Here is a 72,089-nt window from a genome sequence, read left to right as displayed (position 1 = left end):
ATTCGTATGTTTTTTAAGTAAAAAAATTATAACGTATAAGTGGCATAATGCAAAATTTATCGTCAAAAACTCTTTGATGCAATTTGAAATTAACAATCATTAAATGCATATTTATATTTCCTATGGCATATTGTACATCAACTACATTGAAATTTATTAATGATTTTGTGTGGTTATATATATGTCCAATATCATACTTGTAAAATTTACTGTCCAAATTTTAATTATATATTTTTTTTAAATATATTGTCAAAATAACCGTTGCCATATGATTCTTCATAGTAATATCCTAAGTTCCTAACTATCCAAATTATATTTTTAGTGAAAAATTATCTGATATTCATATCGTGGATGCATAATCTACCTGAACTTTCGGATGGAAGTAGATCTGATCATGGCTCATGGGGTATTGACGACCGCAAGATGGAAAACACAAGTCTTAGCAACAGAATCAGAAATATTATGTTTTATACCCAACTACCGAAGTAAGGAATACAGACAAAGGCCTTGCACACAGTTATGCGGGCTGTTATACTATTGGTTGTAAGGGAAAATTTTTTATTTATAAAAATTAGAAAGAGTGTCTCGTTTCTATCAAATATAGTAAGATCAAACTCAATTTGATTTATTTTTATTTTTTTAACTATGGCAAACGGGAGAAGAAAAATTTATGGATTGGACTCAATGATTCCGATTCATAAAGGGATTGGTTTTCTACGGTACCAAACCCTCTGTAAATATTAATTTTCTACGAAAACAGAGAGTTTTGTGCCGCATAAAATTAATAACTTTATATATGAATTGGAATCACTATTCACGATCTATAAATTTTCTGCAACACCAAACCCTCTGTATTCGTAGATACATATTGTTTTGTGTTACAAAAAATCATACTCATTAAGTCCGATCCATATATATTTTTTTATTTTGCAAATTCTTTGTGCAGTTTTAAAAAAAAAAAAATCAATGAATCGGACTCATTGAGTCAGATCTTATTATATTTGATAGAAACAAGACACTCTTTCTATTTATGTATGTCCAAATTTTATAATTTCTATGAATAAAAAATTTCCGGTTGTAAATGTATTTATTTTTATTTTTTTCATCTTTTTATCCCTAATAACATCATGGTCCCATTGCCATCTCATAAATTTTGAGAACTTAAAACTCATCACCTATCTCATGTGACCACAAACCTGGAACTTCCTTTTGTTTGCTTCCGTTATGAAATCCATATATACGTCACTTTAAATTTCTGGAACTATTTACTGGTACACACATTCTATGAAGAAGGCTTTTATGACTCATCAGCAAAGCACATGACTACATCAAGATGAGCTAAGCTAATTTAATTAACTGCTGGGCCATTTTCAAGAATTATAGTTAGGATAAGAATATTATGTTTCAAATTATTTTTCTCTTTGGTCTGCTATTACTCTCAACCGGTACCTGTTTTTCTTTCTTTGGCATTTCACATCTAGTATCATGCTATATTTATCAAATAAAACTTTGTGGTGTTTAGAATAGAGGCCCCAATATGTGTCATCGTATATATCTAAAATATTTAAACTCATATGAAAAAGAACATGTAAAATATCTTTGCGGCTAACTAATTTATACACCAAAATGTCCTAATTGTAACAGTTAAATAATGGGTAAAGATTTCAACAGAGCAGTTTTGACTTCATGCAACGACGAACCATATGCAGTGCGGTTTTGATTCTAAAGTCCATGTGCTACATGAAGCCAAAACTCTCTGTTAAAATATTTACCCCTTATACAATAGAAGCAGATAAAAAAAATCATGTCACGCTTTCTTCCACTTGCACTATTTCACATGACGAACAATTATCCTTTCCAATTTCCTCGTTAAAATCAAACCTATAAGAGGAAGAGGAAGAGGAAGAGGACGAAGAAGAACAATTGCATGAATCACAGTTACATGCAAAACCCAGAAGCAAATCCACAAAAGAATCAACAATATACCCATGCGCGCTTTCTGGATTCACGCTTAGATACCAACCAAGCATCTCTTCTAACCAATCCCAATCCTTAACTCCATTTGCTAGCACCATTTCTTCCATTGATTTTACAAAATCTTTGTATGGATCTTCTGACTCCAATTCTATTGCAAATGCACACGCTTCAAGTCCACATGCATCACTAATCTGCGTGCTTTTTCTAGCCTCTTCTAAAATCGAGCTTGTAGAACCCGGTTCAAAAAATAAACGGTCTGATTTCACTGCATGTACAATGGATTCAACCGGGTCGGTGGTAGATGGCTCCGATGAGGTAGAGAAACTCTCTGACTCAGTTAGGGTTGACGAATGCGTGAAGCATGAATCCGTCGAATCAATGTATGTAGGGATTAAGTAAGTTGGAGAGATATCTCTGAATGATTTGGTTCTTGGGTTATTGCATGAAAACCATGGCCATGTAGGTGGCGGTGAGGTGTCTTTAGTTTTGGAGAAGAAAGAGCTTAGCCCTAACTTTTTGACCATTTTAATTTTGGTTGCGAGGAGAGAGAGATGGTGAGGATATCAAGGAGGGGAGGTGAGAATTAGGTTAGGTTATGAATTTCAACAATGGGTTGTTTTGAAAGCAAGAGAAGTGAGAGGGAAAAAGAAAGGCAGGAGCTATTTGATGGAGGGGCGGATTGTGCTTTGTGTGGGGGTAAAATGGTTTGTTGGCAATAAATACAGGGGAGGGAACAGGTCAAGGATTTTAAAAACATACATAATGATTACTGTTCCTGTGGCCTGCCACCAATTTGAGTGATTTTTTGGGGATTGGTTTTTATTGGAAGGAAGCACATTCAGAAATCACATCTTCTGAGATAAAAAATATATTTTTTATTTAGATTCAGACAATCGATCAGAATTCCGAACAATCTAATCCGAAGTAAAATACACGGCTCTTTTAATAGTCGTGTGAATTCTGATGTAAATAAAGTTACATTCGGTGTCTAGCATTTTAGAAAGAATAGAAATGAAACCTGAAGTTCGCTTTCCCCAAATATATATCTGCAGTCTGGTACTACACACAGAATGCCATATGAATCAGAATTACATACGATCCCAAGAAATAATGACGGTCGTTGGATAATAGTATTAGTCGTTAAGAAAGAGAGAGAACGCTGCCATGAATAGAGAGCGAGAATTGCACCGGGGTGGATGATTATTTTGGATGTATACACCTTAGAAGCCTATGCTAAGTTTTTGAAAAAAAGAAGAAGAATAAGAAAGAGAGAATTATACGAATTCGTGCCCTCTGAGATATTTCAAATTTTGCGTGATTTTATTGAAAATTCTAACCGTTTAAATACGTTCGGCACAAATCTCAAAGCCCACATAATACCAACCCCCTACATCACCCCTGAATAGACACCGGACACGTCGGTCACGCAAAAGTTGAGATATCTCAGAGGATACGCACTCGAATTACACCGGATGTGGTGGTCTAGATCGATCTGCATTAATTTGGTTTTAGATTATTGTTGGATTTTAATTTATTAATTAAGTAAGATATCACATTTTCATAATTTAATCTTTAGATAATTCTCAGGTCTGATTGGACTTTTAAATCGTTTAGCTTCACATTATATCTTAATTTCGAGTAATTATGGATTGGATCAAATCAGGATGAAATTGATCTAATTGAGACTATTTTTTTATATTTCATTCAAGTTAAGGTCGGATAAGATTTTAAGTTGAATACTGGATTATCTTCAGTTAGATTATTTTAAATTATGATGATTTTGGATTCTAGTCAGGTTCTCAAATCATCTCATATTTAAAATATTTTTTTGTTTTGAATAAATTTCTTATTGGTCTGAATCAAATTTTACCAGCACTTTTTGCACCAATTGGATTTGTTGGTAGTTATGTAGTAGCTATAGACATCAACAATTAAAAGATCTGTTGGATGACACGTACGGTGACGGTCCACTAAATTAAGGAAACCTAAATTTAGATCATTCATAAACCATCTGTATTAAACCAGATTCTTTAGATTTAGACATCGAGATAATAGAGAAAAAATCGTTTTGCACATTTTGTCTGTATCTTGGATCAGATCTTCTGCGGTGACCAAGATTGTAAAAAGGTGAGGCCAACTATAGCCGAATTCACATCCCATCAGGTTACCGGACTAAGTACAATTGAACTGGACGGGCAAAAATTGTTCTTTTTATATTGGTACGAATCTCAAAGCTCAAATAATACTGCTCCTGCATCATCCCGAGCAAGCACTGACTGAGAGTAAATCTGGACCATCCGTTTCAATTGTGTTGAGTCAAGTACTTGGGAGGATACGGATCCACTATCGCCATGGTGGCATGTAGGGCTGGGCAAAAATGCTCGAACTCGTAACTCGCTCATTTACAGCTTGTTTGACTCGGCTCATTTACAACTCAGCTCATTTACAATTCGAGTTGGCCAACTCGTTTAATAAATGAGCTGAGTTCGAGTTGGCTCCAACTCGCTCATTTATAACTCGAGTTACATAAAGTTACATAGTATTGGTCACAATAAATTCCAAAATAATCAAACCCGAATCTCTAGACTGTTATTTGTGCTTTGAGATTCGTGTAAAATATGTTTGAACTTGTGTTGTAATACTATCACTGGTTAAACGAGTTGTGAATCAACTCGAGTTGATAACGAGCTGAGTTTGAACTCGTGTTGTAATACTATCACTAGTTAAATGAGTTATAAACGAGTTGTGAGCCAACTCAAGTTGATAACGAGCTGAGTTCGAGTTGGCTCTACAACTCGTTATTATCATCTCAACTCGAGTTGGCTCGCTCGTTTATTAAACGAGGCGAGTTCGAGTTGGGGGTAACTCGCTCAAACTCGGCTCATTTACAGCCCTACTGGCATGGTGCATTAGATAATTACCTACTTGGTCACAGTCGAGAATTCGGATTCCTAATGTAAATAAAAGTTTGAGTTTAGATTCTGACCATCTGATCAAAATATGTACGAATATTAGGGCTTGTTCGGCTCACCATCGGAAATGAGTGTAGGCATAGGAATTGAACTGTTTTTTACTGTTTCTGTGGGGAAAAAAAATTAAGTTGAACTGAATTTTTATTTTCCCACGCAAATAGTAACAGAGCCAAACAGGCCGAACTACCACATAATTTATACTATTTTATCTAGATTCTGATCAGATAGTTCGAATCTAAACTCAAAACTTTTGAGTTACTTTCAGACTAGTACCCTTCAGTGAAGGGAGTTCGGAATTCAAATCCCATAAAGTAACTCAAACTTTCTCATATAGATTTGGAAATTCGGTTATAATTTTTTTTTGGGTTGAAACTAAATTTGAAGTTCGGTTGTAATTATTATTTTTTATTATAATTTGGACTTGAAGTTCAGATTTGTTTTTTTTTTAATCAGCATTTCATACCAAAATGAATTTTCTGTGGCATCGTATGAGAAAAATAGATCAAATTGAGTTCAAACTCAATACCGAAATTCATATTCAGTTTTCAAAATTTCATACCGAACTTGATCTTCGGTGGAGATAGTTTTTCTAAAAAACATTATAATCAAGTTGATGCTCAATCTTTTAATTGTTTGGTGATGATTCCGCAAAGATTTCAAAGAATTATATTCGAACATAAACGGAGGAAATTGTATGTATTACATAAAATGTTTTAACAAGAATTATTTTTTTCCATATATCGGAACTATTTTAGGTTGGATGAACCCTAAATCTGTCAAATCTGCTTTATGATAATCGAACGGATTTGGAGTCCATTCAACTCTAAAGTAAGTCTGATGCACGTGAGATCTACTTCACTCAAGTAATTAAGGGAGTGTTCGGCAGACGAACGGGAATAGGAATGGGATTGCAAAAATTTTGAAATAAATTTTACTGTTCATGTGGAAAAAAAAATTCAGTCTGAGTGAATTTTTGTTTTTCCACGTAAACAGTAAAATCCGAACACGCCTTAAATGATCTGGTTTTGTTGAGATTTATGTAGCTTTATCGCATTATAGAAGTTATAAGGTTATATCGATAAGAAAGGAATTATAGAAGTTATAGGGTTGCAAATGCAAATTGTAATGCCTATATAAACCAAGGGATCAATGGAATCAATTAATTCTGTTTTGAACCACAATTCTTTTTGGTATCAGAGCACAGAAGATCCCGAACCCTAATTTCAGCTCCGCCAGAACTCCGCCGCTCACCTGAGCTCCGCCCTTTGCTGGCCGGGTCGCCTGCCCTACTGGTCACGGGCTGAGCTCCGCCAGGTCCCGAAGCTCCACCCCAGGCCGCCTCTGGCTCCGCCCCTCTACTGCTCAGATCTGCTCTGAGATGGTTTAGATCCGCTCTGGACTCGTTTTCTACAGATCTGTTGCTTGCTCTCTGTTGCTCTCCGTTTTTTTTGAAGTGTCTCCATGGCTTGCTCTCTGAATCAGCTCTCCTTGGCTTGCTCTGACCTGTTGCTCTCCGTTTTTTAGAAGTGTTTCAATTCTCTCCGTTTTTTTCTTGCTGATTCTTCTTCTCTAAATCAGCTCCCTCTAAAAGGGTAGTTCTTTTTGTTCATTGGCCGGCGTGAGGGGCTTATATACCTCACGATACCCGAGAGGCGGGTTTTGATCGGAGTTTCGATCGGGTTTGCACTCGATTCTTGATGAGATAGATCAAGATCGGGTCAAGAAAGAGAAGAAGAAAGGGGGAGATGGTTTAGATCCGTCTTGAGGAGCACGATCGGGTCTTTATGAGAGATACGAGTGATCGGATCGAGAAAGGGAAGGAAGTCAAGGTGATCTGTGTGATCGAAGACTTGGATTCTTTGAGAGAAGATGTCCAGCGAGAGTGACAAAGGGAAAGGGGTTTTAGAATGCCTGTCGGGTATTGATCCGGAGGTTCTAAAGGTGTTGGTTGGTCTCATCCAGGGAGCCAGTGTCCAGACCAATACCTTGGCACGTGATCCACCACAGGTGAAGTTTGATCTCCAAACTGTGGAGCTTAAGCTTGATGGACCGGCCTCATATCTGAGTTGGTCGCGTCGGATCGAGACTGCTCTGGAAGGGAGGAAGCTAAAGAGGTATCTGACAGAGGATGAGCCAGCTAGTGCTACTGCTCAGGCTGAGGAGTGGAAGACCACACATATTTTTATCTACACCTGGTTGCTCAACTCGATGAAACAATCGATCGCCTCTTCAGTCGATGGCATCCGACTTGTGAAGGACATCTGGGCAAAGCTGAAGAGGACCTATGGTGGGACTGAGAACCACATGAGGGTGTTCCAGATTCAGCAAGAGGTATTGGCTGTGGTGCAGGGTGATAGATAGATTCAGGTTTGCTCCTTGAATCTGGAAAAGCTATGGGCAGAGCTTGATCACTTCTCACAGGGGTTGAATTGTTGTGATCCGAGCTGCAAGAAGGAGGAGCTCATTCAACAGACGAGGACTATGCAGTTCCTGGCTAAGCTGAACTCGGCTTTTGATCAGAGGAGATCAGTTCTCCGAGCCCAGACGAAGATCCCTTCATTGGATGAGGTCATTGCAGCGATGATGCAGGAGGAGAGTCGCATGGTGATACATGCTGAGCCGAGTGGACCTCCAGGCGCACGATCAGCTTTGGCTGCCTCGAGCTCAGGTATGACAGGTGCCAAAGGGGAGACTCGCAGGTGTTACAACTGCGGGAAAACAGGTCATCTGATCAAGGCTTGTCCTAGGCCACTAAGGGAGCGAGATGCAGGTGGTAGAGGGCAGTTTGCGAACCGTGGACGCGGTCGTGGGGGCAGAAGAGGTGGAAGAGGAGGCAACCGAGCAAATCTGATGGTTGCAGAGGAAGAAGAGGAAGCTATTGTGGGATTATCTGAGGAGGATCTGATCAGGGAGATAGTCAGGAGGAGGCAAAGAGGAGCAAGTGAGGAAAAGAGTGCAGTTGATGATGCATCCATCACGGGTAACGTTGCTTCTGTTGCTTACTCAGCCACAGGTACTTGTGATACTCTTGCTATCCCCTCTATATCCACCACTAGATCATCAGATTGGATAGTTGATTCTGGTGCATCTCGCCATGTGACTAGTGCTGCTAGGGAGTTCTCTTCCTATACTCACCTAGCAGTTCCAGAGAGCATCCGGATAGCTGATGGTACGGCCCAGCCGGTGGTTGGTAAGGGTACAGTGAAATGTACCAACACTTTGACTTTGTCTAATGTTTTGCATGCCCCTTCTTTTCCTGTGAATCTTCTATCTATAAGTGCCATTGTCTCACAACTAAATTGTGTTGTTTTGTTTGATAATCCCAAGGTGATCTTCCGAGAGAAGGAGACGGGGAAGGAACTTGGGACTGTCACACTGCATAAAGGCCTGTGGTACATGGATAAAGAGGGCATGGACTCGGCCCTCTCATCCATTGTTGAGAGAAGTGTAGAAGACCTGCTGTTGCTCCATCATAGGCGATTGGGTCATTCTTCATTTCCAGTTTTGAGTATGTTGTATTAGCCTTTGTTTGAAAAGGCAAATAAGGAAAAATTGGTGTGTGATGCGTGTGAGTTAGGCAAGCATACCAGAAGCTCTTATGTTAGCTCTGGAAGTATGAGGTCTTGTAGTTTTGATTTGATTCATTCGGATGTATGGGGACCTTGTCCTACAACTACTTTGAATGGATTTAGATACTTTGTGTCTTTTATTGATTGTTTTTCTCGTTCAACTTGGCTTTATTTGATGAAAAATAAGAGTGATGTGCTTGCTTGCTTTAAAAATTTCCACAAGATGGTTCAGACTCAATACGGTGCAGTTGTGAAAGTATTGAGATCTGACAACGGGACAAAGTACACTAATAAGGCGTTTGGGGAATACTTGTCATCTCAGGGGATACAACATCAGACCACGTGTCCGTACACACCAGAGCAGAATGGGGTATCGGAACGAAAGAACAGGCATCTCCTTGAGGTAACTCGGAGTATGATGATTTCGATGAAAGTGTTAGTCTGTAATAATCTAGAAGTCAATAATACGATAAATTATCACAAAGCTTTGTTCATGAATTGAATGTTTATTTATATATCATTTTGTTGCCTTGAGTATTATTGAAATTATGGATCATTTCGAGTTCATGACTGAAATTGTGAAACTCCATAATATAGATAATATATACTCTTAAAAGTCACTGACCAAGGTAATTAGCAGGAACACTAATTACCGCGATAAGGTTAGCATATGGATTAAAAGATGGTTAAGTTTTACAAACCACCTGACACGAGATGTCATTTTAATCACATGGATACATGTTCTAGGAACATGGTATTTGACAGACCCCGAATAAAACATTAAATAGAATTGTGTTCGTGTCATTTATGTTTTAATTCAGTGTCAAGTTCTAAAGTATGAGGTATTTATCGTTCCCACTAAGAAATATGTATGTGTGAGTGTTATCTAACGCTGTCCGTAAAAAGCAGTCATAACGGTAGCATTTCCATACGTATAGCTTAGCTGAGGAAGTGATAGTCTGCCAAGAATACTATTTGTCCCTCGTATCTCTATACGAGCTATAGCATCACTGGGCCCCTTGGTAGAGTTAAATTATCTGCATGCGGTATAATTACAAGAGTAATTATATTTGATAATCTACTCAAGATCAAGAAAAGATACAGTTAGCAAGGATGACACACATTTACCTTGAAACTGATCTGATAGCTATGAGACAGAAGAACAGACACAAGTAAATTGTTTACTGGATCGTGATATTGTACAGTACATCATCATCTGTGTAATTGGATGGTCATAGTGTATACTGCCAGATGCGTCCTATGATTATAGAAGTTAAAACAATTTTAATTATATTTACCAACATAACACAGATTCTATTGGGTCACACCATATAGGAGTTAATCGGAGAATCTTATTGTGATTGATTATAAATTGGTTATGATCAATATTAAGATGGTTATAATTAATTATACGTGTTATAATTAAATTATATTTGTCATGTTAAAAATGACAAAGCAAAAACTAATGGTTATAATTAGTTATACTTGGTATAATTAATTAAATTAATTGTACGTCATTTAGAATGACAAACATAAACACAGGTTTGTTTATAAACGTGTTTGACATGTTGTATAAAAATTACCAAACGAAAACCGTAAACGAATATATTTGTACATGACAATTATACATATTTGATTTGGATATTTACTATTCATAGTGGGTTTGGGTTAATGGGTTTAGAATCCATTAAACTAATCTAACCAATATGAAGTTGCAAAATCAAATTTGAATGCCACATCCAAAATGGCAAAAATGTAATTTTGTCAAGTACGGGGGTATTTCGGTCTTTTGGCGAACCTCCTCATTTGCCTATAAATAGAGGGGCATAGGTGAAAGAGAAAACTCACTAATTCACGTGTTAATCTGATTACTTGGTTAATTGCATTTCTCTCTTTCTCTATTTACGGTTTTTTGATTGGTGAATAGTGTTTTACCGAATTTTCGCGGTATTTCAGATTTGGTTTAATTAGCAAATCTGATTGAAACAAATTTTTCAGTGAATAGTGTTTTTGCAGAATACCGTGGTTTATAGTATTTCTGGCAAAAGAAATAAACCGCTCTCTGGTTAGTCCTGGTGGATAACCAATAGAGGTATCACACGTGTGATACTCCGAGTCGATTCCTTCCCTGGTGAGGCTCTACTCGCTCGGTCTGCATTCCAACTGTGATTTGGAAACAAGGTATAAACATGTTATATTAATCTATTTAATTGATAAATAGATTTAATGTTTTAGAAAATCAATTATGGAGTAGATCTGTAAATAGGATTAAACGGATCTTCTTGATTCGTTTAATCCGTAGCTTAAGGTAGATGTAAAAGTTTTGTTTTACTCTTTCCGCACCTTAAGCATATAAATGGGTTTGAACAGTCAAAACCCCAACATTATTAATCAATGGGTTTGAACAGTCAAAACCCAACAGAAAGTCCCAAAGTACTTGTGGGGGCAAGCAGTTTTGACAGCAGCCTATTTGATCAACAGGATGCCCTCACGGGTATTGGATTGGAGGTCTCCAATTGAGATGCTGACAGGTTAGAATGGAGACATTCTTCCTCTCAAAACTTTTGGGTGTGTGTGCTTTGTACATGACAACAGACCAAATGTGGGGAAACTTGATCCACGGGCGGTGAGATGTATCTTTGTGGGGTACTCAGCCACTCAGAAGGGGTATGCGTGCTGGAGCCCAGTTGAGAGGCGGATGTTTGTGAGTATGGATGTTACCTTTCACGAGCTCGAACCATACTACTCCTGAGAAGCAACATCACCATTTGAAGACTCGCTCGATACAGGAGGTATAAGGCGAGAGGGGGAGAGTAGTGGTGATGGTGAGAGGAGGACGGTGAGTGTGGTGGGTGGTATTAGTTGCCCAATTCTTGAGAAATCGGCTGTGGTTGAGCCAGAAAAGGAGAAGGAAATGGAGAATTCGGTTAGAATTGAGACAGAAGTTGAGAGGATTGAGCCCGAGGGTGGTAGAACTCAAGCTCAGGGGGAGTTGCGATATGGTGAGGTGTATGTAAGGAGAACGAAGCAAAATGAGGGAACCGTACCTACAGTGCCACTTGTGCCAAGTAACTTGTCCCTGCCTACTCCGACTCTCGAGACACCTTCACCATCGACCTCAGACCCAGAATACACAGGTGATATGATTCCTCTCTCTACTCCTCCCACTCCTCTATCGGTAAGGAGGACTTCTCGCGAGAATGCAGGCATTCCTCCTGATCGATATGGTTTCCCACATGACATTGCCAGATTTGTCTCTTACTCACACATATCACCTGTACATGGAGCATTCATTGCATCATTAGACATTGTCTCTATCCCTAAGTGTTGGCAGGTTGCTAAAGAAGATCCGAAGTGGAAAGCAGCCATGCTAGAAGAGCTCAGTGCCCTTTGCAAGAACAAAACGTGGGAACTTGTGTCACTACCACCAAGCAAGAAGGCTGTTGGATGCAAGTGGGTCTTCACAGTAAAGCAGAATCCAGAGGGTCTGATTGAGCGCTACAAGGCTCGGTTGGTAGCGAAGGGGTATAGCCAGACCTATGGAATTGACTATGACGAGACCTTTGCACCAGTGGCGAAGATGAGCACAGTGAGGACATTGATTTCCATGGCAGTGAATGGTGGATGGCAGTTACACCAACTCGATGTGAAGAATGCATTTCTTCATGGTGATTTGTTGGAGGAGGTGTACATGGAGGTTCCACCAGGGTTTGGCACAAACCAGACAGTGGGTAAGGTATGCAGACTAAAGAAGTCACTCTATGGGTTGAAGCAGTCCCCTCGGGCCTGGTTTGATAGGTTCAGGAAAGCTATGGTAGGCATGGGCTATCAGCAAATCAATGTTGACCACACGGTGTTTACTCGACAACATGGTGGTCATATTACTATGCTAGCGGTATATGTCGATGATATGATCATTACTGGGGATGATGCGGGGGAGATTGCACAGTTGAAGGCAAGATTGGGGAAGGAATTCGAGGTGAAGGATCTGGGACAGCTTAGGTACTTTCTTGGGATTGAGGTGGCTTGTGAAGCAGGGGGGGATTGTTCTATCTCAAAGAAAGTATGTCCTAGACTTGCTCACTGAGACAGGCATGTTGGGGTGCAAGCCTGCAGTGTCTCCAATTGATGTAAAGGCCAAGATGAGTGCAGAGGCAGGAGAACAGGTTGACCGTGAGAAGTACCAGAGACTGGTAGGCAGGTTGATCTATCTGGGTCACACTCGTCCCGATATTTCATTTGCAGTGAGCGTGGTGAGCCGTTACATGCATGACCCTAGGAAGGACCATATGGACGCAGTGTACCACATTCTGAGGTACCTGAAGAGTGCACCAGGAAAGGGCCTATTTTTCAGGAAAAAAGGGCACATGAACATTGAGGGTTATTGTGACTCTGACTGGGCTAGTTGCCAAGATGACAGGAGATCCACATCTGGCTACTGTATGTTTGTAGGGGGGAACTTGGTCTCATGGAAGAGCAAGAAGCAGCCAGTTGTCTCGAGATCGACGGCAGAAGCCGAGTACAGGGCTATGGCATTAGGAGTTGCTGAGATGATGTGGTTGAAGAGGTTATTGGAAGATCTCAAGGTGAAGCACGAAGGGAAAATGAAATTGTGGTGCGATAGCAAGTCAGCAATTAGCATTGCCAACAATCCGGTGCAGCATGACAGAACCAAGCATGTGGAGATCGATAGGTTCTTCATTAAGGAAAAATTGGAAATTGGGCTATTGGAGCTGAGTCACGTAGCTACTAGAGACCAAGTAGCTGACTGCCTCACTAAAGGACTTAGCTCAATAGATCTAGTTAGGTTATGTGACAAGATGGGCTTGATGGATATCTTTTACCCATCTTGAGGGGGAGTGTTGAGATTTATGTAGCTTTATCGCATTATAGAAGTTATAGGGTTATATCGGTAAGAAAGGAATTATAGAAGTTATAGGGTTGCAAATGCAAATTGTAATGCCTATATAAACCAAGGGGTCAATGGAATCAATTAATTTTGTTTTGAACCACAATTCTTTTGGTTTACAAATGTTCGGCTCTAATTCAATTGTATAGAGTATTAGATAGTCAAATAAAAATATGGTCCGTTCATCTTATATCGAACATTTTATATTATATCTTTAGCACGGACGTCAATGGTCAGAATCGGTTTCGATGGGGTTATACTATTATTGTATTGTTTTTTATGAAGAGGTTTAACAAATACCTTCATTTTTTTATACCTCTATCATGCTTCTATTTTCTAAATATGAATAACTTTAAATTTTAGAAGTAAAATATCAGACTGAAACTGTTAAATGTGATATATATATATTAATTTCTTTACATGTATATAAAAAATTTATCACTTTTTGATTTTGTTTTTATTTGAATCAAAAAGTTGAAAATTAACGTCAGAATTTATTAATATCAGTGTATTTTTGCAATCTCTTTATGTGGATTAAAACCAGTGTTCTAAATAGCGCGCTATAGCGTTTTTGGAGACCAAACACTATGCTATGGCATTAAAACACGCTATTTGCACTACAGACGCTATAGCGGTAATAGCGGTCCGCTATAGCGTATAGCGTGTAGCGCAAATAGCGTGTAGCGCAAATAGCGCGCACTATGCAACATTTGCTGTTTTTTTTTCCAATTTATATGAGCTTTAAAATAAATAAATGGTGAAGATATTGTTTAATTTTGATGAATATTACATTATATCAAATTCAAGTCCGCTATAATAATTTTTTTCATTTTGCTCTTGGTTTTTTTTTTAACTGATGATAAATGAAATATATAATTGCTAAATTATGAAAATTTTAGGGACTAACAAGAATTTCTTCAAGGATCATTTGTTTATTTTACTAGAAGTATGATTTTTTTTTCTTTTCAATTTCTAGGTTATTTTAAAATTTAAATAGAAAAAAGATAAATTATGTTATGATGTTGAAGATATTTTAAATAGAAAAAGATCGATAGTTTATGATATTAGTATTACTATAGATATTTTGAGCCGCAATTTGGACTTTGTATTGGTTCAATATGAATATTATAATTTTTTAATCAATTTGATATTATTTATTGTTCTATGAGACTAAATAATGTTGATATTTAATACAAATATATAATATAATTTTTATAAAAATAAAAAACGCTATTTGGAATAGCTTTCGCTATAGCGTCGCTATTCGCTATAGCTTTTTTTGGAGGCTCCCCGCTATGACGAGATAAACGCTATTTAGAACCTTGATTAAAACAAAGTTGAAAAGTGATAATAAATTTATGTGCATGTAGAGAAAATAATATATATCACATCTAACGGTTTTATTTTGATAATTGAATTAAAATTTGAGTTATTTTATGTTAAAAAAAATAGAAACATAATGGAGACACAAAAATGGAGGCATTTGAACTCTCCTCTTCTTTTATACGGATTAGATCTGATCTAAGCTGATCTGTGGAGATATGTTGAGTCCGAGTTTGAAACTATAGAAATTAAATACACGTTGAGAATCAATCATATAAATTTTCATGATAATAATGAAATCAAATTTATTGTACCCTGTAATATTTTATTTTAAACTATATAGAAAATCACATATAAATATAAATATTTTGAAAATAATAGCAGACAATTAACCCTTATTCTGTCCTACTGAATCCGCTATTAGATCCGCAAATAGGGGACATGTATCAACCTGATTTAAGTCATATAATTATAGCATGTTCTAAAAATTAGATATTGCACTGTTCAAAACAGCGTGGATGTCGAAGATAGATAGTATATATAAGAAAAGGAGATTCAAATGCTTTTATTTTTTGTGCCTCTATCGTATTTTTATTTTTTAAAATTTTAATAACTCAAAATTTAAAACCTAAGAGTCAAAATAAAACAGTTGGATTTGATTTATGTTATTTTCTAAATGTTCTCATAAAAAAAATATGACATTTCAATTTTGTTTTTATGTGAATTCAAAAGTTGAAAAATCAATGTTTAGAAATTATCCACATGAGTATGTTTTTTACAAGCTTTTGATGACAATCAAAACAAAATTGAAATGTCATATTTTTTAAATATCAATAGATAAAATGATATTGATCATATCCAACGGTTTTATTGTGACTTTTAAGTCTTAAATGTTGAGGTTTTAAAGTTCATAAAAATAGAGACATGATGAAGGTACAAAAAAAATGAAGACATTTGAGCTCTGATTCTACAAGAATTTATAAAAATATAAACATGATACAGATGATGGTACAATCAATTTTAGAACAATTTTGTAATGCATGGTTACTAATAGTGATTTTAATCTTTAGATAATTCTCAGGTCTGATTGGACTTTTAAATCGTTTAGCTTCACATTATATCTTAATTTCGAGTAATTATGGATTGGATCAAATCAGGATGAAATTGATCTAATTGAGACTATTTTTTTATATTTCATTCAAGTTAAGGTCGGTTAAGATTTTAAGTTGAATACTGGATTATCTTCAGTTAGATTATTTTAAATTATGATGATTTTGGATTCTAGTCAGGTTCTCAAATCATCTCATATTTAAAATATTTTTTTGTTTTGAATAAATTTCTTATTGGTCTGAATCAAATTTTACCAGCTCTTTTTGCACCAATTGGATTTGTTGGTAGTTATGTAGTAGCTATAGACATCAACAATTAAAAGATCTGTTGGATGACACGTACGGTGACGGTCCACTAAATTAAGGAAACCTAAATTTAGATCATTCATAAACCATCTGTATTAAACCAGATTCTTCAGATTTAGACATCGAGATAATAGAGAAAAAATCGTTTTGCACATTTTGTCTGTATCTTGGATCAGATCTTCTGCGGTGACCAAGATTGTAAAAAGGTGAGGCCAACTATAGCCGAATTCACATCCCATCAGGTTACCGGACTAAGTACAATTGAACTGGACGGGCAAAAATTGTTCTTTTTAAATTGGTACGAATCTCAAAGCTCAAATAATACTGTTCCTGCATCATCCCGAGCAAGCACTGACTGAGAGTAAATCTGGACCATCCGTTTCAATTGTGTTGAGTCAAGTACTTGGGAGAATACGGATCCACAATCGCCATGGTGGCATGTAGGGCTGGGCAAAAATGCTCGAACTCGTAACTCGCTCATTTACAGCTCGTTTGACTCGGCTCATTTACAACTAAGCTCATTTACAATTCGAGTTGGCCAACTCGTTTAATAAATGAGCTGAGTTCGAGTTGGCTCCAACTCGCTCATTTATAACTCGAGTTACATAAAGTTACATAGTATTGGTCACAATAAATTCCAAAATAATCAAACCCGAATCTCTAGACTGTTATTTGTGCTTTGAGATTCGTGTAAAATATGTTTGAACTTGTGTTGTAATACTATCACTGGTTAAACGAGTTGTGAATCAACTCGAGTTGATAACGAGCTGAGTTTGAACTCGTGTTGTAATACTATCACTAGTTAAATGAGTTATAAACGAGTTGTGAGCCAACTCAAGTTGATAACGAGCTGAGTTCGAGTTGGCTCTACAACTCGTTATTATCATCTCAACTCGAGTTGGCTCGCTCGTTTATTAAACGAGGCGAGTTCGAGTTGGGGGTAACTCGCTCAAACTCGGCTCATTTACAGCCCTACTGGCATGGTGCATTAGATAATTACCTACTTGGTCACAGTCGAGAATTCGGATTCCTAATGTAAATAAAAGTTTGAGTTTAGATTCTGACCATCTGATCAAAATCTGTACGAATATTAGGGCTTGTTCGGCTCACCATCGGAAATGAGTGTAGGCATAGGAATTGAACTGTTTTTTACTGTTTCTGTGGGGAAAAAAAATTAAGTTGAACTGAATTTTTATTTTCCCACGCAAATAGTAACAGAGCCAAACAGGCCGAACTACCACATAATTATACTATTTTATCTAGATTCGGATCAGATAGTTCGAATCTAAACTCAAAACTTTTGAGTTACTTTCAGACTAGTTCCCTTCAGTCAAGGGAGTTCGGAATTCAAATCCCATAAAGTAACTCAAACTTTCTCATACAGATTTTGAAATTCGGTTATAATTTTTTTTTTTCGGTTGAAACTAAATTTGAAGTTCGGTTGTAATTATTTTTTTTTATTATAATCTGAACTTGAAGTTCAGATTTGTTTTTTTTTTAATCAGCATTTCATACCAATATGAATTTTCTGTGGCATCGTATGAGAAAAATAGATCAAATTGAGTTCAAACTCAATACCGAAATTCATATTCAGTTTTCAAAATTTCATACTGAACTTGATCTTCGGTGGAGATAGTTTTTCTAAAAAACATTATAATCAAGTTGATGCTCAATCTTTTAATTGTTTGGTGATGATTCCGCAAAAATTTCAAAGAATTATATTCGAACATAAACGGAGGAAATTGTATGTATTACATAAAATGTTTTAATAAGAATTATTTTTTTCCATATATCGGAACTATTTTAGGTTCGATGAACTCTAAATCTGTCAAATCCGCTTTACGATAATCGAATGGATTTAGAGTCCATTCAACTCTAAAGTAAGTCTGATGCACGTGAGATCTACTTCACTCAAGTAATTAAGGGCATGTTCGGCAGACGGACGGGAATAGGAATAGAAATGGGATTGCAAAATTTTTGAACTAAATTTTACTGTTCATTTGGGAAAAACAAAATTCAGTCCGAGTGAATTTTTGTTTTTCCACGTGAACAGTAAAATCCGAACACGCCCTAAATAATCTGGTTTACAAATGTTCGGCTCTAATTCAATTTTATAGAGTATTAGATAGTCAAATAAAAATATGGTCCGTTCATCTTATATCGAACATTTTATATTATATCTTTAGCACGGACGTCAATGGTCAGAATCGGTTTGGATTTTGGATGGGGTTATACTATTATTGTATTTTTTTTATGAAGAGGTTTCAAAATATCTTCATTTTTTTATACCTCTATCATGCTTCTATTTTCTAAATATGAATAACTTTTAATTTTAGAAGTAAAATATCAAACTGAAACTGTTAAATGTGATATATATTAGTATATAAAAAATTATCACTTTTTGGTTTTATTTTTATTTGAATCAAAAAGTTGGAAATTAACGTCAGAATTTATTAATATCAGTGTACTTTTGCAATCTCTTTATGTGGATTAAAACAAAGTCGAAAAGTGATAATAAATTTGTGTGCATGTAGAGAAAATAATATAGATCACATCTAACGGTTTTATTTTGATAATTAAATTTAAATTTGAGGTATTAATGTTAAAAAAAATAGAGACATAATGGAGACACAAAAATGGAGGGATTTAAACTGTCCTCTTCTTTTATATGGATTCGATCCAATCTTAGCTGATATGTTGAGATATGTTGAGTCGGAGTTTCAAACTGTAGAAATTAAATACACATTGAGAATCAATCATATAAATTTTCATGATGATAATGAAATCAAATTTATTGTACCTGTAATATTTTACTTTAAACTATATAGAAAATCACATATAAGCCAATTAACCCTTATTCTGTCTTACTGAATCCGCTATTAGATCCGCAAATAGGGGACATGTATCAACCTGATTTAAGTCATATAATTATAGCATGTTCTAAAAATTAGATATTGCACTGTTCAAAACAGCGTGGATGTCGAAGATAGATAGTATATATAAGAAGAGGAGGTTCAAGTGCTTTTATTTTTTGTCTCTATCATATTTTTATTTTTTAAAATTTTAATAACTCAAAATTTAAAACCTAAGAGTCAAAATAAAACAATTGGATGTGATTTATGTTATTTTCTAAATGTTCTCATAAAAAATTATCACATTTCTATTTTATTTTTATGTAAATTCAAAAGTTGAAAAATCAATGTCTAGAAATTATTCACATTAGTACATTTTTTACAAGCTCTTGATGACAATCAAAACAAAATTGAAATGTCATATTTTTTTACATATCAATAGATAAAATGATGTTGATTCCAACGGTTTTATTGTGACTTTTAAGTTTTTAAAGTTTATAAAAATAGAGACATGATGAAGGTACAAAAAATAAAGGCATTTGAACTCTCCTCGTACAAGAATTTATAAAAATATAAACATGATACAGATGATGGTACAATCAATTTGAAGAAATTTTTTGTAATGCATGGTTACTTCCACAAACGTCACAAGTCATAACATCAGTCTAGACAACTTGGTCTAAAATTACATGAAAAAAAAAAGATACATTTATAATCCTAATTTTTAGTAAAAGCTCTAGAGACCAGGTCAGTACATATTCGGATCAGCTACGAATCAGCTTGGGTCGACTTATTGGGGTTGATGAAATTGCTTGATAAATGACTAACTAATTGACCTTTAAATTGTATATATCATACTTAACTTATCTACACTATATGTAGAAAAACAAACTTATAATTTTTTTTTAACATTCAGAAAAACAAAATAAGTCAACACAAGTACTTAAACAAACGCAAGTTCAGTTTAATTGAAGGTACAGACTTTTAGTAGTGATTCTGAATCGATAAGACTTTAAATATTTAAAGAAAAACGAATAAGATAGTGATTCTGAAAGGGTAGCAACAGGGAGTGGTAGAAAGGCAGTTTGGTCGGAAGTTGAAATCCAAATAATTAATTTTCATGACCGTTCAAATGTCACGAAATTTCTGCCCCCCTGCATTTAATTACTTGGAGATGTGTTTCCAAATTGACAAAAGTACCGAGTTTGCTCACTTTTGTCACACATCAACGGTTTGTTGTACTTGATGTTCTCCTCAAACTCCATTTCTGCAAATATTTTCATTATTGAATTTTATTTTGAGTAGGGCTATGATACTATGTATATAGCATGGATTGGTCTGTATTATGGATCAAATATTTTTGTTTTTAAAATTCTAGTAGTTGATCGAAACCTTTCAAAATGTTTCTATATTAATATGTACTTGTCAATTAAATTTTATATTTTGTAGAATTTGTTTATTATTTTTTTAGATAGATAGAAAATCATTATTTTTGAATGGTCTAGAATTATCAGATTAAGTGATTTTGTATCCATCTAAAATAATTATAAAAAATATAAAATTTAGTTTGCATGCAAGTACATATCTATATATATACCGTATTGAACAGTTCGGATTCTCTGTTAAGACTTTTAAATCGAAAATTTGAATCAATAATACATGCCAATATACACTATACAGAGTACCATATAGCCTCACTCTTTAATTTTAGAATCCTGATAAAAATTTTCGCAGCTTTATCCTCGCAAACAACTCCGCACAAACTGCCAAAAAAATTTGATCCAAATTAGATCACATGCACACTCATTTTTGATATATTGGATCTAATACAACTTACTATGTATAAAATTTCGGTCCAAACTAGATCATAATCATGAGTTTTGGCAACATAAGCCAATCTTTACGAATTTTGGGCTAAACCTTGATCACATGGTTCCTAAGTGGTAATGACATAACTTTTATACAAATATTGTATTGAATCCTGAGGAGTGTATGTTATGTTTTATCACATGGGATTGCATGTACAAAAGGCTATGTATATATATGTGTTGCACGAATTGTAATATGTTAGTATTTTATATGGTTTTATATGAATTAATATATAATAATCGCTCCAACGGAAGTTTAATGTATATTTTTCGTATAAATAATTTAAACCATATAACTTTATTTTTTTTAATAATTGGTTGTTATCAATTTTTATCAACTTTAAATTGCAATTTTCAATAAAATATATGTATGTCAAAGACAACGATAAATACTTTATGTTACATGGATAAATACTTCTCAAGCATAATGATAAATACTTTATGTTACATGGATAAATACTTCTCAAACATAATTGCAAATTTCAGTAAAACTTATGTACTTCAAAGATAATGATAAATATTTCTCAGATATAATGATAAATACATTTTTGAATTTATTCTTGAACTTGTTAATAAGTAATGTTTAATCAAATCAAAGTATTATTATGTCAGGAACAATGATAAATACTTCAGAGACATAATGATAAATACTTGTCAGAAAAATGGTAAATACTTTATTGAACATCAATAAACAGATAAATAATTGTTAGCGGTGATTGTTATTAAATGACAGTAATTAATACGGAGATAAATAAAAATTCTTAGCTGAATTAATGGGGGGATAAAAGACAGTTCAGGAAGTTAATTTGGAGAGTGAGAGTGAGGGATAAATAGAGGGACAGGGTTGAGAAGAATGATATAATTATTCTTAATTTTTATTCCAACAGGAAATTCGTACCCATTTATAGTGCGATTAATTATTGCTCCATTTGTTACCGTCTGACGTCTCATACAATAATAATTTATTAATATTGGAGCTGGTATTTTATGTAAAAATTTTCTGAGTTTGAAACTCAAATAAAGATCTTTTACAGAAATTGTAATTTGGAAAGTTAAAAACTTCCATCTTTCTCTCTAAAAACAGAGTTGATTTCATGACCGCTACCATTTAAGATTTAATTAGCTTAATAATATTAATTTTAGTTAAAATAGCTTAAAGGTTATAACCTAATTTCAATACATTTTCAGCTCGCGCTAATCAGAATAATATAACAGTATAGAAATAAAATATTTACAAATTAATAAAGTAGTATGAAATAGAATCTACTTAATCAAACAATACCTATTTCAGAATTTAACTTTGAATTATATTTTTTTTTATATTAAAGGTAGCATTTTTTAGATATTATTTTCAAAAATTAAATGTGTCTCTTTAAAAAAAAAACGAGAGCTTGTACCACTATGTTCAGCTCACGGTTCTACATATAAATAGTGAATAAACGCATGTACTGACATAATTGCAACATATGTCTAACACATCATAAAACGAAAATTTTATTAATTTCTTAGTCTAGTATTACAAAAAAAAAAAAAAAAAAAATCAATTACATGATAAAACCATACTTTACTGAATTTTTTATAAAAATTATCTCGCGATAATTGTAAAGGATACTATATGGATACAAAACTATTTGTAAATATTCTTGATTCTTTCAAAGAATTATTATTAGTATCAGGGGTGGAGTCTGACTTTTCGAGGTTATAATCAAATGCAGATTTAAAGTCAATCATACGAATTTTTACTGAATGTGAACAAATTTTACATTATTCATAATATTTTACCCTAAACTATATAAAAATTCATATATAAATACAAAATTATTTGTATATATTTTTTATTCTTGAAATAATTATTATTCGTATCAGAGGTGGAACTAGACTTTTAACTATGTAATCAAATGCAGATTTAAAGTCAACCATATAAATTGTTTCATACCGAATGATAATAAATTTTACATTGTTCATTTATTCATAATATTTTATTCTAAATTATATTCTAAATTATATGAAAATTTATATATAAATATAATTTTTTTTTAAATGATTAGTATCAAATTGACCGCACATAGGTTCGGCCCAGATTTATATATATATGTATTTTTTTTTTCTTCTTTAACAGTCCGTAGGGCGTAGGCCAATCCACTTCTTGAATAGTACAGTAGCCGTACAAAATTATTGTAAAGTGCCCATTTGAACACACTATCAATTCTAATCGGTCTTTTTATATTGAAAAATAATGCCACGTCACTGTGGAACGAACAAATGGTGAGTTTGTGAATATCGATAAGCAACGAGTCAATCACCAATTAATAATTTAATATAGTGAAAAATTTCTCTTCGTTTTCACCTGTAAAACCATTATTTCATGAAAACAACAACTCGTTTGTCGCCTCCCCATCAAGTGGCGATAATTAATTTCTTTTCGGTTTTTAGCTTTTAGTTTGATCAGAAAAAATAGGAGGTTCGCTAATATTAATTACGAGAATTAAACGGCACTTTATCAGGTTCCTTATTAATGCCATTAAAATTGGAAACTTCATTTCCTCCTCTTTTTTTTTTTTTTTTTGAGGGTCAGTGAGTAATGGGCTAGGGGTGAAAACGGAGCCGGATTATCCGTTCCGAGTCCGCTCCGTATCCGTTAATTATCCGAATCCGAATTAAACGGATCCGGATATTCCCGGATAAGGATCCGGATAATTAATAGATATTAAGAAAACACCCGGATTCGGATACGGATAATTCCGTTCAACTGTAAACGGAGCGGATATCCGCTTATATTCGTTTATACATTTATCAGAGCGGGCCCGATATTTTTAACTCTCAGCTGATCCGCTTAGCGAGGTGTACCCGTTATAACTCTGAACGCTCTTTGGTGTTTGAACTTGCACTAAGGACTTATATACAACACCTTTAGCTCTGATCCGTCCCTTGTGGGACTAACTCCACACATATCCGGACACTTGACTTTCTGTTATATTCTAAAAGGAATTGGGCCGGGCCAGATTCTCATTCCAAAGGCTTATAAAGAGACTTTTCATTATATCAAATTTATTAATATAATAAAGAAAAGCCCTATAACATGAGTAGTCTAATTGAATTAAATTTGAACGTGACCATTGCAGCTTAATTCAAATAACTAATTAAATTAAATTTGAACGTGAATTAGTATTGTATTTTAAAGTTTACATGACTCAATTATCTGATAATTATTCGTCTTATATCCGTATTCGAATCTGTATCCGTGGACTATCCGTTCCGTATCCGTATCCGTTTAAGGCGGATTTGGTTTTGAATTTTGATATCCGTTTACTATCCGTATCCGTATTCGTATCCGCTCATTATCCGAAGGATGCGGATATGGTATCAGCATTATCCGCTCCGTATCCGCTCTGTTTTCACCCCTAGTAATGGCTCATCAACATTTTGTATTAAATAATGAAAAATATTTACGATGTCTCAAACATCGGTCTCCACAGTACAGTATAATCAAACAGTAGAGACTATTTAACTATAAAAATAAAACTTCTAATAATACACATAAGTGACTCGATTGGCCTCTTTCCCATATACTCCGATCCGTTAATGGTCCCACTTCACAGTACAGAACACCATAATTTTATTTGAAGATTTGTCTCATTAACTAAGGTACTAATTCCCTTTCTCTCCTCAGAAAATGTACTCATGTTTCTCTCTCACCACAACGTTCAAACCGCTCCTGCTCAAAGTGTATCTCAGAAGATCCTTTGATTGTCTCGTAGTGAATAGCACCGCTGCCATGCACCCCGTTCGTATAATTGAAGTTGAAGCTGATAGGGAGGTTTGTTGAGGCAGTAAGCTCCTCTTGCTTCACCATAATCACGTTTAACGAGAAATATATGTTACTTAGTTTTTTTTTAGTTCCTTTTGCCAATAATTGAATGTTTCGTATTAGCATTTATAATCAAGAGCATGCTTAAAATACATTATTAGTTTTGTGCTCAAGTATGTTCTGCATCCTTATATATTTATGTTTTTAAAGTCTGAACAGTCTATCCGAGCCATTCAATATGATATCCATATTAAAATGTACTCAGAGACAAAAAATTATATTTTTTGAAATTTTTTTATTATTTTTTAGGAGCAGGATTAAAATACACCATTAGTTTTGTGCTCAATCATACACCACATTCTTATATATCTGTTTTCAAAGTTTGAATAGTCGATTCAAACCGCTCAATGTGATCTCTATATTATAATGCGTTTAGAGACCAAATTATATATATATATATATATATATATATATATATATATTTAGATAGCTACAAAATCACCGTATTATATACCAAGTATACATTAATAAGAATTGTGAAACATGCGATGAATTCCTTTTCATTGTACTTTTTGTTTGATTTAATAAAAACTTGTAATAAATTTGTTGTATAGAATTTTTTTTTTTACAAAATGTTATAGAGCAAAGTTTATTATATATATATATACATAATAATATTTTATATGTCGATGTTGATGCATTTTTCTTTGGAACCAACTCCGCTGCTCTTCAAATAGGAGAGCAGGACTCTATTATTTCAAATCTAACCGTTCATCTGTGTCGAGAGTCGTGCATGAAAAAATTTAACGGTTAAATTTTGAATAACATGATCCTGCTCTCTTATTTGGAGAGCAGCGGAGTCGAATCCTTTTTCTTCATGGTTGTCAATGAATTGTGATTTTTAATATATTCCTTTCTAAACGTACACTAACAAAATTTTCATCACACTTCCGAATTTTTTTTTTGTCAAAAGTAAGATAATCCCACCTATTTCTTATTGAAATCACAAACTGTACTGCAATCATGCTTAAGATAAAAAAAAGATCGTACTTTTCCATTTTAATCTTTAAAAATTGGGAGAATTTCATGTATATCCTAGAAAACATCAAAATTATGTATCCTCCCTTTGAACTTCGAAATTACGTATTAATTTCCCCTCTTAATTTATAAAACTCACAAATTTACTCATTTTATAGTCTCTTATGCTAAAACTCATTTTAAATTTATAAAATACACATTTTATCATTTATTAAATGCATAAAAAATGTAGCTTGTTTGAGAAATATATATGTCTTATATTTAATCGGTTTTTGAGAACAAAATGGGTAATTTATAAAGGGTAAAGTGTACAATAGGTATCTGATTTTTTAGGACAAAATTGGTACTTTTTGAAGGGTATAATGGCATCTTAGAGCATCTACATCCCTAAAACTCAAAAGGATTTCTAAATAACTGTTAACTACTTTCTAGAAATGATAGTCTTTAAAGTTTCTAACTCTCACATCCCTGAAACTCATTTTAGAGTTTCTATTAAGCCACGTCAGCAACAAATTAAAAAGGAGAAACAATTTGAACCAATCATTTGGCCAACATAGAGTTTATAAACAGTTTCTTAAGAGCATCTACATCCCTAAAACTCAAAATGATTTCTAAATAACTGTTAACTATTTTTTAGAAATTATGATCTTTAAAGTTTATAACTCTCACATCCCTGAAACTCATTTTAGAGTTTCTATTAAGCCACGTCAGCAACAAATTAAAAATGAGAAATAATTTGAACCAATCATTTGGCCAATATAGAGTTTATAAACAGTTTCTTAATAAGAATTTTTCCTGCATAGTTTCTAAATAAGAAACTCTCCCACATCCCTGAAACTGGATTAGAAACTACCACGTCAGATTAGAAACTCTAATAGTTTCAGAGATGTAGAAGCTCTAATAAGAAACTTTCCTGCATAGTTTCTAAATAAGAAACTCTCCCACATCCCTGAAACTGAATTAGAAACTGCCACGTCAGATTAGAAACTCTAATAGTTTCAGGGATGTAGATGCTCTTATAAGAACTGTAATTTTTTAGAAACAAGCTACAAATTTTTTATGCTTCTAATATAGGGTAAAATGAGTATTTTACAAATTTAAAATGAGTTTTAATATAAAAGAAAATAAAATGGATAAATTTGTGAATTTTTGAACTTTAGAGAGAAAAATACGTAAAAATAATAATTTTGGGAGAAAATGAAGGACACATAGCATAGGATAATAGTTCTCTCTTTTTCATTTCATACAAAATATGAAGCAATGTGATTTTTCTAAACATATAAATATCTTATTCGACTCTTCCATCCGATTATTCCATAATGTGCGATTCCAGATCCACTGCATTACCCCACCGTTTGAATTTGAATCTGGGCGGTCGATCAGAATTCGAGTCAATCTGGTTCAAAATGTTAACCTTCAAGACCCTTTAGAGATATGTGTTAATATATATTTAACGGACCAGATTGAAACTCAAACGATGAAGTACCTTAGGTGATATAAAAAAATAGTGCGAGTCATTTGAGGTAACTCAAATTTTGTTTAGATCCAGACGGTCGGATTAGAATCTGAGTTAATCTGGTTTGAGGTAGAATGTATGTAGGGGCGGAGTTACACTCAGTAATGGAGTCAATTGATCCTCATTTAATTTTAAAATTTTATGTTTATAAATGATTTTTTGTATAGTTCAAAGTAAAATGTTATGAATATTGTAAAATTGATCTCCATTCACAGCAAGGAAATTTTATATGATTGGCTCTATTCATGTTTGATCTCCGTAGCTTGAAAATCTAACTCCATTTCTGATTATGCGTGTCCTCTTTAATATGCGTGCCAAAGCGGATCGAATATTACAGATAGGGGTGAAAACGGTATGGATAATATCCAATCCGTAATCAAAAATTTAGATGTTAATATCCGATATCCAAATAACCGTGTAGATAAGAATACTGATATGGTTTTACATTTCAATTATCCGTATCCGAATAGTAGATATATGCCATATATTTTAATATATATTATAAAAAATTTATATTATTCATAATTATAATTATATAAATATTACAAACTTTAATAATTTTTAATATTTTTTTATATTATTTTAATAAATATCCGATTTAATCCGGATCCGTATCTGTATTCGTCTAATATTCGCTCCGTATCTATATCTAGAAAATAAAAAAGAAGATGGATATGGTTTTACCACTATCCGCTCCGTTTTCACACATGGTTACAGATACAAGCTCAAAATTCGAGTTATCACCGAAGAGGATATGAATTCAGGCGCAGATCCAAACTCAGGTGATAATGTGATATGAATTCATAAAAAGAAGCCGGTGAATTTGATTTCACATTTTGAAATCGAAATAGCAGACAGAGACGCCAGTCGCCAGTGGGAACTGGGAACGCAGCAGCTGCTAAACAGGAGATTATATCAGAAAGGGAGGGACCAAGAGAAGCTACAAATGTGGAGAGAAAATCAAGGCACCTGTACAGGTGATGAAGTGAATAGCGGTCAGGGTTCTGTACGTCTTATAACTTGTGAGTAATGTGCAGTGTCGACTTTTTGTGCGTAGCGGAAAAATAGGTGGATAGGCATTAGGCTCGCCGCTTTTCTCCGGAAATTTTTTATTGATAGAAATTAATAAAAAAGTTGAAAGAGAAATAGAAAGAGTACATGAATTGTAATATTGATAGAAAGATCCGTATAAATTTTATCGATCTTAAAATTTAAAAGAGTTTAGATCGGTAAGAGTTTTACCGATCTAAACATTCAAACATTTTAATATAAAATGATTGCTTCTATCTGTAAGAATCTCTTTTGTAGCCGATTTTATATTAAAATAATATTATATACATTCAAACATTGACCGGTAAGAATCTCTTTTGTTATATTAAAATATTGTTTGTATCGGTAAACAAATTACATATCAAAACCTTCAACCAATCATTTCATTTTGAGAACTTTCAAAATGTACATATGGACCAATGCATGGCATGCATTGACATCACATGAATAAAGACTTTCACCATGGACCAATTACCGATGGGTACAAAATATTTCAATGTTTAGATCGGTAAAACTCTTACCGATCTAAACTCTTTTAAATTTTAGAATCGGTAAAATTTATACCGATCTTTCTATCAATATTACAATTCATGTACTCTTTCTATTTCTCTTTCAACTTTTTTATTAATTTCTATCAATAAAAAATTTCCCTTTTCTCCTCCCTTATTAAGTATTAAGTTGTTGAGTACTTCCAATCATGATCTAGAATCAGACAGTCCAAATTTTCCTAGATTGGCCCCATGGATCAGGAATTCAGATCTAGTAAAGTAACCCAATTGTTGGGTTTTAGATCGGGGTCGTCCGATTCAAATTCGTAACAATCCAGCTGAAGTGGGGCACATATATCTCGAGTAACGAATCCGAATCTCGAGTCAATATCAAATGACTGATTTGAGTTGGTCGGTCTCGATCCAAAATTCAAAAGTTTGATTACTTTAGGGGATCTGGACCCACTTGTAAGTAGGGATGTCAATGACACTTTTTTATCTATTTATTTGATCTGTATTGTATCAGATAAGGATAAGATTTTTTTTCGCTATCTTACCCGTTATTGTATAAGATAATTTTAAGAAATAAAATTATATATAGTTATATATTTGTATGAAGATGATACAAGATACAATAAAATGTAGTATTTTATTAAACTTTCATAATACAAATTAGTTGTATTCATTATTCATTTTTATTTTTTTTTGTTTTGAAAAATGTTATGTCGAAAACACAAATCAAGATATTAATGACACTTTTTTTATCCGTTTATCCGATTATCCGACTTGTACCTTATTTGAAAAGACTGATAAGGGTAAAAGTTTTTTTTTGTTATCATAACAGGTACGGGTATGAAAATGCCTCCACCCGACCCGTATCGTATCCGTTGACACCCTACTTGTAAGTGGACGGTGGATTTTTCTTTTCAATTTATAAATTAAAAAAAAATATAATCTTTGAAAAAAAAAGTAGTTATTTTTTTTTCTTAGGTAAAATAGGTGTAACTGCACCGGTTCCACCAAGGATATACTAAAGAAACTGAATCAATGACACGATTCCAACAATTTTGGAACAAATGCGATTAGGATCAATTTTCGAGCAAATATGTTATCAGAATGAGATTTAAGGTATGCAAAATACTGAAACCGCAACATTGGTGTGGTTCTATATATTTTTCGAAGAAAAAAATCAATCAATTTTTTTTTGTATTATTAAATTAAAAAAACTGACTGTGCACGCTTAAGCTGATTTCAAAACGAGTCTGAAAAAATATTTACATAGAAGGGCAAGAAAAAAAAATATGACTTCTTAGTTCTATGTTTAAAATAAGTAATTATTCTATTTTCATATAGCAATTTGACAATTTCATCAAAAAAGTATCATGCAACTTTTTTTTCCCCAATAAGCTTATGCCTTTTCATTTTCTATACATTTCGGTATTTTAAGATGTAATAATTTTCTTTTATTTTACTTTCTGATTCATTTTAGTTACTCTCTAATTAATATATTTATTTAAAGATTGGATATCCAATCAATAACAAGAGTCAGAAAGATAGGTTACCTTTTTTACTTTTTACTTGTGACATTTACTTCAGACATATATTAATGAGTGAGTCTATGGTACTATGCATATTACGATTTGTTACTGTGTTATGGCTCTATATTCGAGTTTTCAAATTCTAACGGTCGATCTGAACCGTTCATCTTGTTCTCCATATTAATATGTGTTTGGAGACCAAATTTTACATTTTTTTAAATTTTTTTACTATTTTTTTAGATTTATTGAAAATCACTGTTTTGGATGGTCCAGAATTTTCAGATCAAGTGATTTTCTAAATATCTAAAAAAATAGTAAAAAATTTTCAAAAAAATGTAAAATTTGGTCTCCAAACACATATTAATATGGAGAACAAGATGAACAATTCGGATCGACCGTTAAGATTTGAAAACTCGAATATAGAGCCGTAATACAGTAACAACCCGTAATATGATAGTACCATAGACTCACTCTATATTAATTAACACAAAAGGCATCAGAAAGATTTTTATAACATCTTAAATCATCTGATCTCCATCCAACAAATAAAAAGGCAGATTCATACTCTGTTACATGCATGCAGACATAGTACTAAATTATTATATTGAATTGGTTTCCAATGCAAAACGTGACCTAGATAGATTGTTCAGGTCAGCAGGCTTGCTTGTCATAAACAACCCATACCAACTCCGTCTCGATTGACTCAAAATTCAAGATCGAGCAACGCATATTTGATCGAATCACATACAGGGGTTTAATGGGCGGGCAGGTACGGGTACGTCTCGGGTACGGGTAGGACGGGTACAAGGGTATACGGATATGGGTATGATCGGGTATATTTTTCAAAAATCATATCCTACCCGTCCTATACCCGTACCCGTGTATCCTTGACGGGTAGGGCGGGTACGGTTTTTTTTTTTTTTTTTTTTTTTTTTGTGGGAGGGAAAAACCGAATTTTTGAATTCCAATGAACAGTGGTCGGGTATCGGGTACGGGTATAGTCGGGTACGGGTATAGTCGGGTACGGGTATGGTCGGGTATTGGTCCAAAAAAAGGGTCCGGTCCGGTTTTTGCCCGTACCCGAGTACCCGACCCATACCCGGGCTCGGGCACGGGCACGGACGGGTATGGTCGGGTATACCCGACCCGAATATTATTAATACTCTAAAATCACACAATTAAAATAACGTGGAGAACTCGAGAATCGAGATGAATGAACAATGAACTGATAATTCATTTTTTTGTTTTCTTTTTTTAGATTAGTATAGTACATTTTTTTTTGGGAAAATTTCATGTGCACTTCTACAAATTTCAAAATTACATATTTCCTCCTCTGAAATTCATAATATCACATTTATTCTTCTAAAATAATAAAAATACGAATTTTTTCAGTTTATTATCTTTTCTACTAAATCTCATTTTAAATATATAAATCTATATTATTCTTTATTAAAAAATATATACAAGTAATCTGTGTAACAAAAGATTTACTTATTCTATCCTCTGACACCTATTTTGATATATTTGTCCCCGACATTTTTTTTTACCCCATTAAAAAATTATTTTAATAATAATAACCAAAGTTTAGTAATAATTTTAAAAATACGCCACCCGTGAAATTTTAATTCCAATTTTTTTTTTTATAAAACATAAATTTGTTTTTATTTTTTATTTTTTGTATTAAAATATTAGAAATATTGGATATATTTCTTTGAAAATAGATGGAATACAATATAATTTGATTTATTAGAAAGACTGTAACAAATAACCCGGATCAATATTTTTCAGGCCGGATTTTTCACGGCTGTAAGAAAAATTAATATATTTCTTTATGTGTTATTGGAAAAAAATAAAAATGCTTAGATTCTGAGTTATTGATCCCGGTTCAAAAGTTAATTCTATGTAATCTAGAAAATATTGTGATCCTTCTAGGACATTTAATTTATGAAAATTTGTATCTATTTTTGAAAAAAACAAAAACTTCAAGTTATTTAATAATTATTATTCAAAAATAATTCTCAAAATAGATACAACTTTTTTATAAATTAAATGTCCTAGAAGGATCACAATATTTTCTAGATTACATAGAAGTGACTTTTGAACCGGGATCAATAACTCAAAATCTAAGCATTTTTATTTTTTTCCAATAACACATAAAGAAATATATTAATTTTTCTTACAGCCGCGAAAAATCCAGCCTAAAAAATATTGATCCGGGTTATTTGTTACAGTCTTTCTAATAAATCAAATTATATTGTATTCCATCTATTTTTAAAGAAATATATCAAACATTTATAATATTTCAATACAAAAAATAAAAAATAAAAGCAAATTTCTGTTTTATAAAAAAAAAAATTAGAATTAAAATTCCAACCTGTGAAAAAATTTCAGGTGGAGTATTTTTAAAATTATTACTAAACTTTAGTAATTGTTATTAAAATAATTTTTTAATGGAGTAAAAATAAAAATGTCGGTATTTGTCCGAACGCGAAATAAGAAAATAACAAGGAAATCATTTGCTAGGGTTACACGTCAAGGTTTAGGTAGGAATAGGAGTTTCAGATTTGATTCTTTTTTAGTATTCAAGCGGATTTGACATTACATAATTTTCTATTCCTCTTTCCATGCTTCCATTGTGCTATACAGATATTGTTCCATCTCTATTCTCTAACGATATAGAATTGCCTTCATTGCTCTCCTCATAATGTGGCACAAGACAACTTTGAATAGTTTTTGACTGAAACCTACTTGCGGTAAGTGACGAAGCAAAAACAGTGATAGATCAAGAAACAATACAACGAAAACAGTGCTTGTTATCATGAGAGAATAGTACACAAGTGTCATATAAGACAATGAGGTATATATTATAATTGTATTTTGTCGCTGTTGACTATGTCAGCTCATGATGGCACTAAACTGGCCGGTCTATACATCTCTTTCTTTTTTTTGTTTTGGTTCTCTGTTCATGCCCTCGTGATCATTCAAAATGGGTGTACAATCTAGTGCAACAAATACTGACGCACTTTTTATGGTTTTGCATCCTCTCATATGGATATATACTGTGTGGATTTGTGAGATCCATCTTTTGTTGTTACATATTTTAAGAACAAATTATAAAATCTATATTTTTTATTTAAGGAGAATTTCATGCATAGATCTTAAAAAATAGAAATTATGTATTTCCTTTTCTAAAATTCATAATATCACATTCCTTCCAAATTTCAAAAATTCAAAAATTTACTCATTTTAATGACTTTTCTGTTAAAGCTCATTTTAAAATTGATGATGTACCAAAAACTATCATTGGTCTAGTGACAAAAATACATAGTCTCTATGCGAGAGGTCATGAGCTCGAAACTAGATGAATGAAATCATTTGTTATAATAACAAGGATATTAAATAGTTTGGTGGCTTGACCTCAAACCTTTATACATTTTTTTATGAAGTACCTATTTAATTTACCTATCATTATTAAATTAAAACATGTAACATGCTTTAGAAAAATGTCTGTTTTCTAATTTGATGGTTTCCGAGGACAAATGGGTCATTTCTTTGCTTCTGACGCTTATACAATGACATTTAGGTATAATGCTTGTGTAAGCCTCAGAAGTAGATCATAAATGACTAATTTGCTCCTAAAAAACCGATCAATTAGAAGATTCACATTATTCTGAAACTTGCTATTAGTTTTTAAATTAAACTAGTTTTAATAGAAGAGACAATATAATGGATAAATTTGTGAGTTTGTGAATTTTAGAAGGGTAAATATGATAATATTTATTTTAGAAGGACAAATACATAATTTCAATATTTGAGAGGGGTATACATGAAATTTCCCCTTTTATTTAAATAATTATAAAATTATGATCCATCCAATCACACTTTTTTCACACTTGAGAACGAACTATTTTTTGTTACTTAAGGATTGGAATGAGATTTCAGTAGGATCCCTAAGGATTGGTATTTTTTTTTATTAATTAGAATTTTCTAAATGAACTGAAAAATAATTCGGTTTCTTCTTTTATTTGAAATATCAGACAATAAGGCGAGCCAAGTAGTGTTAAAGGTGGAATCGAAATACAGATGCAATATTCTATTTAACGTCTAATATATTTTTTTCATATAATTACATAAGTACAACTTTTTACTCCTGACAATATATATCGTTTAATAGAGTAGAACTAGGGTGTTCTTAAGCTCATCAAAGTGTTTTGTGAGCTTAACTCTAAAACCCATTAAATTGGGTTCAAATGACGAATCTGAACTGTTGGAACCCGCCTATTTTACGTGTGATGCGTCTACATGTGAAATTTTTAAACATTCGAATTAGTTTAGTATAAAGTCAATCGGTCAAAATTAGAAGGTTAATAAATTAATTTGAGTGCATTCATTTTTTAAATATTTTTTGACCGCTTGACTTTATACTAAACTAATTCAAATATTTAAAAATTTTACATGTAGATGCATCACACGTAAAATAGGCGGATTCCAACGGTTCAGATTTGTCATTTGAACCCGATTTGATGAATTTTGGAGTGAAGCTCATCAAACACTTTGGTGAGCTTAAGAACACCCTAGTTCTACTCTAGTTGAGTTTAATATGTTCAAATTCAGACATGATGCATTATTGATGCTTCAAATTCATGTGATGCCTTTCTGTTAAGTAACCTTCTTTATTTAACGTGGTCAATCAAACAATGATCCATGCTCCATTGTGAATTTTAGCTTCTGACTCCAACAATATCATGTCATGTCAAATGATGTAAAGAGCCAAGAAATTATATGGCTTCATTATTTTATTATTTTCATAAACAAAGGCGAGGAACGGCTCTGCAGAAGCTGAGAAGCGTCATGCTTCATGCTTATATTAATTTCCATATACACTGTTTGACTCGTTTGTACCAGTTGCAGTTCTGAGACGTCAATCAAATCTAAAATATCATTTAATATTCAATGAAAAATTTCCATGTTAAACTGATAATTCCATAAATTTAAATATTCGGAAAAACTACCGACTAGGTTTAAAATCGTGATTTCAGTATAACATAAATACAATTTTTTTGAAGTTTTAATGAAAAAAAAACAAAAATTGCGAATAGTTAGGGTAAAATTCAAGAATAATTAGTGAAATTTGAGAGTAATTTACCAATAGTTAGAGAATAACTCAGAAATATGTAACTTGTCCATTAATTTGAGAAGGTGTGGAGAAATAATTCGTAAATTATTTACAAATCTCGGTCCCAAATAATAGAAGCGGAAAAATAATCAGAACTGTCGACGAGTACGGTCTGTCTAAGTCGACGATATAGCCATTGATTCATATCTAGCCATCTAGGCACCATCTTTCATCAATCATCCTAACAAATGTTAGATAACAGTCTATTACAAACTTGCACGGCTGTATATATACACTTCGTCTAATCTTACAATGACATTACCCCTAATATAGAAGTGGACAAAATAGTTAAATTTTGGGTAACTATCATCTATGAAAGAATCAACTTATTGTCAAATTTAATAATTATTCAAATTTGTGTCATGATATGTGTTACTGGAATAAACCTTTCCACTTCTTCTCATTATACAATAGTACATTATCCTAGAGTCCCAGACTGAGAACCTCTCTGTGCCGGAACCGAATCTCCTGTACCCTGGGGGCAGGAAATTCTTATCCCTAGAGTCACTGCCGGTGAGTTCGAGGTGGGCTTCAGATCAAATATTTAAATTTTCAAAGTGATCCCGGCCCCATCCGGTAGTGGTTCTAGGGGCAGGAATTCGTGCTAGACCTCAAAATGTCAATGACATGCAGTTAGTCCAGCTCAAGCAGAGGACGGGAGGCCTTAAGAATGTTAGCCCATTTTTTAAAATACCATCAAATAAAATATCAGCACAAAAAAATGTAATCCGTTGTATCAAAAGAAAGGAGGCCCAAAATAATATGGGTTTTTTCTTTTTCTAATTTCTTTTCATATACCCTTTCATAGCTCATTTATATTGCGGGCCGCAAGAAACTAAAAGTTCACTCATTAAGTACCCAATTTATCAGACTATTATGTGCAATTTGAAGAGGAGTCAGATTGTTTTGGTCGCATTTATATTTTGTCAAAGTTGGAAATTTTAGCCTTTCTATCTTAATTTAAAGAAAATTTTTGGACCTCCTTGCTTAATTACTAGACAACTTAATAGCTTTCATAGCTTATAGCCTTCGTCAGTTTCATGTTGGTTGCTACAATCTTAAAAAGAAACTGTTTGTTTTGTTCCTTTCATAGCTTACGGCCATTTTTATTAATAACCCAAAAAAAAAAGTTTTTTACAAAAGTAACTCCAAAATCTGAGTTTTTCCAAATATAACCAAACCGCCAGGCATGCTGGCGGTCCACTTCTATAGCGGACCGCCAGGAACACGGGCGGTCTGCTAGGGACCCGACCGCCAGCGTTCTGGGCGGTCCACTTTTTTTTTTTTTTAGAGATCTGATTTTTTTTCTTAATATTTTCATTTGTGAAGTTTTAGTTTTTTTTACTTAGAGTATTTGCCAAAAAAATAAAACTTTTGATATATTTATAAGTGATGTCGTAACTCTTTATAACTTTCAATTGATTTGTCAGTTGGATATCACGAGTCTAAAAATAACACTAATTAAGGACTTGGCCTTGATTCAAAAAATTTCAAGCTCTGACAGCTTGTTGATCTTCTTCTCTATATTTATGGTACTAAAACAATAGTTTAGAGATACTAAAATATGTTCAAACCTCAAATTAGATCTCTGTCCATGCACAAAGCACCCTAGACTGACCTCTGGTATGGTACCAAGTCCAAACTCAGCAGCCAAGCACTAGGCAAAAGCTGCTGGTATAGTGCAATGCACTAAAAACATTAAATTTGACCTCTGTTGGTAAATCAGCAAGTCTGGACTGATACAGGGACCAAACTGAAAAAGTTATTACACCAGCATGTAGAGCCTTAAAAAATACACAGAATTGACACAAATTTCAATTTATTTGGATTTTTCTACAATTAGTTATGAATAGTAAAAAATAGTAAAAAATTAAAAAAAATGTAAAATTTGGTCTCCAATCACATTTTAATATAGATTAAACATCTAACAATTTCGAATTAAAAAAAAAAAAACGTCGTTTAGGGAGAACCCCTGAGCATCCAAAGCATTAGAATTAAAAAAAAAAACATCGTTTAGTGCCTCAAAAATGCAGTTTAAGTTTTTGTACAACGATCGGTATTTTGTTTAGTCAAAAGCCTAAGAGATTATTCAATAATTATCTATATAATTATTTTAAAATGCATTTATTATTTATTGTGTTCGTTTGCCTATCTCCGAGCAAATGGTATATGTTGACAATAATCAAATAATCCAATTATTCTCTCTCTCTCTCTCCAATTACTCTCTTAAAAAAAAAGTTGTGAATCAAGACCAAGTCCTTAATTAGTGTTATCTTTAAGACTTGTAATATCCAACTGACAAATCAAATCAAAGTTATAAAGAGTTACAACATCACTTATAAATATATCAAATGTTTTATTTTTTGGCAAATACCCTAAGCAAAAAAAACTAAAACAAATGAAAATATTAAGAAAAAAAAAAAAAAAAAGCGGACCGCCCAGAACGCTGGCGGTCGGGTCCCTAGCAGACCGCCCGTGTGCCTGGCGGTTTGGTTATATTTGAAAAAACTCAGATTTTGGAGTTACTTTAATAAAAAACTTCTTTTTTTGGGTTATTAATAAAAATGGCCGCATAGCTTATAGCCTTTAGATGGCACCAAGTGAAGTAAAAATTATGATGCCACCATCTTACTCTTTAATTCAACTACATCATCAAAAAGTGATGTCACACTAGCAGTCTGCTCAAAGAAATTGAAAACTGATATAAGTGGAAAGAACCCTGCAATTCTTTGTTACTATGAATGCATCATGCTTGAGCAGTATTTGACATGAAAAAATTAGCAAATATAATCATGATTTTTTTAGTTGACTCATTAATAGTATCTAGCTTTCCATTAAGGATTATGCCATATTTTATTTTTAAAGAAAGACTGTAAGTCTGTAACAGCCAATTGTATTACTTAAGATGACTAATTACAACAATCTAAATAATCCAGCTGAAAAGCAATAAACCCATACCCAGCAAAATCCTTATTTTGCCTCTACCACACACTTACATCATCCGCCATGAAATAAAAAAAAAAAAAAATTCTAACCCGCACCAAAAAATTGTTTCTACTGTAGACACCAGTATACTGGTACACTTGGAGTCAGCAATTTAAAAGCACCTACTTAGCTGGTACCAACACATTGGTACCCAGATGCAAAAGCTATCAAGCCTTCTTACAATCCCAGCAAATACACATCATTATTAAACAGTTAAATCTTAAATTTGTGAATTTTCTATCTATTCTCAGATTCCAGTCAGCAGTAGTTGTACCAGCGGTATCACATCATGGCCATGTGCTTCCTCATTTAGATTCTCGTACATGAGTCTAGGACTACGGTGGTGTATGTGCTTTCTGTCATCATTTCATATTCACAATAATACTTGATAGTACCTAAAAATGAGTTTAGTCCTCTCTTTTTTTCCTTTCATTCCTTGAACAAATACTGGGTGAAATCAGTGTTGTAAAATGCGGTTTCTATGCGGTATGCGGAAGGTCACCGCATACCGCATATACGGTATGCGGCCGCATATACGGAATTTTATGCGGACTTATATATGCGGATTATTTCATTAAATATTAAATATGATATCCTAAATTAAATATTAAATATTTAATATACTTTAATTTGATCAAAAATTAATTATGATACTTGTCAATTAACATATAAAACATATCACTTGTGCTTAGATTCTTTGAATAATATGTGATATCAATCAATTTTAGAGGCTAAGAAGGAGACTGGTAGCATCACTCTTAATTCTTAAATAAAAAATAAATAAAAGCCTATTTGTAGTACATTATTCTCTGTTGAAGCCCATTTAACCTAAGCAGGCCGCACATTGTTGGTGGATCCCCATAAAGTAAATAAAGTAAATCAATTCAAAGCAACCTCCGTGAACTCCAGCGCCCGACCGGTACAGTTATTAGTCCCACATCATCTAATCAATGTTATGATGTAGCTCATGGGGTCTATAAAACAAGTCGGATACACCTTGGAAAATAGCTTAACTGGACCTCCGGGTCCGGATGAGTATGTGGTATTGGATTTCGTTATCTGATCCGCTTTTTATTAATAAAATATGGTTTAATGCGGCTGATAAGGCTGTATGTGGTCAAAACTATGCAGCCGAATATGCAGCTACATAGCGGAACCGCATATTAGACCGCATATGTTTTTTTCTATGCTGTTTTCAACCGCATACGCATATGCGGCCGCATATGTGCCGCATAGAACCGCATTTTGCAACACTGGGTGAAATGTTAACTGGAGGAAAAGATGAGATGAAAATGAGAGGAGAATATAGGTTTGAATTGATCAATAGCTTTATTCAGTGTTACGAGCCGCGCGCACAAGGGATCAACCTAACAAAAGCAATCGAGAGCGGATCTTTCAAGAAAGGTATGGTCAATGAATCCCTTCGATATGATTGTGGAGGCGGCAAGGGGCACGGTTTCCATTTCTATGGCAATATATCCATCAATGAATCCTGTGAGCGATAAGGAACTATCGATCAAGAGAGAGAGATAGACAGAGACAGAGAGACTCGGAGAAAATATTGTGTTCAATTGGAAATACAGAAAAGCCAAGGGGTCAACGTGGATTATATTGATGAATCGGGTTTTGGATAGAGAAGCTGGGTTTATTGTGAGTTTGTATAACCAACTTCCTTAATCAAGCTAAATATAAAATACAAGAATCGGACGGTGAAAAGTGCCTATATTGAACCAATTATGATTCGATGAAATCAGAAGCTCCCACATTAATTGCATCCCGCTTCTTTATTCACTTCTTTCCACGTGTATTTTCTATTCAATTATAATTACTCACATCAGTTTTTTTATATCTTCTACGCTCACAGAATCCAAATCCGCTGCAAAATTAATTGCATTCCGCTGATTAGTCAAGTCTCTCTTCAATTCTGGCCGCATACATTTTCTATCCAATTGCAATCATTCACATCAATTTTCTTATCTCTTCTCTCACAAGAAGATTCAAATCCGCTGCTATTACTGTAGAAATAATAGAAAGTTGTTAGAAATTAGTAAACTTAATTTTAGTCAAATGTATTAGTTGATGGTTCAAAGTTTTTAGAATTATCATGAATGTATTAGAATTCTCTAGATGCATGTTGTGGTCTTTTAGGTTGTCTTGAAAGATGAAAAACGTGTATAGGAAATAGAGTGTCAATGAGTGGTTTAAATGTTATTTAGTGATAGTAGAGTATATAGAAAGTTCATATGAGTCTATATAATATGTAAAAAAAATTTTGGATGCAAGAGAGTAAGAGAATGTTGATAATTAATAAAAATAAATTTTTTGTTATAGAGTGTTATCTCTTCCACTACTGAATATATTAAACTTTGCCTCTATATTAAATCGATTATATCAAATGCTACTTTGAGAGAGAGAAAAACAATTTATGAGAGAAAAAGAGAAGAGAGGAAAGAAGAGAGAAAAAGAGAGAAGGAGAGCTAGAGGAAAACAAAAATAGAACCGATATCTTTAAAAATATTCATTTTGTAAAATATTTTAATAAAAATAATCAGAGTTAAACTGAATTTTCAAAAATATCTAAATCATAAAAATTTTCTACTGCTTAAAATGCTTAAAATTTTAATTTCAAACCGTGAAAAATATCACAGTTTGGAGGCGATGTACAATAGATTTTGACCAGCTCTAGTATCAATGTGAAAAACAAAGTTCAAGAATTGGTATTGGCCAGTTCAAGAATTAAGATGCATGCAATCTCATCCACCAAACAGTGAATGAACTAGTGTTAGGAAAACGAGCTTGTATTAAATTAATACAAAATGTGAATAGTGCACCGATTAAGCTTTGCTAAGAAAATTGTATTTAAATTGGTTTCAGTGTTTGACTCTTGTTAACCTACTGATCAATCGAATCAGCCCAAGCTGGACCTCTTTAATCAAAGCTGTTGTGATTTTTTAAATTTATTTGGCTTTGATCTCTAAGCACAGTTAATTAAGTGAGATTGGTTTGTATTATATTATTTTCTCATGCGTTACTGCTGTAGTTATGTGAGATGACAGTGCATCATTCTTAATTTAATAAAATTCAACTGCCTATATATACTAGTAAAATGGTCCCTTTTTTGAAAAAAAAATATGGAGTGTTAATAGGTATTTGTTTTATATTAGACTATAAATATCTATACGCAGATATTTCTGAAGAGTTTGTTGAAATAACTTTTGTATTTTTGACAATTTTCACAATATTTATTATATTAAGTCACAATTAAAAATAAAAAGTTTTTTTTTGATATGTTATTAATCTTGTATATTAGTTGTGCATTAAATTTATGTCATTTCATATTTTGTTAAAAAAACGTTAAAATTTGTATATTTCATATTTCATGTTAACAGAAACCCTAAAATTTCATATTTCATGATAAACGTTAAAATTTCATATTTCATATTTAATGTTAAAAAAACGCTAAAATTTCATATTTCATAATAAACGTTAAAATTTGCATCAAACAGCATACATCTTAATTTGAGTCTAATACGTACTTTAATTGAGCACATGGAGGGTTTAAAGCAAGTTTTTATCCTCTCCATTGGAAACAAGACAAGAGAGGTCTACTTTCCGAATTAGAGATTTAAAAGGATAATCCTTCAGTCGCCTTTTTAAAATAAATGGAGAGTGCTTTCCAGGTCACAGAAATCAAGGATACAGTTTACACTCTCTCAAGTTGAACTTTGTTTTTCACATTGATACTAGAGTTGGTCAAAATCTATTGTAGATCGTCACAAACCGTGAACGGTTTGGAATTAAAATTTCAAGCCGTGAAATTTTTTCACGATTTTGAGTATTTAAAAAAATTTAACTTAAATCTGATTATTTTTATTAAAATATTTTACAAAATAGATATTTTTAAAAATGTCGAAAAATAGAATCTTACTATTCCTACTAGAATAACAACAGATTTGAATCTTTCACAAAATTATTACTACATTTCTTTTTATTTCACTTTTAATAAATTATAAATCCATTACTTATTCTATATATTAAAATATTCTTTTATTCACATTCTTTCTGGTATATATATATGTATATATTTTTTTGCCGATGAGCATGTTTTTTTTTTCTTATTATACTTAAAAGAACAAATTAATGTGAATAAATTTAAGGTACATAATAATAGTCTCCAAGAAATTTCTAATCAAAATTTTAACTAATTTTTAACTGAAACCATTTTTAAAAGATTGCTAGTGCATTTAGCTGCTTGAATCTACAAGTATTTATATCACACTCCTGTTATTAGTCATGAAGCAAGAAAAACAGTGACTCTGGCAACTATTAGACAAGGAATTTAGCTCTGTACTGCGTCATATATACCAGAAAATTAATATTTAAATAAAGCCTTAATTTGATGTGCTGATTTTAATTAAGATTGAGAATTTATATATTATATGGATGGAAGGCTTCATCATTTTTAATGGTGTGCAGATGCTAGTATATGTCTATTTTAAACCAGAACAAATGTGTTATATGTTATTATATTGATTTATTAAATTGCATATAGATATAAATATTTTGATGAACAATATAACATTATGACATAATTAGTGATTAATATTTTAATAATATAATAGATGTTTTATAACCAACAAGCAAATCATGAAAAATATCCGTATCCGTCCGATATCCAATCCGTATCCATAACGTTTAATATCCGATCCGTATCCATATCCGAGACTATCCGTATCCAAAAAATTATAACGAATACGGATATAGTAAGACCACTATCCGATCCGTATCCGACCGTCCTATAAGCCACCCCTATCATTTCAATTTTTTTTATCAAGTATATAGAAGTTGAGCTGATTTGTATTTTTCATATGTAGTAGCCCCCTTTATACAATATTATAAACTTATAGGGTGTGAATGATAAAATTTGAAAAGCAAACTTCGACTGCCTTTTTTAATTCCATATGAACTCTTCGGTAACGGTTTCCGCATCATTTATATTATTTAAAAAAGACTAACTTATTGCTTTTGAAAATATATCAAACATACTGAAAAAAATTAGAAAAAAGAAGAAGGAAATGTCCAATGAAACAAGTAATCTCGGAATACCCTTGGCAGCTACTAATTTTCTAAAAAAAGGAAAAAAGGAAGAAGAAAGTATTAATTCCTTCTCTGATTCATCTAAAATAAATAAATAAAAATAAAACAAATAAAATAATATTTGGGCAAGACAATACATTTTTTTTAGCAAAAATTCACCATCTTCACAATACAGAAACTTATATCGATCTTTAGAGCGTATTTGAAATCAGCTAAATCCGATTTTAAAATTGAAGTTTGTAATTGTTAGTAATTTTTTAAATGATTATTTTGAGCTAAAAGTTAATTTTACTTTCATGTTATGAAAATGATTTATTTCTTCATGTTTTTAGTTTGGTTTTGATAGATTTGATATTTTATTGGTGTTAGTTATCTATTATATCTCTTTATGAAATCAAATGGTGAGATTTTAGTTATCTATTTTATAAACTTTATTGCTAATTAATTTTTATAAAATAATGTTTATCCCTCCATATTCAAATCCTGGTTCTGCCACTGAGCAAAGGTAGGTTTAAACTAAATTGCTCCTACATACTTTGGCTACGGAGTAAGTTGTGGACTAAACCTCTTACTTCATATTTAAACTTCCAAACGTAGCAATACATGAGTACAACGGAGTAAGTTAAACCACATCTCTTGACGGAATAATTAATTTACTACATGTTTACTCCACTTATAGGATCCACCGTAATAGATAGAAATTCATTTCCCAACCTCTTGATCCTCCAAACATATTATTTTAATCCATGACTTAAACAATCAAATGAGGCATAAAACAAAAGGAGAAAGGCGGAGTAAGCAATTTAATCCTTCTTATATATTTTAAATAGTAATCAAACATGACCAAAATCCGTTGGTCTATTACACAAGTTATACATAAATTCCACAAGCTATAGAAAAACGACTAAAATTTATGATCTGGCAACTGCTGGTCCTTCTCTGGTAAAATTGCAACACCTTATTAACTCGAGCTGAATAACAGGTGCACATCCATAGAGTGGAAGCCCCTTTTATTCTGAAAAAATAAAGCAAGAAAATAATTTTAAAATTCTATAAGTATAATTAGTTTCAGGAAGAATTTATAAGAGTTATTTGTGATTTTATTGTCCGCTAACAGGTTGCATGTATCAGGTATCCACCTGGTCATTGATTTTAAACTGTTCATCATCAGACAGCTGCCAAGATAAGATGCACGAATCAAACGGCTTCTGTGAATTTTGGTGAAGAAGACAGTCACAAAGTACCTTACTTAGGCGGTAGCAGTGGATGTGTCTGCGGGTTCAGAATCCAAAAGTGGTTTGAAGTCTTCAAGCTCCTTGAAATTCATCCAAGGCTTGTCCACAACTTTGGCCTGGTATAGTTTTTTCTCGCCATCCTGTATGGCCTCAATAGTAAGGTAGTACATGGTACCAGCAACAATTTGTTCTTTGGCACTCACAACACTGCTGAACTCCAGAAGAGCATTCTGCTCAATAAGCAATAATTTAAGTTTAAAATAAAAGTTGCATTGGAATTAAGAAAACCAAGACGTCCAACATGTTATTGTCATGAGTTATGATGTAAGAAAGAAAAAAGGATGGTCAATTTGAATATCAAGATATGTTGGCTTAATCAAATTGGGAGATATTAAACACATATATCTGAATCAAAACACCATGCTTCTTTTTCTTTTCAAATTACAAAACAACTTGGCTGCATAAAAGGAACACATACCGCCTTCTTGTTGTACTCATCCACTGCATAGCGACCGAGTTCCTCTATCTCAAGGCTGTTCTCTTTTGAAATTGGAACATCTGTTATTCCTCCTAGAATTGTCTTAGTCTCAGAATCCGCAACTGGTTTGAAGTCTTGAAGCTCCTTGAAATTCATCCAAGGCTTGACCCAAACTTTGGCTAGGTACAGTTTTTTCTCGTCATCTAGTACGGCCTCAATAGTAAGGTAGTACATGGTACCAGCAACAATTTGCTCTTTGACACTCACAACGCTGCTGAATTCCAGAAAAGCATTCTGCTCGAGCAACAATTCAAGTTAAAAAAAAAAGTTGCATTGGAATTGAAAAAAACCAAGAAGTCCAAAATATTATTGTTATGAGTTATGATGTAAGTAAGAAAAAATGATGGTCAATTAGCGTGTCAAGATATGTTGGCTTAAGCAAGTACGGAGATATTAAACATATATATATGTCTGAATCAAAACACCATGCTTCTTTTGCTATTGATTTGGATTATTCAAATTGCAAAACAACTTAACATGCATAGGAGGCACACATACCGCCTTCTTGTTGTACTCATCCACTGCATAGCGACCGAGTTCCTCTGTCACAAGGCTGTTCTCCTTTGAAACTGGAACGTCTGTTATTCCTCCTGGCATTGTTTTAGTCTCTTGCCCAGACATTTTCTCTCTCTCTCTAGCTATGTATCTGGCAATGAAGGTCGATCTTGGTTTGGTGTGTAGGATAGAGGTTCTTGGATGAGTATATTTATAGTAGAGATGTTCCAACCGGGGACGGAACCAGAATTTGAGTATAGGGGGTCTAAATAGTATCATTAATTTTTTGGGAAAATTCATAGTGTACCCATACAAAAATTTTAAATAGCCAATTTTTCCATGAAAACATCATAATATCTAATGTCCCCATAAAAAATTAACATTCTTTCTTCTATCCCCATTTTTATATTTAACTTTTTGTTTAGTTATTTTTAAAATAAAATTGACTAATTTACCCTTCTTTTCTTCTCCTCCCTCTTTTTCTTCTCCTTTACTGTGAACGCAAAACCAGTTTGACTTTGTATGATTATGAAACTACAAAACAAACCAAAATACAAAACATACCCACAAAGCAAATTAAAAGCCCATTATCCATATCCACTTCTCACTCCAAATAATGACTCGGAGAATGAAGTGATATCAGCAGGACTCGATAGTGGGGCCACCAATATCTCCCTTTTCATTTGAGAAATTAGATTGCCATATCTTTTGTGCCCTAGCTTCCATATCAAATACGGTGCAAGATTTGATTTTGAGGCGAAGTTGGTTTCTATTGGAACAATTAAACCTCTAACTAATGGAAAAATTAGAACTCCGGTGCATTCAGAATTTCTGAAGAGGTACCCAGATGGTGCCCACAATATTTACCTTGTGCATGTTGACCCATTTATGATAATTGAAAGATATGCTTTGTCTTTTCTATAAAGAGGAGTTTGACCCGGTGATGTTGATTTTGTTCGGAACTTCGGATGCTAGTTCTTGACAATCATACGGTTGGGTGTATTAGGATTTTCATAAGCTGATTCGTTGAAACTATGGGGTAAACCGGTTCACTAATATAAGCGGTACATCAAGAGGGTCAAACTAATTTTGCGTATAAAGGAGGAGAGAGGACATATAAGGGTATATTAGTCAATTTTAATTTAAAAATAATTAAATAAAAACTTAAATAAATAAATAGGGATAAAAGATAGAATGTTAAGTTTATATGGGGATATTGGATATTATGTTGTTTCTATGGGGAAATTGGCTATTTTGGATTTTTGTATGGGTACACTAAAGTTTTCCCTAATTTGTTTGTAATAAAAAAAAAAATACATAAAAACAATATAACACAAGATAAGAAGATCATTCACTATTTGAATTCACAAAAAAGACACAATAAATAACTAACACTAACAAAGTGTCATGTCTATTAAATAAACCACTTCATCCTTAGTTCCATGACACAAATCTAATAATTTAATAAATGAAGATGTCAAATTTACAAATAAATTCACTTCATTCTTGATTCATTCTATTTTATACTGACACCATGTCAGTTGCACTCATGGAAATTTAAATTTCTTTTGTATCCTAAAACTAGTTCCAGGTTTAATTATAATGATGAAAATTGAATATTCCTTTCTATCAATGATATGAAATTCTTACAATTCTCGAAAGATGTCCTACTAGTCCTGAGAACCGAAGAAGTGATTTAGTGGAGAACGGAGATGCTGAGTAATTGGTAGAGTCATGGAGAATGGAGATGCTGAAATTTGGGAATTGTTTTTTTTTTTTAAAATTTGGTTGGATCCGATGTTAATAATGAAATACACGGAATTGTCTTTTTAAGGAGCTTTGCTGATGCTATAATAAAATACCATTTGTTTCTGATTCTTTCTATGTATTACCTTTCTAATTAGGATAGGATTTTAATTTTCTTCTTTTCCACTCCTCACGCATGAAAGGCCCACTGTCTCAATTGTTCAAATTGAAATAAATCTGATTTTGGTTTTTAAAATACATTCAAGTCCTTTAACTTTGTTATATTATTATAAGGGGACTTATACATGTAAAACAAACAAATTAATAAAATTTCTATATTCTTAATAATAAAAAATATTTAACTCTTGGAGTGATTTAGCACCCCAAGCCATAACTTTGGTCCGCCCCCGGTTTCAACTTTTAGACTTCTCCATTTGAAACTTACAATTTGAAACGTGGGATAATTTTAACGGCATATGGATTTTTCATATAAAGATATGCATGTAATGAGTGAGAAAGCAAAGTTTAGTGAATCCAAAAATAGGGGCCCCACCATATCAGGAAAATTAAAAAGCATGAATCCATCACACCGCCAAAAAAAATCAAAGAATTTCGAAAGTAAAGAATAATTAATGTACTAAGAGAGATTATTAATCTGTTACTGTACTCCATATTAATTTTGAATTAAATATTTTTTAAATCATATATAACACTGAAATTTTTTTTTTTTTTTTTTTTTTTGTGAAGAAGAAATGTGGGAATCAAGCTCCCAGATTCCATTAATATTGACACAAAATGTGTCAGAAAGTTACAAAAAGGTATAAGTGTCCAAACAAATTACAGCAAATTAAATTAAAAAAGAAGCATGAAAGGTAAGTAAAAGAAAAAAAAGAAGTAACAAACAAGGTCAGAATGAGAAATGCAGATTATGCTAATTCCAATCTGAATGAGAATTAAAGGTAAGCCTCGTAACCCCAGGTATTCAAATTTTCTTCCTATTTCTGAGAAAACCAGTTTCCAAACTCCGTTGTTATCTCTCTTGCCAGCACCCTGTGCGACTTTTCTTCTTCTCTGAATATTCAGACACATCTTTTACACATGACTGCTTGGATTTGCTTTTCTTTTTTACACCGTGAGGGCAGTATGACTTGTTTATACATTCCCCGTGGAAACCAATAACCGGCTGTCAGTTGCGGTAGCATTTGAATAATGTTCTCTCTTACCTTAGTCGTATACATAGTAGGAATTATCGGCGGATACCGATACGTATCGGTATCGGCCGACACTGATCCGATACTGACGGATTTTCTGTTTTTCATCCAATTTATGCTATTTTGGTCCGATTCTAGTCATTATTCGTCTGAAAATTTGAACTAGTGATTGATTAAATAAAGTATAAACTATGCACATGCTAAAAACTAATCACATTCATTGATTAAATAGAGTATAAACTATGCACATGCTGAATATGTACGAGATATGCATATGGATATGAAGATGTTAACAATCCTTCATTTGGATCTACAATGTCTTCTTTTTTTGGTTCCGGACAACAATATCTCCATTTTTATCATAATACAGATGATGATGAAGTGATCCAGTCAGCATGACATAGTTTCTAGTAGTGAAAGAGTGTGTTTATAGTTTTAATGCTTGTATTATATTGTATTAGTGGATTATTTGATTGTAATAATTTATCTAAACATAAATTATTGACAAATTATTTTTTTATCAATTTTTTTTCTATTTTTTTAGTGTAAAACAAGCTTCTGGCAAAAAAGTTCGATACTCCGATCTATATCGGCCAATACCGGCTGATACACCGATCCCGTATCGGTATCGGCCAATACCGGCTGATACACCGATCCCGTATTGGTATCGGCCGGGACCGATCCTGATTCCGATACCGATAATTCCTACTATGGTCGTATATTCACACTGTGTGAATAGGTACTGTACTGTTACATCGCTTTTCTTAATCTGCTCGGCATTGTCCATCCTCTCTTTCTTAAATTTTCCACCGTGAGTATCTTGTTCTGCGTCATTATCCAGAGAAATATCACCACTCTTGTTGGCGCCTTTATTTCCCAAACTACCCTTATATTCATCTCCACCAGTGACCCTCCCTCTATTTACTGATAAAATGATTTGACAGTGAATTTACCATCCTCTATCCATCTCCAAATCACCTCATCTTGTTGATCATTTGTTCCCACCTGCAACTGCCTTAGTTCTGCTTTGAGCTGTTCTTCTTGTTGTATCTCTTCTTCAGTACTTGCATCTCTTGCTAAATGCAAATTCCAATTTCCTCCCTGTCTCACTTTCTTTACTGTGATATCCTTTTCCTGTGTTATCTCATATAGTGTTGGATATGCATCCCTAATCGGCCTATTCATCCAATTATAAGAAGAAAATGATATATTTTGTCAAAAAGGGTGAAACACACATGCTAGAGCTTCTCGTGGAAGAAGAAATAAGTTAATTTAGAATTTTGTGTTTTTGAAATTAATTATAAGAAGTTATGTGACATGTAATATGTTTGTGAGGATAAAGAATGATGTGGTTGCCCATTTTACTGGTCGCCTTGTAATTTTGCGGTGACAACTAAATTCTCAACTGAAATCAGACCGAGTCTGAGACTAAATAACCTGTTTTTGCTTCTCAGTTTTGAATCAATCAGTTGAATTAGTATTGAAAAGCAAAAATATGCTGGGCCGGAGGAGAAATTGGGAAGAAGAAAGAAACGAGACGACAGAAAAGGTACTCTCTAATTATAAAACTTCAACTGGCCTTGGTGCATATGCGATGTATACTTCTTTTTGCTTAAATATATTATCAATTATTAGCTCACTATGAACTCATATCAGTTTCTAAATGAGTACGTAGCTAAAAGAAAAACATTTAATGTTGGAATGCAACTCTATAAAATTTAATTTGGAATTGAATTTTTTTTTTTTTTATCGATCCAAATCCATCTTTTTTACTAGTACAGTGACAAAAAAGAGTAGGCCCACCCTTTGCCATTTTGCTTGAAAGGGGCACAACCCTTATTGTGCTATGATTGCGGTAAAGACAAAATACATGGATGAAACACATGTTTTCTAGATCTGCCTTAGCTTCCGCCCTTGTTCATGAGATTTCATCCATTATTCACTATTCAGGCCCTTAGGATTCTGACCCCACCTTATCTATTCGTCCTTTGTGATTGATCATAATAAAAAATAATCAGTCGTTTAATCAGGAAAATCTGTGAAGGTTTTAATTACCGCCAATGGACGTTATTTACAGCACTGGTTCAGAATCAAAATAATAATTATAGTATTACAGTCCAATAAAATTTTAAATTAGTTCGATAATTAATGCATGTGCTTCAAATTTTTTTGTTTCTTGGTAATTTCATATTTGTATCTTCTATTCTATTATATATGCCAGTTAGTATACGTTTTTTTTTTTTGTTTTTTTTTGTTTTTTGTTTTTTGTTTTTTGTTTTTTTTTGTTTTTTTTGTTTTTTTTTTTTTGTTTTTTGTTTTTTGTTTTTTGTTTTTTTTGTTTTTTGTTTTTTTTGTTTTTTGTTTTTTGTTTTTTTTGTTTTTTGTTTTTTGTTTTTTGTTTTTTGTTTTTCGTGTGGCTTTTTGATGTATTGCATTCACATAAATTTAAAAAATTTCCGCCTACATGCTTAAAAATAAATTGAACTAAGATTGCTAGCTAGATGGTGCTGGGGTTAGATTCCCGAAGTGGCGGAGCCGCTGCTTTCTTCCAAAATTTTTATTAATAGAAAATATATTAAATAAATATCGAGATTAGAGAACGCTTTTGCGTTTTATCGAAATATAGGGAAACCGTTATGGTTTATTACGGCCTCTGGCCGTTATGGCTTATCACGGCCAGCATTAATACTTAATTAATTATTACCCATTCTAACTGAACCGCGCAAGAAAAAAACCGGAAAAAAAAACCATGGCCATTACTATCTATCACGGCCAGAGGCAGAAAGAAAGAAAAAAAAAAAAGGGCTGGCCGTGATAACCCATCACGGCCATAGATTAAACAATTTTTTTTTTTTTTTTGGACCTGGCCGTTACTGTTCATCACGGACAGAGACTTTTTTTTTTCTCTGGCCGTTCTAATCTATCACGGACAGGGTTTTTTTTTTCCGTTTTTTTTATGGTTCAATTAGAATGGTTAAGCTTGTTAATTAGGTGCTAACTCTGGCCGTGATAAGCCATAACGGCCAGAGGCCGTGATAAACCATAACGGTTTTCCTATATCTGAATAAAACGCAAAAGCGTTCTCTAATCTCGATATTTATTTAATATATTTCCTATTAATAAAAATTTCGACTGCTTTCGTTGTTGCTGAATCGGCCACACTGTCGTCTGCTGCTGCCCCTCTTAAAAAAAGTAGGGGGAATTACATATATACCACTCAAAAACATTGAAATTACATATTTACCACCCTAAATTCTATAATTACATATATACCACTCAAAAACATTGAAATTACATATTTACCACTCTAAATTCTATAATTACACATTTACCATTCTAAATTCAAAGAACTCACATATTTATCCAACTAATCCAAAACTGAGACTAATTATATTTAATATTATATAAAATATAAATAACGACTTAATGATTTTCCTTCTTCTTTCCCCTTTAGCGTATGACTTTCCCGCTTTTTTTTTACTGCCAAAATTGTGACTCTATCTTCCTGCACACTAAAAACTCCATCTCTCCCATTCTCAAAAAAAAAGAAAAACGAAATGAGATATGTACCAGTATGGTGGGAATCATAGTAATTGGATAATTATTTAATAGAATAAATACAAGATAATTTTCAAATATGGAGGCTGCTAAGAATACATCTTATCTTGCATGCATGTGCTTAGACGAGTGTATCAGATGAAAATAGAACCTAAAAGCTATACTCGTATTTACCTGGTTTTCTTGATTAATTATAGTTTTTAGAATATTAAACATAATTAATCTGAGTTTTGGATATATTTGATATATGTTAAAATTATATTGGATAAATATGTGAGTTCTTTGAATTTAGAATGGTAAATATATAATTATAGAATTTAGAGTGGTAAATATGTAATTTCAATGTTTTTGAGTGGTATATATGTAATTATAGAATTTAGGGTGGTAAATATGTAATTTCAATGTTTTTGAGTGGTATATATGTAATTCCCCCAAAAAAGTAATACATAATGTACTAAAACTGATTTGAGTTGCTTCAAAATTATATGTATCACGTATACATTTCAAATATTTTAAATTGTAAGTAATAAAATAAATTATTTAATTAGAGTAATTATTCTTAATTTGTATATTTATAAGATAAAATAATTACATTATATTCACTCGATCGTTTTATTCATATATAGCTATATATGATCATATGTAATTAACTCGTGTTATTCATATATAACTATGATCATATGTAATTTCTTGGATGCATGTAATAGGTTTACAAGTTCTATATAATATTTTACAGGATCCGTCAATTAGGTTTTAAATTTCTGTAGAGTATTTTTTAGGATATGTTACATAGTTTTACATGATATATCATATATTTTACATGAGCTATGCATTGTATTATTTTTATTTTATTTTACTGGATCTGTTTAACAGTTTCACATGATATATATGCAATAGTTTACAATATATATGAAATATTTACATGATCTAGCTAATAGTTTTACTGATTTAAATTTTCAGTATTTATCTAATAGATTTAGAGGATCTATACAATATTTTACATGATATATGAATCAAGTTTAAATGTTATGTAGATTATTTTACCGGATATAGTTCACAGTTTTGACATGATAATGTGCATTATTTTACAATATCTATTATTATTGATGTTTAAAGATTTACAGTATATAGTTCACAATTTTACAAGATACAGTTTACAATTTTACATCATATATAAAGTATTTTACATGATATAGTTCACAGTTTTATAACCTTATTTGTTATGTTTTTCTGCAGGATGATATTTCTAAAGAACGTATTGTTCTAGTGATGATGCTTATAACTCATCCAAACAGTACTAAATAAAGGGTTGTGAATTAAAAGTTTTTGTATGTTGAATAGTATGATTGTGTGGAATGTATGAATTTGTATTTAGAATGTTATTGTTTGTTTTTGCTACTATTGGACAGTGATGTTTTCAATAGTGATATTTTATGCTTATGAACAGTTATTAATATTTAACAATGTGGTCGTGAATAGTTGATGTATTGATGTTTTATAGTTTGCATTTGTTAGTTTTACTGTATACATCTTTTAAATTTATAGTATTGAAGTTAATTTGCAGTGTGTTTATCTCAGTTTATAGTGTTTTATATTTCAGAGTTATAGTTTTATAGTTTACATTTGGAAATTTTATAGTATTGAAGTTCTATAGCTTGCATTTGTATGTTTTACATTATGTGTAGTGTTAATTTACAGAATATAGATGCATATATAAATATTAGTAATTGAAAAACAAATTATGATATTTAAAAAAAAAATTAATTTTAATTTCAGAAAAAAAAAATTTGATTCAAAAAGATTAATTTTGCATAATTTCCAAGGTTATTTTGAAAAAACTGCAAGTTTGAGAAGTGAGTTTTAAAATGTTCTAGAAGGTTTTAAAATTATCATTAACTGTAAGTTAGAGAAGTACACAAAGTGGTATCGCAGCATATACAGTTAGTTTGACAAGTTGTGCAAGTTGCAAGTGTTGGTATAAATTTTCAGAATATTTAGATAGTTAGAAATTAATTAAAATAAATCAAATTGAAATAGAGTTACCCGGATCGTGTACGTAACACTTTCCTTAAGCGTATTCCGTCTCATCATGCAAGATGGAACCGCAACCAAGATAATCCGGGATTGTTGCTCCTTAGGCACGCCATGGAAGTAACTGATGATAACTCCGCAATATCCAGCATAGATCAGAATTTGATTAATTGGGATAAAATACAAATGGAGGATCAATCAAAGGAGACTTTTCTGTGGGAGCTAATCAAAGAAACATATTTGGTTTCTTATTTGTTTTATTTCTCCGATCTCTTTCAACAGAGAAGGATGTACCATTTATAATATTCAAAACATTAACAACTTATGCGTTGATTAATTGTCTTAAGAAGAGATTAATAGAGAGATTAATGAGATTCGTGGCTCTTCTGTAACGCCTTTTGATTTAATTATTAAACACATTTGGTTCCTTTTATCCAAATTAAATTGCAATATTTTACAGGATTTGTCAGTTAGGTTTTAAATTTCTGTAGTGTATTTTTTAGAATATGTTACATAGTTTTACAGGATATATCATATATTTTACATGAGTTATGCATTATATTGTATTTTTTTTTTCCATTGGATCTGTTTAACAGTTTCACATGATATATATGCAATAGTTTGCAACATATATGCAATATTTACAGGATCTAGCTAATAATTTTACTGATTTAAATTTCCAGTATTTATCTAATGGATTTAGAGGATAAATAATATTTTACAGGATATATGAATCAAGTTTAAAGGTTATGTAGAGTATTTTACCTAATATAATTTACAGTTTTACATGATATATGCATCATTTTACAATATCTAATATTATTAATGTTTATAGTTTATAGTTCACAATTTTATAGGATATAAAAAATATATCAACACTTATAATTCAATACATTTTTTTTTTCTTTGAAGTTATTTTTTTTTATTGTATTCATATTATGGCAGAGGCATGTGGCTATGGTCAACACTGATAGCCAAACAATCTTGTTTCAAGGTTAAAGGGCTGAATTTTGTATGGAGGTGTAGGTACAGGAAAGACTATGCTCGTGGACTTGTTCTATGACAAATTGTGAGTTTTAAATTTTTTAATTCTTAATTCATTTAAAAAATTATAGTTCTATGTCATAATAATAGTGTACAGACAAGCTAAGTGACACGCTAAGTGATCTGCATGTTTCTTCCTCACCATTATGTAGAAATTTCTTGTAGAAATAAAAACCAAAAGTTAACTATTGTTAGTGGTGTGATCATTGAAAGTTCTCCCATATATATGTCCCTTTTATGATGGCATGCAATATAAATATTTGAATTATGCAGAGCAACTAATATCAGCTATACAAGAGTGGTACACTAACCTTCCATGCCAATGTTCATAAACTTCAATTCTGAAGATGTCAGAAAGTAGGTAGAGGTTCCCACTTAAAGATTTGTCGAAGGTATATATTTAACTTATAACATAAATTGTTACTGATTAAGACCATCTTATTCATAGGAAAACCAATATCCATCATGGAATTTTCATGGCAATGGAGTATGATGTTGACTGCTATCCTTTTCCAAACAAAAGTAAGCCTTTTTTTTATTCATATATGTTATTTTCATCTTATCTATTAATAATATGTAGATTCTTATTTATATATGTGTACTTACTAAAGCTCAATTCAAAGTTTGTGTCAAGTGTTATATATATTAGTCTGTGTAGCTTTTTTTTTTTGGCTTTTAATTTACAAAATTCAAAATTTGTATCAAGTGCTTATATACATGTACTTTTTTTGTACAATACTAAACAATGCTTGAAAAATTCAAATATCCAATAATCAACAATACTCCACTCTCTAAAACAAACTAACTCATTTTCTCATTTTTATAGCAGTGAGGACAGCATAGCAAGATAAAAGGAATAGTGACTCCATTGCTTTTTGTAAAAATATTTTTGCAAATTTAGTCAATTCTAAATATTATTTTGTTAATTGTCTTGAATTAGGGCATATTTTGGGTATATATTGTTAGCACTTTTGTTGTAATGTTTTTGGGTATTTTGATATAATGCATGATCATTATACTATGTCGATTAATGTTAATTACATGTTTATTTCCTCTATATTTCAATGTGTTTGTTCATTTGGTTGAATGAGAATTGGGCAATGTAAATGAGTTGGTACCGAGTTGGTAGATAAAGGATTGTAGAATGAGGGCATGCTTATATGCCATTTAGACTTGTTATTTCCATGGAAAATTGGGGTGGGTACCACGTATGCTCCCCTTATAAATACACAGGTGGGTTCCATTTTCGCTTGCCTTGGAAATACTGAGGTGGGTTCCATGTACTCTACCCTTGGAAATACTCTAGAGGGCCTCACTTACGTTGCCCTTGGAAATAACCAGGTTGGCCCCGCATCTGCTGGCCTTGGAAATATTCGGGTGGGGTCCACTTACGCTTTCTGGGAAATACTTAGGTGGGTCCCACATTCTCTGCCATTGGAAATACTCCAGATAGTGTTCAAGTTCGAAAGTATTTCCATGCGCTCTTGTTCCAAAAGTAAGAAATGAGTATTTCCAACGGTGTCCTTGGAAATAAACACTATTACCAACGAGGGTTGTTGCTACAAGAGTATTTCCAACGGTAGCGCATGAAAATGACAATTTCAGGGCTTGTTCCAACGGTACATCCATGGAAAAACTAATTTTCTGCTCTTGCAAAAAAGGGATTTTCTAGTCATGAGATAGGGGATGGCACAAGGTGTAGGGTCTTTGCACAACCTTGGTTCAGCGGGGGTATTGAAACTATACCTCAGTCAGAGCTTGACCGACAACTAGTAGTTAGCATCGCGTGTCATCAGAAATCGGGTTGTGTATTGAAGATAAGGAAAATAATCAAATCAAATATGATCCAATAACTAATGGCTCCAATTAGCAAAGTTATAGCAGATCCGTGAATTTAGTAATAGATTGTATTCAAATATGTATCCAAGCTGTATATAATCTTGTGTAAATAGGAAATAGCAACGGCTATAATTTTGTGTAAATAGGAAATAACAACGGCTATATTATACTATAGTTTAGGAAAGAGCAACAGCTCATTAGGCTGTGTAAGCACATGTAAATCTTCAATATGTACACATCTTTTCTATCAATAAACAACCATTAATCTTCATTGTTCTTTGTATGATGGTATCAGAGCACTGATTAGGTGTATCTATATTGGACTCGCTTAGTAATCCAATCCAACCCGTTGCGATGGCTAAAAATCAGACCACGGTAAACAGCGAGGAGTTATCTGAGATGTTCGCTAGCACCACAAAAATTCCGCACGCGGCAGCTGGCCAAAAAAATGACTCGAAACTGGACATGTCCCTTTCCAGGTGAACCTTTTAAATAACATAGGATTCGGTTGACAACATTCAAATGACTTGTTCTTGGACTATGCATAAATTGACTTACTACACTGACTGCATATGTAATGTTGGCATCAGAGCATGTAATCATGAAAATGTATTGTGACAACAATGCTACAAGGCACATTGCATCAAACCCAGTGTTTAATGAAAGAACCAAATACATAGAATTCGACTGTCATTTCATACGGGAAAATATTCAATCCAAAGAAATTGAAACCCCATACGTAAATAGTAAATATCAACTAGCAAATATCTTCACAAAAGCAGTTGACGGAAATACATTTCGCCAAATCACTAGCAAGTTGGGCTCTTGCAACCTATTTGAACCCAACTTGAGGGGGAGTATTGAAGATAAGGAAAATAATGAAATTAAATCTGATCCATTAACTAATGGCTCCAATTAGCAAAGTTATAGCAGATCCGTGAATTTAGTAATAGACAACTATATTCAAATATGTATCTGTATATAATCTTGTGTAAATAGGAAATAGCAACGGCTATAATTTTGTGTAAATAGGAAATAACAACGACTATATTATACTATAGTTTAGGAAAAAGCAACAACTCATTAGGCTATATAAGCACATGTAAATCTTCAATATGTACACATCTTTTCTATCAATAAACAATCATTAATCTTCATTGTTCTTTGTATGATTGTGGGATATGGACTATATCATAGAGTTGTTTGGCTATGAAAAAAGCATAGAGATTGCATCTTCAGTCGTTCCTGCAACAATAGATCAAGGTGCAGATATGTTAGTTTTCCTGCCTGCGGCTAATGGTCTTTACTCGGTGAAAAAGGCTTATGAAATACTGAAAAATGCGGAATAATTGCGATTACCAAGTCAGATAATGGTTTGGTCAATAATTTGGACAAGAGGGGAGATTTTGCCAAGAGTGTGGCTATATCTGTGGAAGCTGATGCACAATGCGGTATCGCTGGGGGCCATTATGAAAAGAAGGTTCCTGGAAGTGGATCCATCATGTTCTATTTGTGGATGTGAAGTTGAGGATGTGTACCACATGATTTTTTTTGTGTTAGTTTGCTAGAATGTGCTGGTTCGTGGGGCCCCTGAAATTAAGAACATGTTTGTTACCACCAATGTTGAACGAGGTACTGGTAAAGATAAGTGAGGTGGTGGATGATGATACATGGTTGGTTATAGTGAACTCCATGTGGTCTATGTGGAGATGTCGGAATGATGCATCTTATGGTGGAAAGTCGCCAACCTTTGAGCAGTTCTTCAAATATCACTCCCAAATCAACATGGAGTCTTTTTATTAGAGCTATTAGGAAAAGTAAAGCGATAGCTAGCTAGGACAATTCAGATAGATTCTCAATCCCTAACGAGCGTTAAGGAGGTTTGTTGTTACTCGGATGGATCATGGACCCAACAGTGGAACGGAGGTATTGGCGTGATCATTGAGAGAAATGGAGAGCTTGTCACGTACAAATCTGAGCAGGTCAAAGGCTCGTGTCCTCTTCATACTGAAGCAATTGCGCTTAGGGAAGACATGAATATGGTCAGTAATATGGGATTTTCAGAATGTGTGTTTTATTATGATTGCCAGGTATTAGTTTATTCCTGCAACAGGCTAGTATCACCGGTAGAAGTGGATTGGAGAGCATTTTCCACTGTCTTTGATGTTTGCAAATTACTGAAGGTGCAAAGTAAGTTTGAGTGCCGCTATGTCCCAAGATGCCAAATAGATTTGGCTGATAATCTGGCAAAGTAGGGAAGGATGAATGGGTGGAGTTACACTGGTTTCACATTTCCCTTTTTTTCGTTAAGCAAGGCACTAAATTCTGTTTAGATAGTGGGAAAGAGTATGTTTGCTGTTAGCAAGAAGCAACCTCTGTTGTAAGAACTGTTTTTGCATAAATGAAGGGCGTCTATGGGTTTAAAAGGAAAAAAAAAAAAAAGGGTTAAAACTTACCAAAGGTTCGGTGAGCTCAGGTACACTCCATTCTACTCTGCAGTGCCATACATGGATAGAAAATTAGGTAGCGGGCTGATATTTCTGTTGTTTTCACCTGAAAACAACTTATGGGTGGGACTTTCTTCTCTAGTGTGCCATTTGGACTATCACAGCACATGCCGTTTCTCAATTGGATCTCGATTTATGTATTGGGCTTTTATGGGCTGACATGACCGATCGCTATATATTAAGCAATCAAGTTAAACATAATACTCATTTCTATAACAGTCAACAACTGTTTTAAATGTTTTGAAATACTTTTTCAAACTTCTTAAAATGCACATTTTATTATCAAAAAACTACACACATCTCTATTATAAAATATTGTTCTATTTTTTTTAGTGACTAGTGAGCATTATATTTTTCTTCCTTGGATTTAGATAGTGAGCATTCTAATACCGTTCATTGCCAACTTTAACAGTACACTGAGGCCGTGCTCCAGAGAGAGGAACGACTCCATTAAAGAGAAGGAAGGAGAAATCTGCACAATCACAGTCAATCTACGCCGTTTACCTGCTCCAAAAGAGCGTAATTGGAGAGGGAAAGGAAGGAACGTGAGTACTGTAGCGAGAGGAACACGGAGAATTACACTTTGCAAAGTTACGAAATTTGTACCCTCCGAATCGGAGTGAGTTTTACTATAATGAGAGTAGCGGTACGGCACTCCTTCCCTAGCTTTCTCTTCTTTCCCCTTCCTCTCTGTACTAGGGTTGTGGAGCACAGCCTGATGAAACAGTCAAAGCCTGATGCTCTGATTCTTGTGTGGCGAATTAAGTATTGAGAAGGTCCTTTTGACCCGATTAGCAAACAAAAAGATAACGCACAAAATTAAAGAATATCATAAATAAATTTCCATTATATACTATTTAGCCTTCCCTTAACATATTCTCCATTTCTATCAACAACCTAACTCTTTGCTTGTTTTTTCAAAGAATTGATTATATTAGTTAACTAATGACAACATATATGTATATACCAATCAACAAATCAATAAACTTCTAGTCCATATAGAACCCCAGCGTACCGTTCACCGCCATCCCTCGCAAAAAACACCTCTCTCAACCTTGTAAACGCCTGCCACGTCAGCAGACTATCGGATCCAGCCTGATGGCAGCGACCAACGGCCCGCTCCACCTGCAAGGTTGCGGCGACCCGATCCAACCCACCATACAAACTGTCACAGTACTTGATCATGTGCTTCATGTCGAAAACCCTACCTCCAAAATAAACCTTGACCAATTCTAGAAATTCGGACATGGATCTCGGCAGCCGCCGGCTTGTCAGAATCTTAATCAAGTACGCAAAATCGTACGCACTGTGAAAAGTTACCCATGTCACAGCTGAATCATTGCAAACCAAACCAGATGACATGAACAGCTCGGCAAACTGACGCGAGTCGATCCCTCTTGCCCGGTTCTTCTCAAAATCAATCCCGTGATTTTTCAACAATTCAATCGAGTCAGGTGCGTGGTGGTCAACCAAAGGATCGAAATCCTTGAAATTGAATTCCCAGACAAGAAGTGAGCCTGAATCGGAGGCAGAGTCTGACAAGGTGAGGCCCAGCTGGATCAACTTGAGTGAATCTACGTTAGATTTGAGGAGAGAGTATCGCTCGACTGGGGAGAGGAGAAAAGGGTTCTTCTTTGGCCGATACACCACGCCCGGAAACTCCGTGTCCATGGCAGCAAACGGGTACTTGTCAATCGATTGGCAGATCAAGTCAAATTCTGACTCGAGGTTGTCAGCCCAGACCGATCGCACTTCGATCTTGCGCTTCGTCTGGTCTAGCTCAAGCATCTTTACTTGTATATACTGTATTTATAGTAGTACTATAATATTTTTCTTGTTTTTTGGCTGTGATTTTTTTGTTTGCTCCGGTGAAGTGTGAAGCAAAACTAGCGAGGGGTTTTATAAAGGAAGTGGGAAAGAAAGAAAGAAGGTAAGGGGGGATGAAAGAGGTTTCTGAGAAGAAACGGCGAAGGAAGAATGGGTCTCATTTCCACCAGCCCGCCTTTCTATGCGTTCGTGATTAACATTTACTGCTCTTCAGTTTATACAACTGGATGTATCCATTAGTGTGTTATTAGCGGGGAATTTGGTGTCGATTTCGAAAAAGACGAGGCTGCTTGAAATAGGAGAGTTATCAGTTATTAGTGCTAATGGAGAGTTGATCTTATTCTGGTATCTGTGGGTCCCAAAGTAAGAGGTCCACGTCGAATTAGTGAGTTAGGTAGACTTGGTTCAATAATTATAATTATTGTGGGAGAGCCAAATTACTTGTCATTTACTAATTTGCATTATCAAGAATGAAATAATTTCAAAAAAATTTAGTTATAACTATTTTTAGATAAAGATGTGGATTAAATTTTATAAGGTTAAATTTCCATAAGGATTGTTCAATCCAGTTTTAAAAGTACAATTTTTCATAAAAGTACATTATCCTAATCACTAAGCTAAAATTTAGTTCTCAATTTTTTTTCAATTTTTTATAATGTTTGATTCTATGTTATGATAGTTCAAGTAGGTACATAATTTGAATTCTTTATTCACACTTTGTTGTCTACAGTTAGTGCTTTACTTATTTTTTAATATGACCTATGCTTAATTTATCAAATCTATTATGTTATTTAATCATAAATTCATTATCCAACATATTTTCAATATGCAAATATCATGAACTTCTAAACAACTTTTTGTCATTATTTTACATTAATATTATTCATCATAGCATATTAGTATTACAATTTATATTTCTATTTTTAAATGTTAATATTCTTAAAACTTTCTTTGACTTCAGTTATTTTGACTGTATCTCATGAGCATTAAGCCATTAAGCGACGGTCAATTTGGTATTGCATATGGTCTAAGAGAGAATGATGGGATTGCTCTAAACAAGAAATCAGTCTCTAAAGAAGGTTGTCTGTACATGGCAAATAGAGTCAAAAGACTAAAAGAGCGCTAGGTGGAGTGAACCCAATTATTGCCTGAAGTAAAGCGTGTGAAATGATGTTGGAGATAAATGTTATAAATTAAAAGCATGCGTTTTTAGTATGCTAATAGATTCCGCTGCACCGATTAAAGAAAGTGCTGCTGTGTAGGAAGTTGTATTTCACCATTCTAATTTCATGTGGCCTTCACGGTACAGTAATGTGCTCAGGCGGGTTGAAATCATAACTTGCAAATTTGCAAGTTTCAACGTAGCAGGGGCAGAAATAAAAATATTGAATGAGGTGTAATTTTTAAGTATTTTGAATATTAAGTATATTTTATACTCTTTTTTGAAAAAAAATATAGAAATAAAAATATATTTTGGGAGAAGTTTTCGGATATAGACAATATTTTATAATTTTTTCTAAAACTGAAATATATTTTCAATTTTTCATAATTAAAAAATATAAAAAATAGAAACATATTTTTGAAAAATAATTCCTGGCACTTGTCCATCTTGATTCCACTTGAGTGCAACACTTTCTTCTTAAACAATTGATTAAATGTTGAACTTTTGTCCATTTTTTATTTTTTTGACTACTTCTGATAAAAAAAATTAAAATATTTCATATAAATGTACTTATATTATGATGGAGAATCAAGTTGAGTTTAGTAACATCTAAAAATTATTGAGCTTAATATAAAAACAAATTATAAGTTCTAGTTGTTTGATTTTTTTTTTTTTTAACTTATGATTGAGTCATGCTTTTTGGTATGTTTAGATATTATCCAAAATAACTCATTAATTTACAATTTTTGAAATAAATCTATGATTCTGAAGTACTATTTTTTTTTCCACGTGATAAAACGCGAAACACAAAGTGTCGCATACAAATGGAGCATGGAAAATCTGGAAAGTGACAGGATGCTTAGTCCGACCAGCCCAATATAGAACGATGGCAATTGAGTGTAGCATCAACAGCCGACCTAATCAAGCAACCATACATTCTCTCAATTTTGTGTAGTCCCATCTACTAATTCCTTTAGACAAAGTTAAAATTTATATTCTTAACTTCATCAAAATATTCAAGTGTTGTTTAATTTAAAAATTATGGAATCAATATAAAATGACAATTTAATATCATTAATACAGATGTACGTACTCCCAGAGCTAAAAGTTGGAACTCTAAATTTTATCTTTTCATGCACCAAAATAATATATTATATTTATTTATAATAGATTTGAGAAACTATAAAACTGGAACTTTATTATTTAGCTTATGAAGTATATATATAAAAACCAATCGTTTCTAATTAATTAGCTGTTTAAAACTGATATAATGATTATTGAAATTAACTTGGGGACGTTATAATAAGGTTAAAACTTATATTAGGTTTTTTTTTCTTTCTTTTTCTTCTATACATATTGCTAACGTTTGCCCGAAAGAAAATAATAACAAATCAAATGTGAGAAATATATGCACTAGGGTTGTATCAGGCTTTGCTCCAGGAAAAAATTCTAAGAACAAATAAATATGTTTCTCGAAACGTTCAAAACAGATACAACGGTACAGTAATTCAACATAAAAACATAAGAAATAATAAATTTAAGAGTTGCATTAAATTTTAGACACATCAAATATATCATTTTTTAAACTAAAAAGAACAACAAGATAGCTAGGACAATTGTACAATTGGCAAGTAGAAGAAGTCTTAAAATTGTAATCGAGAATGCAACTTGTTTCCACCATGTTACTCCCACAAGAATTATCCAAAGTTCAAGGGTTCGAGCTCCTCACATGTCTTCACAGATTTTGCAAAACTTTTAAAATAAAATAAAAGAGAAAAACAAATTAATCTGATACAATAATTATCTGATCAAAATTAATAAAAAAAATATAGGAATCAAACGACTTAAATATAAATAATGGGACAAAGTTAAAAAAGAAGAAGATGGGATTAATATAAATATCAGTTCTATTTGTAGAAAATCGCAGGTTCGAATTCAAATAAAGAAACATTTTATGAATATTAAATAGTTAGACGGCTTGACTACCAACCTTTACTCAAAACATGAATATTGTTTCTTTAAATACATATTAAAATTAATATAACCTTAAAATTTATATAAAGTTCTATGTTTTGTAATATCACAAATTAGTTTTTCTTTTTATTAATTGACGAGTCGGTGACAAAAAATTTCCAACCACAAAAATCACTTCTTTTATATTTCCACATGAAAACTCGTAAGAAGACTAAATTAGTCATCAACCATATAACCTACCGGTCTTCACTAAGATTATGTTTATTATGATGTAAGAAGTGGAGTAGGTATCTTCAAATTTTGAATTGTCAAACGAGAATTTAAAAAGTAAAATAGAAATAAGATTGAGTAAAATAAGTTAATTCAGAATAAATTAATTTATCATTTTAGATAAATTAACTTTAACTATTACAGATAAAGATTTATTAATTTAATCGAAAGTTAAAATTAGATGTAATATATGAAGAATAAAATAAACTAACAAACTTAATTCTTTTTAAATAGCAACCAAACATACCTAAACTAAAAAGTAATAATAGAGACCAACGACATCCGTCGGCGGCATAAGATGCCTATCATACACGCGTCCTCTGCGCGGCTCCTTTAAATACAATTTTTCTTTTGGTTCTTATTAGAGCAGATAGGATGGGATCATGGGACTTATTCAAAGTTCAAAGTTCAAACTCTATAGGAGTCTTAATTTGACCAGTAATAACTACACGGACGCTGTCACTTTAGCTGTTTAGTATTAGCCTTGCACTAATTAATTGGGTTGACCACTGACCAGCGATTAATTGGAAGCGTCCAAGACGAATTTAATCATGCATGCACTGTGCTTGTGTAGTGGCGACTGGCGACGGTCAAAGTCTCACCAATGGTATTTGAATTCTCAACTAATTTAATTTGTTTTCGAAATATTAATCACCCGATTGCAAATATCTATACATCGATCGACAATCAGATAGGTTTCTATTGAATGTCCTTGATAAAATTTATTAGCCCTGCATAGCTTCTCTGCACGCTGTCACTGGGCTCCATTATTCAAATAATGACCGCGATCGTGACATATCTGTGTCACTGTAAGATGGGCCCAGAGACATCAGAAATGGAGAGCACGCTGATACTCTGAACTGGAGACGAACTAGGTGAAGCGGTTAAGACGTTCATTATAACAGATCAGCTGTTCGTCTGACGTGGAGGCTGAGGTGGCACACGAAGAATCAATAGAGCTAAGACAATGAATTTAGCCGATTCTTATTCGATAGCTACCGCCTATATAAACAAAAGTAGTGTGATAGCTCAATTTTAGTAAGCTGTAATCAATTTGTGAGATCACCTCTTTATTATGGTTTCGCCGTTGTTGTATCTTCTTTATCGTTTTAGTGAAATTCATTCGACTCATTGTTCCAATTCGAGTTTTCAGCTTCTTGCGATCAAATTGAGAGTAAGAACCTGACATCAACTGGTATAGCTGCGTAAGTTATGAGAGAAAGTTTGACCTGGTCAATTCTACTAACGTGATGCTGTTTCATTGTGCCTCTTTTCCACACCCACTAGGGAAGAATGCAAGTACTGGCATGGCGTGTTTCTGGTAAATTGCCTTTTATCGTGAATCTCCTTCATTCATATTTCCATTTCATATATCGTCTCGTGAATTAAGTACAAGTTATCGATCTTTTTTAGTACTTGTTTATGCGAGGTTTCCATGCCTATGTCCATACAATAACCACAAGCTTTATTTTTCAGACCTGTAGAGTGTGTTCATAGGATACTTCTGTTCTAACAAGAAAGGCTACCAGGTGTTACCAGTATCTGCACTAAATAACATATATAGATTGAAAGAGATCTACAATATGCATTCTAATAATTTTAAGAGAAATTATTCAGTCCCGGACCTCAATCCTCCATCTAATCTCTAAAATCCAGTCAAAGTTGCTATCGACTTAAAATATATTCGCTAACGACTTCATCTCTTCCAACTCTCGTCCATTAATCTCCGTGGACCTATCTCTCTCTCTAGTAAAATGATAAAAAAAAATCTAAAAAATACCAAATTTGATTAACAAGTACATTTTCATATGAAAATCATGTTGAATAATTCACATTGACTATTTGAACTTTTAAAATGAAAATATGATTCTACAACACTGACTATTGTATAATTGCATATTATCATCATAGTAGGAATTATCGGCCGATACCGATCCAGATCAGCCAATACGTATCGGTATCGGCCGACACCGATCCGATACCGAGCCGATACTCACGGATTTTCTGTTTTTTGTCCAATTTCTGCTATTCTGATCCGATTCTGATAATTATTCATCGGAAAACTTGAACCTGTGATTGATTAAATAGAGTATAAATTATGCACATGCTGAAAACTCGACACATTCATTAATTAAATAGAATATCAAGTATCAACTATGCTGAAATAGAGAAATATGAACCTGTGATTAAAGATGTTAACAATCTTTCATTTGGTTCTACAATGTCTTTTTTTTTTGTTCTGGACAACAATATCCCCATTTTTATCATAATACAAACAATGATGAAGTGATCCAGCCAGCACGACATAATTTCTGACAGTGAAAGAGTGTGTTTGTAGTTTTAATGCTTGTATTATATTCTATTAGTGAATTATTTGATTGTAATCATTTATCTAAACATAAATTATTGACAAATTATTTTTTTATCAATTTTTCCTATTTTTTAGTGTAAAACAAGTTTCTGACAAAAAAGTTCGATTTTCCGATCCGAATTAGCCGATACCGGCCGATACCCCGATCCTGTATCGATATCGGCCGGGACCAATCCCGATCCCGATACCGATATTTTCTACTATGATTATCACAGCCTCGCTCAATTACATATATTTGGATTGTAAGTGATCTATAATATACATTCTAATAATTTGTAGAGAAATTATTCAGTCATCCGGACCTCAATCTGCTGTCTCATCTCCCGAAGTCCAGTCAAAATCTCTAGAAACTTCCTCTCTGCCATCTCTCGTCCATTTCTCTCCCCACACCTCTTTCTCTCTGCACCAAGCCATGCCCATTTTTTTTCCACTGTCCGAACCTTCACCCCAAAGCCTTTTTTTTTGTTTTAACATTTAAATTTTAAATGATAGATTATATTTAACTGTTTTATTTCAACATTTAAATTTTAAAATAGAGGCATGCATTATGGAGACACAAAAATGAAGGCATTTGAACCATTGTCTTTATTTATATAGATGGCAACAGAACATTTTTGAGCTTAATAGATTCAGTTACAAATGTGATGATCCATTGTGCCAACTGGTATAACTGCTTCAGTTATGAGAGACAGTTTGACCTGGTCAATTCTCTTATCGAGATGCTGTTTCATTGTCTCTTTCCTACACGCAAGTACTAGAATCTAGAGCAGAATGCAAGAACTGGCATGGCATGTAGTTGAACTCAACTTCTTTTGCTGTGATGTCTCAAGGCACTCTGCCGCCTTTTCGTCTGATAGTTTCAGTGACTGCCTTTCTGGTAAATTGTTTTTATTGTCAATCTCCTTTATTAATTTTTCCATTTCATCGTCTCTTCAATTAGGTACAAATTGTCGTTTTTTTTAGTACTTGGTTGTGTGAGGTTTTCATGCTTATGTCCATACAATAACCACAAGCTTTATTTATCAGACCTATAGAGTGTGTTCATGGGATACTTATGTTCTACCAAGAAGGCTACCAGGTGTTACCAGTATCTGCACTAAACTACTTGTTGAATATTGTATTGTTAAGGGTATTTAAGTAAACGTGTGAATATAATAGTTATAGGGACTAAACTGTAAGATTATGTGTGTATATGTAAACAGACTCAAAATCAATGAAAGAGGTTGTTCCAGTTTACCGTAACCTTTATGGTATCAGAGCGGGAGTCCGTCGCGTGAGCGTGAGCATCCGCCGCCGCCGCCGTGGTCCGCTAGTTTCCGCACGCCCAGCGCGAGTCGTGTCTCCAGTGCGAGTCGCTGTCGCCGCGTCCGCTAGTTACAGCGTGAGTCGCTGTCTGCAGCTCCAGCGCGAGTCACTGTCTTCGCGTTCGCAGCTCCAGTGCGATTTCCTCTTCTCGTTACTCATCTGAGCGTGAGTGAAGAGTGTGAGTGAAGGTTCTCGTTAGCCTGAGCCGTTTTCTGATCTGTTTCCCCTTCTCGTTAGCGTGAGCCATTTTGATCCGTTTCCCTTTCTCGTTAGTGTGAGCCGTTACTCATCTCAGCCCTAACCTAAAAAAAAAAAAAAAAAAAAAAATTAATTAAAAAAAAAAATGGCAGAAGACAGCAGGCACTTCTCTAAACCGTCTCAGGTCATCTCAGTGAGATTGATTGGGGCTGAGAACTATCTGTTGTGGTCAAGGCAAATGCTTATGCATTTGAAGGGTCAGAGACTAACCGGGTATGTTACCGGTACAGCAAAGAAACCCGTAGCTGTGGGAGAGGAGAAGATAGAGGAAAAATCTGAGTTTCAGAAGTGGGAGGCAGACGATGGGCAAGTTATGTCGTGGCTGGTGAATTCGATGGAGGTGAGACTGCAAAATCAGTTTATGATGTTGAACACTGCTCAACAAGTGTGGGATCGGGCAGTAGAAATGTATTCTCAGAAGGGTAATCATGGGCAGATCTATCACCTCCAGTCTAAGTCAGACAGTCTGGTACAGGGAGAAATGGGTGTGACTGAGTATTTCTCAGAATTGAATAATATGTGGGAGCAAATGGATTTCTTTGATCCTTTGGCGATGACATGTTCAGCAGATGCACTAGCTTTCACAAATTGGTTGGAGAAAAGAAGGACCTTTCGCTTCCTTGCTGGCCTCAACTCTGAGTTCGAGCAGATCCGACAGAGTCTCTGGTAGAGGAATCCTCTACCTGCTCTTCGTGATTCCTTCGCGGTAGCAGTTCAAGAGGAAAGCAGAAGGAAGGCAATGATATCATTGCCGGTGCAGGAGGGTTCGGCTATGTTCAGCCTGCCACACACAGTCTCCTCTCAGGGTGATAAAGTCTGTGATCACTGCCATAGGAAGAATCACACTCGGGAGACTTGCTGGGATTTACACGGAAGACCAGCCAGAGGTCGAGGTTGTGATGGTGGTCGTGGCAGAGGACAAGGTAGAAGTCGTGGACCAGGACGTGGTGGAGGATACCAAAAGGCGTATATGGCTGACAACACTAGTACACCAGGTTCAGGCACTGATGATATGGTGACTCAACTGGTGACTCAGCTTGCAGCTCGGTTCTTGTCCACTACCCCAGCTAGCAATGCCTCATCTACTGCTGCTCTATCTGGGGCTGACGGTTACACTCTCTCCTCTCTTCTTACCACTGTATTTAGACCTGTTGGCACTGTTATAAAAGCCCTAATAGCTGAGTCTGGTCCTGATCGATCCTGGATCGTAGACTCTGGGGCATCTAAGCATATGACACCTGACCCTACAATGTTCAAAACCTATAAGCCTATGTCTGGGAGAGAAAAGGTACAAACAGCCGATGGCTCGCTTTGTTCGATAGCAGGAGTTGGGGATGTAACATGTACTCCAGACCTCCAGCTATCGTCGGTCTTTCATGTTCCTAATTTTACCAATAGCCTCCTATCAGTTAGTCAACTGGTGGATGATCTTAACTGTGTTGTTTCTCTGTCTCCTACCCATGTTGTGTTACAGGAGCTGAAGACAGGAAAAGTGATTGGTATTGGCAAGAGGAGTGAAGGCTTGTACCGACTAAAGCAAGGAGGGGAGTTTTTGGATCCACGAGCCTGTTTGGCAGAGACTCCAGAGTTGGAGATGGTTTTGTTACATAGCCGTTTAGGGCATATATCTTTTACTGTGCTTGGAAGGTTGTATCCCAAGTTGTACTCTAAGTGTAGTAAGACTAAACTAGTATGTGATGCGTGCGAGTTTGCTAAGCACACCAGAACAATGTATCCCTCTTTTGGTAATAGAAGTTTTTCTTGCTTTGATATTATTCATTCTGATGTTTGGGGGCCCTCGAGAGTTACTACTCTATCTGGTTCAAGGTGGTTTGTCACCTTTATTGATTGTTATAGCCGAATGACTTGGCTATACCTATTGAGAAGTAAAGATGGAGTTCTGGAGTGCTTCAAAACCTTTCACAAGATGGTGGAAATCCAATTTGAGAAGAAAGTGAAAGTGTTACGCTCAGATAATGGCACAGAATACACCAACATGGCAATGCAAGACTTCTTGCGAGGTAATGGTATTATACATCAAACTACATGTGTGAATACACCTGAACAAAATGGTGTTGCAGAAAGGAAGAATAGGCACATCTTGGAAGTAACAAGGTGCCTTCTCTTCGCCATGAATGTTCCGAGGTACCTTTGGGGAGAAGCAGCACAGACTGCTACATATTTGATCAACAGAATGCCTTTGAGAGCGGTGGACTTCAGTACACCACTTGAAATGCTCACAGGGACCACCTCATTTAAGGTACCTCCCAAAAAGTTTGGTTGTGTGTGTTTTGTTCATAACACAACTCCAGGTATTAGTAAACTTGATGCGAGGGCCCACAAATGTGTGTTTGTTGGGTACTCCAGTGGAAAAAAGGGGTATAGATGTTATGACCCTGTGAAAAAGAGGATGCTGGAAAGCTTGGATGTGACATTCCGAGAAACAGAACCCTATTTTACTCTCTCCGATGCACAATCCAATACATCTTCAGTCCCATTTCATGATCTTCTCGAGGTGGTCGTCACCCATTCCTCAGGCCGAGTTGGTCGAGAGGGGGAGAGTAAGGAATCTGACAACAGCATAGCCGATGATACTACGATCGGCCTGAGTCCAACTACAGAGACAGATCTGGACTCAAGCATGAATCAAATCCTACCACCTCCTAATAGGCAGATCAACAAGGTTTACACTCGAAAACCTCGCCATGAGAATGTTGAGCAACCTCCGGTCCAAGACCAATACCAATTACATGCTCCTGTCGACGGCTCGCTCACACCACGGCCTTCAGGTAACTCAGAGTTACCCTCAGGTACTCCTATTTTCTCTGATCTCGATCTTCCTATTGCCTTGCGCAAAGGAGTTCTGTCAATTGTCTTGAAGCAAGGGGAAGATGCATCAACATCGCATCCTATCTCTCACTATGTCTCATTTGAGACACTTTCCCCGACTTACAAAGCTTTTGTAACCTCCTTACACTCTAACTCTGTTCCATGTGATTGGAGGAAAGCAATGCAGGACCCGAAGTGGAAGAAGGCAATGTTCGAGGAGATGAGAGCACTAGTCAAAAATGACACCTGGGATATGGTCCCTAGACCGTCCAACAAGAGCACTGTAGGATGCAAGTGGGTATACTCGA

The 72,089-nt window shown here is 33.6% G+C and overlaps 3 protein-coding genes across 3 annotated transcripts; 1 reads left to right on the top strand and 2 right to left on the bottom strand.

Annotated features, from left to right (window-relative positions):
• The first annotated feature begins 6,818 nt into the window (after nucleotides 1-6,818).
• On the top strand, nucleotides 6,819-12,605 carry LOC144575268 (uncharacterized). The gene is made up of 4 exons (XM_078325363.1): nucleotides 6,819-7,280; nucleotides 7,341-8,457; nucleotides 11,308-11,771; nucleotides 11,853-12,605. Exons 1-4 carry the CDS (start codon nucleotides 6,819-6,821, stop codon nucleotides 12,603-12,605), a joined length of 2,796 nt encoding a protein of 931 aa, XP_078181489.1.
• Nucleotides 12,606-44,376: 31,771 nt separating this feature from the next.
• LOC144575567 (multicystatin-like) lies at nucleotides 44,377-51,709 on the bottom strand. The gene is made up of 5 exons (XM_078325760.1): nucleotides 51,701-51,709; nucleotides 45,853-45,980; nucleotides 45,295-45,588; nucleotides 44,826-45,046; nucleotides 44,377-44,596 (listed from the first exon to the last, which is right to left on the bottom strand). The coding sequence occupies exons 2-4, from the start codon at nucleotides 45,973-45,975 to the stop codon at nucleotides 44,831-44,833; spliced, it is 633 nt and encodes a 210-aa protein (XP_078181886.1). The 5' UTR covers nucleotides 45,976-45,980; nucleotides 51,701-51,709; the 3' UTR covers nucleotides 44,377-44,596; nucleotides 44,826-44,830.
• An 8,895-nt stretch (nucleotides 51,710-60,604) lies between these two features.
• Nucleotides 60,605-61,759, bottom strand: LOC144575503 (putative CCR4-associated factor 1 homolog 11). Its single transcript, XM_078325668.1, has one exon. It carries the CDS (start codon nucleotides 61,571-61,573, stop codon nucleotides 60,764-60,766), a length of 810 nt encoding a protein of 269 aa, XP_078181794.1. The 5' UTR covers nucleotides 61,574-61,759; the 3' UTR covers nucleotides 60,605-60,763.
• Between the last annotated feature and the right edge of the window lie 10,330 nt (nucleotides 61,760-72,089).

This window comes from Carex rostrata, chromosome 24 (assembly GCF_964058835.1).
Source record: "Carex rostrata chromosome 24, lpCarRost1.2, whole genome shotgun sequence".
Taxonomy (NCBI): Eukaryota; Viridiplantae; Streptophyta; class Magnoliopsida; order Poales; family Cyperaceae; genus Carex; species Carex rostrata.
This window is presented reverse-complemented; position numbering and strand designations above follow the sequence as displayed.

Excerpts from the sequence above, each read along its gene's own strand:
- LOC144575268 (XM_078325363.1), top strand. The coding sequence starts at position 6,819 with ATGTCCAGCGAGAGTGACAAAGGGAAAGGGGTTTTAGAATGCCTGTCG. Across the intron at positions 8,458-11,307 it reads TTCTTCATTTCCAGTTTTGA|GAGGTATAAGGCGAGAGGGG; the intron begins GTATGTTGTATT and ends CGCTCGATACAG. Across the intron at positions 11,772-11,852 it reads CACATGACATTGCCAGATTT|GTTGCTAAAGAAGATCCGAA; the intron begins GTCTCTTACTCA and ends AAGTGTTGGCAG.
- LOC144575567 (XM_078325760.1), bottom strand. The coding sequence starts at position 45,975 with ATGTCTGGGCAAGAGACTAAAACAATGCCAGGAGGAATAACAGACGTT. Across the intron at positions 45,589-45,852 it reads ATGAGTACAACAAGAAGGCG|AATGCTTTTCTGGAATTCAG; the intron begins GTATGTGTGCCT and ends TTGCTCGAGCAG. Across the intron at positions 45,047-45,294 it reads ATGAGTACAACAAGAAGGCG|AATGCTCTTCTGGAGTTCAG; the intron begins GTATGTGTTCCT and ends CTTATTGAGCAG.
- LOC144575503 (XM_078325668.1), bottom strand. The coding sequence starts at position 61,573 with ATGCTTGAGCTAGACCAGACGAAGCGCAAGATCGAAGTGCGATCGGTC.